Source organism: Glycine soja, chromosome 11 (genome assembly GCF_004193775.1).
Source record: "Glycine soja cultivar W05 chromosome 11, ASM419377v2, whole genome shotgun sequence".
In the NCBI taxonomy this organism is placed as follows: Eukaryota; Viridiplantae; Streptophyta; class Magnoliopsida; order Fabales; family Fabaceae; genus Glycine; species Glycine soja.
Window position 1 is genome coordinate 24,291,672 of NC_041012.1, and position 72,089 is coordinate 24,363,760.

The 72,089-nt window shown below is 33.0% G+C and overlaps 3 protein-coding genes and 1 pseudogene across 8 annotated transcripts; 3 read left to right on the forward strand and 1 right to left on the reverse strand.

Annotated features, from left to right (window-relative positions):
* Window positions 1–7,830: 7,830 nt before the first annotated feature.
* On the forward strand, window positions 7,831–26,053 carry LOC114377170 (annotated as a pseudogene).
* Window positions 26,054–37,064: 11,011 nt separating this feature from the next.
* LOC114375751 (RING-H2 finger protein ATL63-like) lies at window positions 37,065–38,070 on the forward strand. The gene has a single exon (XM_028333598.1). It carries the CDS (start codon window positions 37,162–37,164, stop codon window positions 37,963–37,965), a length of 804 nt encoding a protein of 267 aa, XP_028189399.1. The 5' UTR covers window positions 37,065–37,161; the 3' UTR covers window positions 37,966–38,070.
* A 13,613-nt stretch (window positions 38,071–51,683) lies between these two features.
* On the reverse strand, window positions 51,684–67,825 carry LOC114376269 (gibberellin 2-beta-dioxygenase 8-like). The gene is made up of 3 exons (XM_028334292.1): window positions 67,196–67,825; window positions 57,448–57,772; window positions 51,684–52,135 (listed from the first exon to the last, which is right to left on the reverse strand). The coding sequence occupies exons 1-3, from the start codon at window positions 67,705–67,707 to the stop codon at window positions 51,905–51,907; spliced, it is 1,068 nt and encodes a 355-aa protein (XP_028190093.1). The 5' UTR covers window positions 67,708–67,825; the 3' UTR covers window positions 51,684–51,904.
* On the forward strand, window positions 59,716–62,982 carry LOC114376270 (tRNA ligase 1-like). 6 transcript variants are annotated; one of them, XR_003658933.1, is made up of 5 exons: window positions 59,717–60,279; window positions 60,417–60,711; window positions 61,452–61,502; window positions 61,683–61,758; window positions 62,215–62,982. XR_003658933.1 is itself a non-coding variant. In XM_028334295.1 (3 exons), the coding sequence occupies exons 2-3, from the start codon at window positions 60,462–60,464 to the stop codon at window positions 61,469–61,471; spliced, it is 255 nt and encodes an 84-aa protein (XP_028190096.1). In that variant the 5' UTR covers window positions 59,716–60,279; window positions 60,417–60,461; the 3' UTR covers window positions 61,472–62,982. The 6 variants fall into 6 exon arrangements, 2 of the variants coding, with proteins under 2 accessions (XP_028190096.1, XP_028190095.1); XR_003658932.1 differs by having other exon boundaries at window positions 59,718–60,279; window positions 62,209–62,982; XR_003658934.1 differs by having other exon boundaries at window positions 59,716–60,279; window positions 60,417–60,696; window positions 61,683–62,982.
* Window positions 67,826–72,089: the final 4,264 nt, after the last annotated feature.

A 72,089-nucleotide genomic window follows, 5' to 3' on the forward strand; every position in this document is an offset into this window, starting at 1 on the left:
AATGTTGGCTTCTAACTTTTTGTATTTTCTTTTATTTTTATCATCAGTATATTTATCTGATTTCTTGATTACCCTTTTTAATAAATGTTTTTATTATTAATTTTTATATTATTTTAGACTTTTCAATTACTTTAACAGCTAGTTTTACATAACATTTATAATTTAATTAGTTAGCTTTTCAACTTTCATCTACCAGCTAGCTTTCCAATTAACTTTTTAGCTTTCAACTAATTTTGTTGAACATAGTCTTCAAGTAGCATTTAAAAAAAATGCTAGAAGCTATTAAAAAACTATTAAGTCAAAAGACATTTGTGTCTTAAGATGAATCAAGACTCCTAATTATTTTAATTAGATACAAATGTTAGACCTTGTGGTCTTAATGGATTTGCAAGTGTTTGCCCAAGAGTTCTTGAGAGAGCATTTTACAATGAAGTTCTCTTGGAATATCTTTCATTTTCTTTTGAGAGGATAAGACATTTTAGCCAAGCAAAACTCTCTTAATCTTTTGAGAGGATAAAACTTTTTGGGCAATGAAAACTCTCTCTTAAAATTCGTGCCCAAGTCACCTATTTATAGGCCTTTGATGGCCATTCACAAATCCAATGAAAAGATGTGACTGTTGGCATATTTTCTGAAAACTCTTCACCGGTAATCGATTACAATGTTTGTGTAATCATTACATAGTTATAATTTGAAGGGTCATGACTTTTGAATTTGAATTTCAAGAGTTTCGTTGTTGGTAATCGATTACAGACATATGGTAATTGATTACATGTTGAAAATTCAAATTCAAAACTCTTTTCAACAGCTATTTCTCAACCCTGTCTTTTGGTAATCGATTACACTTCCTGGTAATCGATTACCAGAGCCTTGCATGTCTTGGAAACACTCTGTTTTGAGGCAAGACTTCATCTTAAAGAAATCTTGAAGCAAGGCTTTGTTTGTTGAAGCAATCTTGTATTAATCTTGAAGCAAATGCTTATCCTTTGAAGCAGCCTTGTTTGATTCTTCTTTGGCATCATCAAAATCATGTATACATACATTCACATTCTCCTCCTTTTTTATGATAACAAGCATGTGATTCATGTGATTTCTTCTCGATACCATCAAAGCTTGCATGATTTACATTCTCTCCCTTTCTCAAGCAAATTCTTCTTGGCATCATCAAAATCTTCATGAATTACATTCTTCCCCTTTTTTATGATGACAACCACCTGTAGGTTAGGAGCAACAACAAAGAAAATATCTATTTGCATATAGTTTACTCCCCCTTGATTTTGCAATGTTTTCTTATATGAGACAATTGAAGATTTCATATTTTTCATATATAAAAAGTTGTCTCATAAAGAATAGATAATTTTTCTTATTATTTTATCTTTTATCTTTCTCTTCCCCTTTGTCAACATGAAAAACAAATCATGAATAGAGAGGAGAAAAATGTTACCACTTGTTGCAATGTATGAGAATCAAGTGATACCAAAAGATATTAAAACAATCATTCAATATTAATCAAGCAAAAACAAGTATAGTAACACATCAATCAAAAACACAATCAAACATAATCAATCAAATATACAATCAAAAGCAATCAACAAAACACAATAAAAAATAATTATCAAAGACAATCAAAACTCAATAAAAAAACAATCAACAACCACAATTAATCAATTATAAAATATAATCAATCAATCAAACTAACAAACATTGAATGTCAATCAAGCAAAAACAAACACATCAATCAAAAAACACAATCAATCAATCATCAAAGACAATCTAAACTCAAGTAGAAAATAAGCATCAAAAGTAATCAATAAAAGACAAGTGACCTGTTGGTATCATTCGATATCACTTGTTGGGCTTGTTGATCAAGTGGCCTTTGTTCCTTGTCTCCATAGATCACATATTTACTTTTCTTGAGATTCACTTTTCTTGGGGAGAAATGTGGCATTTGTTTGTTATCTTCATAAATCACATATCCACTTTATCTTGGGGAGAAATATGAATAAACTTTGATGCATGCCATGTGTTTGGAGAAATTGCTACCAATGTATCGACTTTGCTCTTCTCCATTTTCATAGTCTTTCATCATGATGCCCAGACTTATGATTTTCTTCTCTGAACCACTTGAATAGTTTATGACATTATCTTCCCAATGATGTATCCTTTCTTTTCTTTCTTCTATTTGAAATTCATCTTATCGGATTTTTCCATTCTTCTTTTAAACACAGGACAATTGAATCTCATGTGCCCAAGTTGATCGCACTCAGCATTTTAGGGCTAAAGAGGAACCTTCTTCTTTCTTCTTTCATCATCATCTTCTTTCTTCTCTAGTTTTTTTTTATGTAGTTGCATTTCTCTCTACCATTGTAGGAATAAAGGAATCAAATTCCATGGCTTCCCATATCTTTATATCTATGGCTTCTATAAAGATCTGCATTCGGTTTTTCAATAATGATAATCCTCACCATTGAACATAAGAGCCTATTGATATAATTTCTCTCAGGAAATGGAAATTTGGATGAGGCCATATCTATTCTTGAAGTTTTTAAACTTTATACAAGAATCCTGCTCTGATACCACTTGTTAGACCTTGTGGCCTCAATAATCTTAAGAGGGATAGGCTTAGAATGCAGAAGAAGCAGCATCAATCAATTTAATAATGTTCTTTAAACATGCAAGACAAAATTGATTGCAATAATATAAATTAGATAAGGGAAGAGAGAATGCAAACACAGTTTTATACTGGTTCGGCCACTTCCCGTGCCTACGTCCAGCACTCAAGCAACCCACTTGAAATTTCCACTATCTTTGTAAAATCTTTTACAAAGTCTGAACCACACAGGGACAACCCATCCCTTGTGTTCAGATGCTTTACAACAAGAGACTCACAGTCTCTTAGCCAATCTCATTGAATAAGAAGAATGGAAGAAGAATTCTCTCTTCAAGAGAAGAATATTACAATGAAGATTCATCGATGAACTCTTAATGGATTTGCAAGTGTTTGCCCAAGAGTTCTTGAGAGAGCATTTTACAATGAAGTTCTCTTGGAATCTCTCTCATTTTATTTTGAGAGGATAATACATTTTAGCCAAGCAAAACTCTCTCTTAAAATTCGTGCCCAAGTCACCTATTTATAGGCCTTTGATGGCCATTCACAAATCCAATGAAAAGATGTGACTGTTGGCATATTTTCTGAAAACTCTTCACTGGTAATCGATTACAATGTTTGTGTAGTTGATTACATAGTTATAATTTGAAGGGTCATGACTTTTGAATTTGAATTTCAAGAGTTTCGTTGCTGATAATCGATTACAGACATATGGTAATTGATTACATGTTGAAAATTCAAATTCAAAACTCTTTTCAACGGCTATTTCTCAACCCTGTCTTCTGGTAATCGATTACACTTCCTGGTAATCAATTACCAGAGCCTTGCATGTCTTGAAAACACTCTATTTTGAGGCAAGACTTCATCTTAAAGAAATCTTGAAGCAAAACTTTGTTTGTTGAAGCAATCTTGTATTAATCTTGAAGCAAATGCTTATCCTTTGAAGCAGCCTTGTTTGATTCTTCTTTGGCATCATCAAAATCATGTATACATACATTCACAACAAATAAATTCAAAAGTTAAAAGTTGTGTCTTACACAATATGAGACAATGTTACATACATCCTAAGTCTGAAGTATCAAATAGAAACAAAATCAAATCATGATTTGATACATTTAAAGATGATATTTAAGACTTCATTTATTTACGTGTCATGATATTTGTTTTGTAGAGATATTCTCTTAGGATTTGTCGAATCCTATAAGGAAGTTTGAGCTTTGGAAGTGCCAAAAAGCATCAAAATACGCACTTTGTTATAACAAACCTACTCTGACTCAAGGAGAGTGGTTTTTCTACTGAAGTGTTCAACATGAAAGCCAATCAGAGTGATTTTGTTGCAAGAAGAAGGACGTGCATTTAATGCTTCAACAACCACAAACATCAAATACAAGCTTAAGTGAAGAAATCTACTCATCGAGAGACAACAAACACTTGGAGATGAAGACCTATAAATAACAGAAGCTATGAAAGAATGAAACATGAACCTACGTGCTATCATCCAAATTTTTTATGTAAAAAGCTCTTATGTAAATTTTTGTATAGTTTGAAAAAGTTTTCAAAATACTTTGAGCATCATGGGAGAAAAGATTTAGTGCTGAGATTGTATATTCATTTGTAAGATGATTAAGAGTTAGTCATTGTGCAAATAGATATTTGTATAAAGTTAGCATTGAGTTGGTAGAACAAAGAATGAGTTTAACAAGCTTGGAGTAGAGCTTGATTTATTGAGTCAGAAGTGGTCGTGACATAATACTTGTAACTTTGATAAGTTAGTGAAACTTGATAGTGAACTAAGAATTGGACGAGTGTAGTCTAAATGATAGAGACAAATCAATATAATTTTATGTGTCTTATATATGCTTATCTCTCTTTTGTCTTAAACTGACCTAGAGTTTGAATTTGATTTTGTATAAAAAACTCTTTTGTTCTTACAAAGTTTGTTTGCATCGTCTAATCTTTTTCTCGTGATATTTGTCTTTAGAAAAACACTAGAAGTTACTTTTGTTTACCAAACAATCAAGCAAAATTTTCAGCAAGTAAAAAAAGTTAAAAACTAGCATTGCCTCAAAGTACAAAAAGTTTGAAGAGTGTGGCTGACAAGACATTTAAGCTTACTTTTAGCATTTTATATTAGCTGAAAAATTTATTTAACTATTTTGTAAAAAAACTTTTCTTAATAGCTTCTAACATTTTTTAAGACGCTATTTGAAGTACAATTTTTTAAAAGTACCTTCTTGCTTCTTATATTTATTTCCTTCTTGTCTTTGAACATTTATTAAATTTATTTTTTAATATATTCTATTTAGGGTAAAATTTATATTAATTTATGTAATTTTATATTTTTCAATTATTTCTAACAAATAATTTTATCAAACACTTATAATTTAATTACATAACTTTCAACTATCAACTACTTTTTCAATTAATTTTATCCAACAACCTAATTTTTAAAATCTAAACTATTACTAAAATGAACTCCGAACCGAAGCTAGTTAAAAAGGCGAAACCAATCATAAAAATTCTTACTAAAATCATGATTGGCATAAATGATGTAGAATCACAACATATTAGGATATTTCTAATCGATAATTTGAAAAACAAAATGATTAGATGATTGAAAACTTGACTGAAAATAATATAAAACTAGAATCATGCATAACATTATTTTTAATACAGATTCTGTTGAAATTTCTGATATGGTACAGAATATTAAATTCTTTGTTTGGTCTTGGTTACGATCATTGGTACCGGACTATCACGTGCTCGTTTGTGGAGTGGAGTAACAACACACACAAAAACGTTGTCTTAATAGTATATTATATTATTCTCAAGTTAACTTATGAACTGTAATGAGTAGTGTATAAGTTCATTTATCCTCCTTTGTGAATTAATTTGTATGTAATTTTTTTTTAATAGAATCTAAGTAGATTCTATAAATTTGAAGTAAACTTGATAGACTTTTGAGTTTGAGTTTATCATCGAGTCAACGAGTCAGTAAGTTAAAAAATTATACTAAAATGTAAGTCATTTTATGTTATTTTCTATCTGTTTAGTGTTCAGAATACCTTCATGTAATGTGTTCTTTCAGGATAAAAAAAATTCTCACATTTAATAACATTAAATTCTTATTCTCTAATAACATTAGACTTTCTCTCAATGGACAATGATCTATCACTATTATAACATCTACAAGTTATTATTCAGTAGTGATGCATAAAATTTATGATTTACTACTATTTTACTTTATTATATTATTGAAATGTTTAATTAGTATATTATTTATAGATATTTTATTATTTTTAGACTTTTATGCATCTACGAGTTAAATTCACAAGATAAAACTCTCACAAATCTATATAAACTCTCAAATTTCATCATCTTACTCCATAGTGCTTAAACGGAATGTTATGATGCTATTGGATTGGGGGCTATAAAGTTAGAATCAGCAATATTGTGGGGTGATTGACTTACGGTGGGTGAGGCGGTGCCTTAATAATTAGGAGGGGGTGTAAGGCCAGCAGATTTAGCGCTAAAGGAGGGGGGATATAGATTTCTGATATACAATTTAAACTGCTTGTTTTCACATGCCCAGTTTGCTAGCTAGGGTTTAATAAGTATTTTTATGTTAGGTGATATCAATACAGATTAACCTCATTGCTCCAATCTGAATTATCTATCTTTGTACCGTGTTTTGTTATTTGGGTACCACTGTACCATGTTAATGAAATGTGTTTTGATGATTTTAGAAAAAGAAGCATACTGAAAGCCTGCATGACACTCAGTAATACTATTAATATATCCGAAGAATAATATTGATGTATTTTTATTATTAGTATTAGTATATTCTTCAAAAAGTCAATATACTTCTTTTTTTTAAAATCATTTGTAAAGATACTAAAGTAATAATAAATTTTTTTGTGGAAAAAGTAATAGTAATTAAATTGTTTAAATGTTAAACTAAAACACAGAAGCATATTAAAAGTAATTTATTACTTTCTTTACAGTAAAAGTAATTTATTACTATAAGATCCTTCCTTTTCATAATAAATTGTTCTCTTTTTTTTTTTTAACGAATACTCGAAAGAAACATTAATCAAGTAGAAAATATTATATAAGTTAGAGAAAAAAAGTTATACACTTTTATAGTAAAAAGTTTTACTTTATATATGATTTAATTATAATATATTATATATGATAATTTTATTTATTTTTATGATAATTACATTAAAAATTAATATAAAAGTATTTTATACTTTGAGTACAATTAAATTCAAGAAATTATTCTTTATTATAGCAAAAACAATACAGAAATCAATGACCCACAACAAAGCATATTCAACAAGAGAAATAATTTTTAAAAATTAAAAGTCATTAACCTTATCCTCACACATATCTTTGAAACGAGCTAAATATAAATATGAAAAAATTATGCATTTAAATATAATATTGTTTTCATTAAAAAATATAAAATTGTTTTATAACGTGAATCATTTATAAATGACTATATATAATAAATATATTAATTTTAATAATAATTATATTAATAATTATATTAATAATGTTTTATTACTTCATCGGTACTTATAATTATAAAATTCTTTTTAGAAATTTATTTATTTATTCTTATAAGATCTTTTTCTACCTTCTAAATATAATATTTTTTCTACGTACTTTTATTTAATTATTTTTTTTCTAAATATTAATAAAAAGTAATTAAGTGAATAAAAAAAGAATAATTTTAAAATAATAATATAAATAATGGATAGATCTAACGTGATTAACTAAACTAATTATTTTTCTTAAGAAATACATATTAATTAAAAGAAAGTTAGATACGAGAAAGAGATATATGAAAAGATAGAATTATTTTATATTTTTAATCATTAAATTCTATAAATACTTTTTAAGTATTTTTTTTTTCAATCTAAATTGGGAGCCATCTTTTTTCCAAAAATTTCATAAAACAACAACGTATTTCTCTTAATTTTAAATGTTTTTTAAGATACATCGAAGAAAGGTAAGAGAAACAAAAATTGTAATTATATGCTACATACTATGTGTTTTAGATGATCAAATAATCAACCTCATACCTCATACCTCGAATCAGAATCAGTTACTAATTACTTACTAGTTTTAGTTTGATACTATAAAAAAGGAATGATAAACAGAGAACACAATCATGGAACACAAAATATAAAAAGCTTTAGACATAGAGTTATAAAGGGTCCAACAAGACAGCAACATCTTCACTCAACAACCTCACCCTCTTTGTCTCTCGCATTCTCGCTTTCCAATTCCATAAATCCTCTTTTTTGTTTTTTTCTCTATCCACACCAAACACATAAACATAACCATCCCTCTTCTTCCTACCCATTTATGCACCCACATCCACACACTATACATGCACACAACAACAACAACAACAATAACAATTTCCACACACACACACACTTTGCAGAATCATCATCATAGAGAGAGATGGGAACGGGTGCATCGAAGGACGCAGATGAAGGGAGCAAGGAAGAGCGTGAGAGGCTCGACCATGCAGGTGGCCAACTCTACGTGTCTCTCAAGATGGAGAATCACAAGCTCACAGGGGACCTTGTTCCTCACGTTTATGGCTCCGTTCCTCTCGTGGGTTCTTGGGATCCTTCCAAAGCTGTAATTTTGATCCCTACCCTTTTCTTCCTTTGGTTCGTGTGTTACTGGGTGTGTCTTCTTTTTCGTTGTTTCTCATTGCTTTTTTGGGTTTTGGTGTTAGCTTTTCATGGAGCGGGAATCGTGTCAATGTGGGAACTTAGCTTTGTTGTCCCACCTAATCACGGTAATGCCTTTTACTTTTTTGGTTTGTGTTTCCAATTTTTTTTTCCTATTCAAATATTGCAATTTTTAATTAGCTTAATTTCTATGCACGATCGCTAACAAAAAAAGTTTTACACTCGCAACCAATCAGAAAATATGGTAGGAGTGGTGTCGGCTTTAAAGGTAGTTATTGTAAGGTTTTGATTGTTAATCAATCAGAAATCATGATAGGTGTGACAACTTTCAAGACATTTATTGTAAAAATAAACAAATTTACCATACACCTCAATTTCTAATTGAATGACAAAGTAAAGAGTGCATTTTCTCTTTTTTTTTTTTATAATATCTCATTAACTTAACAAAAGTCTACTCAATAAAATAATGGATAATGTCTTAAGCTTATGTGGAAAAAAGGAAGGAAAGTGTGGCTCTTGGAAATGGCTTTGTTGCCTTCACCATGAGGAGGGTGTCTGGTATTGAGGTGTCTTGGCAATTTTGTGAAAGGAATGGAGTTTGGTGATGAAAAGTGTGTTGTGTGTGATTGTTAGCATGGGGAGCTTTCAATTTCAAAAGTATATTTGGAACAAAAGATAGAAAAACTATCCTTATATAAAAGTGCAATTGAAGGGGTGTTTAGCTTTTTGAACTATGGGCGGGCTTCAGAATTTAGCTTTGTTGTTCCACCTAATTGTGGTAATGCTTTTTCCTTCCTTGCTTTGTTTACTTTGACTTTCATTGGAGTTTCAGGATTTTTTTCCTTTGGAAGTTGTATTTTTTAACAATTTGTCTCTTGTTTTTTCCTTATCTCATTGACTTAACAAAAGTATGCTCAATAAACAGTAGATAATGTCTTGAGATTCAGAGGTTATGGGGGAGAAAAAGGAAGGAAAATGTGACTCTTAGCAATGTTTTTGTTGCCTTTAGTGTGAACAGGGAGTCTAGTATTAAGGTGTCTTGGTGCTTTTGTGAAATAAATGGAGTTAGGTTATGGAAATTGTGTTGTGCATGATTGTCTCACTAGTGAAATTGAAGGGATGTTTAGTTTTTTGAATAATGCATGGATTTCAGAAACCTTGGATTTCAAGTTCCTGTTGAAGCCTAAGGACAGCACAGCAATACACCTTGTTTTGTCGAGGAGGGTCCTAGCCGCCTGCTTGTGGGGGGAGCATTGCAAGAGGATGCAAGGCTTGCGTTGTTTAGGCTTGATAGTGGCGAGGTTCTTCAGTATCAAGTGTTTGTTAAAGCAGACAGGGTTTCTCCCTTTGACCTTGCAGCTAGTTGGAGGGCTTATCAGGATAAATTCCGTCCTTCATCTGTGAGATGGATTCCGGATGTGAGCATAAATTCAGCACCTCAGACCGGTGGGGAGGTAAGATCAAAATAAAACCCCTCCTCTTGGCCACCTTCATTTTACTTTGTAATCCTCTGTTTCCTTGTTATCTGTAGAACAGTGTTAATCTGGTTCTAACACTTGAGATAGTATGTACATGCCAGATGTCTTGCACTTAAAACCTCACCTTTTTCTAGACAATATATTTCAACTTGAAGTGCAAAAATATTGGTCAGGTTGATAGTCCTGTTAATTTTATGTTTTGATTGTTCCATATCTAATGTAATGTAATTCTTTAATTCCAACTAATTTAGGCTTACTTTATCTTTTTGGTTCAGAATGGTTGTTCTGTGGGTTTGGAACTTGATCTTGAGCATTATGTTGTCCCAACTCCCGCAACTGCTGCAAATTCAGCTCATGTATATGCCGCTAACATGACAGAGAATCCAAGGTCACTAATTTGTGGGTCTGGCAGCAGTTCATATCCCATCAAGGTTTTACTTTCAAAATCGCATTTTAAAATTATGATTACATTTTTAGTTATTTACAGCTCTTATTGTTGTGAGGATGATTGACTAATTAAAAACTTGAATCAGTCCTAGGATATATTGTAATCCCTTTAATAAATTCTATGTTCTTATTTTCAATCTGTTCATTTTTTTCACCATGTATCTTTACTTTTTTTTTCTTTTTCTAATGAATCTGTAACTGTATGTACATAAGAATTTAATTCGTTCGATTGAACATGCCTTCTATGCTCCTTAGTTTTTATTATCAGATAGATGCTTGATATTATAATGTGCAAATTTGGTGCTCTATCATGAATCTTTATTTTTCTGTATTTGTAATGGATCTATAACTTTATTTACATAAGACTATTTCTTTCAAGATTGACTATGCATTGTCTTCTGTTTGTTGATATCTGTGACTAGCAGGCAGATGCTTGAGTCTACAAAGTATTAATTTGACTCTCTCTCTCTGTGATAAGTTACTATGTCTTTATAAATTTTAAGTAATGAATTAAGAGGAAATACGCAAGGAAGTAGGCTATAGATTCTATTGACTCTTGATCCTGCAATACATAATTCATTACATCTAATAGGTTATGCTGATGTTCCAATCAGGAAATGCAGGTTATTGTGCCTGATCCATCTAAGATGTTTCAAAGTTCTGGAATGGTTGAATCCAAGTCAGTTGGAACATTTTCACCTCTGCAAAAGCAAGAGAGTCAGAGGGGACTTTTTGTTGATAGAGGTGTTGGATCTCCTAGACTTGTAAAATCTTCTAGTTCATATATTTTCTCTACTGATCTCAATTTGGATAACGAAACCAAGGTCTGTATACATGATTTTCATTTCTTGGTTATTGTTCAAATTTATTGTTAGTCAACTAACTTATTGTGTTTTGAGGTTTCCACAAATAATTGTCTGTTCCTTTACCTTTTTATTGATAGAATTCAATGCCAGCTGCTGCTGGAGCTGTCGCTGCTGCAGCTGTTGCTGATCAGATGCTGGGTCCCAAGGAAGATAGACATTTGGCAATTATCCTGGTATTTTTCTGGCATTATGAGTAGTTAGATACTGATGCAAAACTTGATAATTAGTTTCGATTTTGTTATGAGATAATTAGTTTCTATCTTGTTTAGTTTCATATTTCTATCTTGTTTAGTTTCCTTTTCTATGTTATTTTCCCGAGTTTTCTTTTTATTATGAATTCTATTTAGAGCCTTTGGATTTGAAATTATTTAGTTGCAATTTGTAATATGAATGATATTTCTTTGATTTATATCAAAATTCTTCTAGAATTATGTGTTGAATTGTTTCTTACTCCGCTGCACTAGTTACTCATTAATTTTCATAGTTTTAGTAATTCTCTCAGCCTCTCTTTTTTTTATTGCTTCAATGTGGAATTCTAGTCATATATTAGATAAGATTTGGAATTAAGAATATATAATGAAAGCTAGAATTTGGAAATTCCTGGCAAAAATGTCATTTCCATTTGTAGTTCATCAAAGTTAGTAAATTTGTTTTTTTAAAAGTAAATTATTTTTAATTTTTTACTAATTTTTTTATGTAGGTGGGTCTGCCAGCCAGAGGTAAAACTTTCACTGCAGCTAAACTTACAAGATATCTTCATTGGTTAGGTCATAATACCAAACACTTCAATGTTGGGAAGGTTGTTTACATTCTTAACATCATTCATCTGTTTAATCAATATACTTCGACCTAGTGCAAAACTGGAAATATGTCAAGTATGAACTATGAAGATTAACCCACTTATTTTTGGATGTCACAGTATCGTTGCCTTAAGCATGGAGCTAATCAGGTAAAGTTTATTGTACGAATCTGTGAAATAATTTATGCCTTCTCATTCAAAGATTATCTGCATAACTACAGAATATATTTTTTTTTTGGAAAGCAACAAATATATATATTTTATTAATCATAGAAACAGCAGCACCAGAGGTACTGCTGATGATTTATACATAGGTGCAAGGCACCTGATAACATCTACCAGCATAAATAAAATCCAAGCTATGACGCCACCACATATGTAGATCTGAGTAACCCAACTTAACCAAAATAGTCCCCAAGATTTGAAGACCAGTGGTTGAACGAAATACAAAACTTTTTATCTCTGGTCTTTACCCAAGACCATGTTAGGAGTAAAGCGTCTTCCATCACTTTGGCTGGATCAAACCGGTGACCTTGGAATACCAAGAGATTCCTATGCTGCCATATTGAGCTTGATAATGCAATCCACCATCGACACCATCTTTTATGATTCCTCCCACCTCCAAAACCATCACAGAATTGGGCAAAGTGAGCTGCTGGCGTAGCTGCAAGTGGACCAACTATCCTACTCCACCTCATAGATTCCCACCATAATCCGCTGGTCAGTTTACAGTTGAAGAACAAGTGCCACACAGTGAACACACCTGATCCGGAATGACTACATTTCTTCTAAGTAGGTTATATCTAGTGGGTAATCTGTCTTTGATAAGTCTCCAAGAGAACACCACAGCCCTTGGGGGGATGTTCAGATTCCATATTGTCTTGTAGATGTTGGCCTCTGGAATCTGACTGTTAGTAGATAGTAGTAGTTTGTAAGCTGATTTAGTGGAGTATACACCCGAAGAATCAGCTTTCCACAGCATAGTGTCCTGCAGATGTGGCTGAATCTGAATATTATTAATTGTTTCCATGAAATCCACTGCTATATCCTGTTCATGGTCAAATAGATTCCTTCTCCATTTTAGGTCCCAACTCCATTGACCCTGAGAGATTCTTCCCATGCTGGAAATAATATTATTCTGCTGTCCACTGATCAAGAACAGCTGATTAAATTGCTGTTGCAGGTTATATTCAGCCCCCAGCCATTTATCTACCCAGAATTTGACTTTGTCACCACCCCCTACCTTCCAAACCATATGTTGATGGATAGAGCTGAATTGAGGTTGCTGAGATAGTTTTCGAAGGTCCCTCCACCATTGGGAATGCCAAACTTTATCTCTGCCAGTTGTGAGATCTGACCAACCACCATATTTGGAATTTAGAATTCTGACCCATAACTGATTCTGATTAGATGATAATGCCCACACCCATCTTCCCAACAAGGCTGCATTAAATTTGACAATATCCTTGATCTCCAGGCCCCCAACCTCCTTGGGGAGACAGATGTCATCCCACTTCACCCAAGCTATTTTGTTGAGCTCTTGACACCCTCCCCACAGAAAGTTTCTTTGCAAGGATACCAATTTCAGGGCTACTCTTCGTGGGATTTTAAAGAAAGACAGAAGATATATGGGTAATGCTGGTAAAACTGAATTAATCAAGGTAGCCTTCCCTGCCATTGATAGGGTTTTCTGGTTCCATTTAGATAGTTTGGCTTCATATTTTTTTATCAGTGGTTCCCACACCATACAGCTAGATGGTTTAGCCCCAATAGGGATCCCCAAATAGTAGAAGGGTGTCACCATATGCCTGCAATTCAGAAACTGAGCTGCACCATGAACCCAACCGGTATCATCACCAAATATCCCCACATAGCTCTTTGAGAAATTAATCTTCAGTCCAGATGCCATTTCAAAACCCCTAAGCATTGCCTTCAACACAATTATGTTGTCCCATGTAACTTCACCCACAAACACTGTATCGTCTGCGTATTGCAAAATATTTACAGCCTCTTTCTGCTTCCCAACCAAGTAACTTGTGAACAGATTTTTGTTTGTTGCAACCCTCATCATACCAGTCAAGCCTTCTGCTACAATATTGAAAAGCATAGGGGCTAAAGGATCCCCTTGTCTCAATCCTCTAGTGGGGGCAAATTCCTTTGTAGGGCTGCCATTAATTAAGATTGATACAGTGGCTGATTGCAGACAAGCATTGATCCAATTTCTCCATTTAAGGCAAAAACCCATCCTATCCAGCATATAGTCCAGAAATGACCATGAAACCGAGTCATAGGCCTTTTCAAAGTCCACTTTCAAAATCATTGCTGGCTTCTTACACCTTTTAGCTTCCTCTTCTATCTCGTTAAGAATCAAGGCTCCATGAAGGATGTGTCTATCCTTTATGAAAGCCGATTGCCTTTCATCAATAAGGTCAGCCATCACTTTGCTAAGTCTGTTTGCCAATAGTTTGGCTATGACTTTGTACATACAGCCAATGAGGGAAATGGGTCTATAGTCGTTAAACAACTGGGGGTGGTGTGATTTAGGTATTAAGGCCAGAAAGGATGCATTACTGCCCTTAGGGAAGCTTCCATTAACATGAAATTCATCCACGAATCTCCTGAATTCTGGTTTTAAGACCCCCCAAAACTCCTTAATGAAATTAAAGTTGAAACCATCCGGCCCAGGACATTTCTCTCCTCCACAACTCCACACAGCTTCCATAAGTTCATGATCTTTAAAAGGGGCAGTCATCTCCCCCCTTTGCGTGTGAGTAATCCTCTTGAATTGAACCCCATCCAAGGTAGGTATGTTTAAGCTTTCCTCAGTGAATCTACTAGCAAAAAATTTAACAGCTTCTTCCTTAACCACTTTAGGTTGCTGAACCCAAACATCATCAATGAAGATGCCTTGAATCGCATTATAATGTCTTCTGAAGTTTATGGATTTGTGAAAGAATGTTGTGTTACTATCACCTTCTTTAAGCCATTTAATCCTTGATTTCTGCCTCAAGAGTGATTCATATGCAAATGAAGTCTCCCACAACTCCTGCTGAATGGACCTCATGGACTTAACTTCATCCTCCGACAGGGTTCTATCCTGGGCAATTAAATCAACTTCATGCAGCTTCTATTTCAGTTGCAGAATTTTGTTATTATTGACATCCCCATTCTGTATACTCCACTGTTTAATTTTGGATTTCAGGTTCCTCAATTTGTTTTTGAGCACAATACCACCCCAACCAGGTTGCTGGTCTCCACACCACACTTCTTTAACCATATTTTGGTACTGTTTATTATTAAGCCAACAGTCCAGCACCCTAAATGGCTTAGGGCCCCAATCCACCAAATCTGTTTGCAAAATAATTGGACAGTGGTCAGAATAATCTCTGTGGAGAACTTGCTGTGAAGAGTCAGGCCATTTCACTAGCCACTGCTCTGAAACCAAGCATCTATCGAGCCTACTCCTCACAGAACCATTTGGCCTACACCAAGTAAATCTGCTACCAAAGCTTTTAATCTCCTGAATTTCCATGTCTGATATCCAATCATTGAAACCAGAAATGTCAAGTGTGCCCAGACTCCTTTGAGATGAACCTATTCTTTCATCCTGGCTTCTAATGCTATTGAAATCCCCAAGGAAGCACCATAGGCCCTCCGGATTAGATTCCTTTAGCTGCCTCAACTCCTCCCACAGTTCTCTCTTCCCAGCAAGATCACATGGAGCATAAACATTGACAATGAACAGCTTCAAATTATCCTTAATCCATGTCCCTGCAATCATTAGGAAACTCCTGCCTTTAACCCTCCTATCAACCTCGAAATGTGAGTTGTTCCACATGCAGAGTAGGCCTCCAGCTGTGTGGACTGAAGGGACACTTTCCCAGGATATAGTGGAATCACCCCATATGTTTTGACACATGTTCTTAGTGAAATTCCCCTTCTTTGTTTCCTGCAGGCATACCAGATCCACTTTGCACTTTAAATTAAGTTTTCTAATGGCAGCCCATTTCACTCCCCTGCCCAGGCCTCTGCAGTTATATGATAGTATTATCATGGTTAAAAATGTTTTCTCCCATCTCAGTTGCCAGCATATTATCTCTCTTTTCCATGTCTTCCATTAATCCCTTAATCTGCTTGATATCCCCCTGAAGGGTAAGGCCCATTTGGTAAATTAGCTCACATTGCTTGTCAGTACTATCTTCGTTCTCTCTTTGTGGAACAACATTACTTTCATCAGTCGGGCCATCTTGTTGGGCTATTTTCTTTTTACAGCCCCTTCTCCTTGAATACACCTGCAATTCCTGCTGCTGCTCTTTATGCTTATCATATACCTTGACTTGGGCCTCGGGGGTGGTAAGTGGGCAAGGCCCAAGATGCTGCATGGTGTGGGGTTGAGAATAGATATAATGGGGGGTGTGAGGGCCAGTTTGGTCATAGTTGCTGTCCATAATATGACTGACCATAGGGTCAGCCACAGACTCAACAGGGAGGATTGCAGAGGCTTGGATTAAAGGTGTGGTCAGTTGATTACTGGTTTCAGAAACCTTATCACACTTTTCTCCTCTATCTACTGCGTTTTCATCAAAACCGACAGGGTAGGCTGAAATTTGACCTTTGGCAGATTCAAAATCTTTCCTCTTTGGGCTGGTTTTGCTGTTCGAAGAAAAAGTTGAAGCAGGCTCGTTGTCAGTACGGTCATTACCCACTGGGCCATCTAGGTTCGCGTGACCAGTGGGTAATAGAGCTAGGGGGGTATCGTGGCAGTCGGCGACATGTTCTCCTTCAACAGCAGGAGCGCCGGCGCCGGGCATCGGAAGCGCAACGTTCGACCACGACTGGAAGGTTGCCGTGTCAGCTTCATCAGAAAGAATCTCATCAGAGGATCCCCAATCGCTCCTCACGTACCGGTCTCCAATTGATTCCGCACCACCGTTTTCTTCAACCATGAATACGCGATGGTTCTCGCCTTCAATATGGACAGCAACTTCATGTTGTATTAATGGTGGCCAAGGTGTCCTGATAAGGATCCTAGCCCTATCAAGTCTCTGCATGTGCTCGATGTCGTCGTCAACGTCGACAAGATCCCCCACCGGCGCCACTAGCTTGCGAAAGTTCTCCATCTTCCACGCGACTATCGGAATACCCCAGCACCGAAGCCATACCAGCCTGTTATCGGTCCGTAACTGAGGATTCCATTTCACCATGGAATAAAACAAGGATGATCCTTGTTCTGTCTCATCTCGTATAATCGCTGCCGCTCTCGTGTCAGAGAGTCCGAGAAGAAGGGTCATATCGTCTCCCAAGTACTTGGCCGAGACACCTGGGCCTAGGTGCCATGCCATTTCCTCTTCTAGTCTTTCAAAAATCTCCAACTTCTTCAATCTACCCACCCATACATTTTCGTAACGCAACTTGTCATCATCGGAAATGTCCAAAGTAAGCGAAGAACATGATCTCCGATTGCTAGGACAGTGATTGGCTGCCCTGTTCGAGTGATTTCCCCTGTTTATCGGCGAGGACAACACCTCTGCATAGGTCCTGTGAGTTGGCTTGTTCCCTGCTGCTCTGCGAGACGCTTCTTCCATACGAATATTGTCAGCCATGGCCACCTCCTTGTGCACGCGCTTGATAATGGTTGGTTCCTTCGCTGTCTTTCCCCGCCCATATTTGGGGATGTTGACATGTAGTTTGAGTCCCCTTATGAAGCTGTTGTCCAAATCCCTTTCAACTCTTCTTTTATCTTCAACACCTTTGAGGCGAACGAAGCCGTAACGCCTTCCTTCCTTGTTTCTCCGTTTGGGGAGGAAAATTTCTTTTACCTCCCCCCACTGTCGGAAATGGTTCCATAGCTCCGCCTGAGTTACCTCCTCCGGGAACCTGGTGAAATAAAACGAGGTAATATCCAAGGCATCCCTCCAGTTCCTTCGGTGGTACTTGTTCTCCGGTAAACGCCCTTCCACGTCCTGTGATTGTGTGCGCAGGTGCCGCCTCTTCCTGTACCTCACCGTCGTCCACTCGTACTCGCCATCTTTCGGTTGTGCTTCCTTGGAGAATCGATCACTGTCAGTGTGTATCGCTCTATCATTGGCTCTCTCTCACTATGTCGTTGATTCTCTCTCTCGCACTGTCATTGACTCTCTCTCTCGCTCTGTCGTTGACTCTCTCTCTCGCGCTCACTCTCGCACACTCTCTCACTCTCACCATCTCTCTCACTACAGTATATATTTAAGTGCACAAGTTCTCATGATTGATGAAATTTTTTGTCTCTCTTATATATTTAGTGCTTTATTTTTGCTTTTATTTACATCCCTCATTGCATGTAGTACTATATTTTGATGTATGATACTGATTGTCATGAGAATAAATGTGGTTCATGATAGTGCGAAAGTTACGGCAGGTGAAAATAATGCCAAGGCAATGTTTATCTAACGTTTTGATAAGAACCTTGGGATAACTGCACTACAAAAGTTAGCCATTGTAGTTGGAGAGCTCATGACCCTATAAACTTCACACTAGAATCCCCTACTTCCAATGTAGGGACTCAAGTCCCATACATTACAATTGGATTCTAACGTCTATGCACTAATCCTAGGTGAACACTACAATGCTGGCAGTTCCAATGTGAGACTCAGGTCACATTCCTTGCAATTGGATCCTAACACATTTTACTCAACTATTTACTTTTCTAAATTCTAAAGTTCAAATGAGTAACATATAGGAATGAACTCATCGGAATATGACACAATAGACTTGGAGTTTAGAAACTGAAAAGAAGGTAGTAAGTAGATAATTTGCTAAAAGTTTGATGGCCAGTGATTGTGTCTTTTTAACAAATGTAAGGCCTCATACACATACACACCCATTCTCAATTGTTAGATAACCGTGCACAGGGCTTTGCTTTGACACACCCCCTACTTCTATATTTATTATCGCTTTAATTGCTGCTTCTCTGGTAGATATTGATGGTATTTGTGAGCCTGAGATCTAGGCAGAATTGCTACATATGAAAATGAGCACAATTTGTAAAGAAATACCCCACCTGTTTCTATAGAAGAAATGGGAAATGTGCTCAATATCATTCAATTGAATAGTTGACCCAGCCCCACCACCAAAGGAATATTGTGTAGGACTGTGACATTTTGTCCCTAAATGGGTGTGTTTGCAGCATTACTCTTTTAACAAAGTTGGTCTGAAAGGAATATTAGTTTGAAATTCTAAGAGATTCATATTGTAGAGAAGGCCCACAGTTGTTGATGCTCTGTGGGCTTCATACTGATTTTAGATGGGGTACTTGTTTTGTGGTTTTTCATACCCCAGGGAAATGGTTGAAAGTATGATCACGATGCCAAAGACTTGTGATTATTTGACTTGTAGACAGAACAAAATTGAAGTGACGATCTGTTCTTAAGTTCTCCTCAGTTGTGTCCCTTTTAATGGAACCAAAATGTAGCACGTTTTAACCCCCTTCCATGTTCTATTATTTTAAATTCACAAAACAGAGAATAAAATCCATGTGTTATGTCCCACCTCATCTAACACGTTTGTCAAACACTAGCTTAGTTTCTGACTTTCTGGTCAGGTGTAATGTGTTCACTTTTTTTTCCAATCTGATTTTTTTTTAAAATGACTGATTAACTTTTCATTGGTAGAAAATAGGCATTGGCACAAAATAGCAAGTAAGCAGGTATTCACAAGGACTTACTTCTCACCTAGTCTGAGTCACTTGACCTGAAAGCTTAGTTATTAAGCTACGAGAGACAAACAACAGTTTTTATAACTCCAACACACCCCTTCAAATGAAACCCCAGTGGGCTTGAAATGTGGACCTAGTATAGTATTACAGTGTTACAGGTTCCTTGTGCTGAACTTAAATATTTACATAATGAAATTTATGATGGAAGGTGAAAAGTATTGAACTCTAAAGTCTAACCAGTTAAAGAAGCTGTGATATTTGGGCCAAACCCTTAGAAGGAATTTTATAACTATCAATATCAATGATCAAATATAATCTCTTGTCAGTAAGGGTCGTAAAGTTTCAATATTGCAACATCATGAGGCGGTGACAGCTGATTCCCTTTCTAACTGTTTTATTCTTGAAATAAAGATGTTGCACTAGCCTGTCATGTTTCCTTGGGTAATCTTAATCACGTAATATTCTTCTTTGCAGTCTGCTGACTTCTTTCGAGCTGACAATCCTGAAGGCGTGGAGGCACGCAATGAGGTAATTTTGATCCTTTTTCTTAATTATTTAATTTGAACAGTTTAATTGTGAGTCTGTGACAATTGACCGAGTAAAATCTATAGCTTGCACGCTAGGCCATAAGGTTTTTATTACTACATGAATTAATATGAAGTAACACCACCCAGCTAATCTAGACTAAATGAAACAAAAGAAAAATTCATATTGGCAGGCATCAACATGTTTAGACTGTGTTAGACTTTAATGTAATGCTACTTCTAATATTTGATTTATAATAGATGGTTCTCATAAAGTTGACACCACATTGACCCTTTCTCTGTGTACGTAGTTTTAATGTATCACGTGCCATTAGGTAGCAGCACTGGCATTTGAAGATATGATCTCTTGGATGCAAGAAGGTGGCCAGGTAAGATCATTCTTGTTGGATATTTTTGTTACTTTGATGTGTTCTTTCATGTTATTTTGCATGTTTTAATTTCTATTTAGGTTGGGATATTTGATGCCACAAACAGTAGCAAAGAACGAAGAAACATGCTGATGAAATTGGCTGAAGGAAGATGCAAGGTAGTCAAAGATGGCACTGAAATAAGTATATGATATGAGAATGATAAATTTAGTTTTGAACTCTTCTGATCCATCTTTTTGTGTTTATGTTGTAGATAATCTTCCTGGAAACAATATGCAATGATAGAAATATAATTGAAAGGAATATTCGCCTTAAAATTCAGCAAAGTCCTGATTATGCAGAAGAGTAATGTTTCATTAAAAACCTATGCTATCTTGTTGGCCATGTGGATACATATGCAATTAACTTTCTTTTGCAGGCCAGATTTTGAGACTGGATTGCAAGACTTTAAAAATCGTCTAGAAAATTATGAGAAGGCAAGTCTACAACGTGTACTTTTTATGATTTTTCAAGCTGAGCTTTTTCCTTAAATAATGTTGATTCCATGCACCAGGTTTATGAGACAGTTAATGAAGGATCTTACATAAAAATGATTGATATGGTCAGTGGGCATGGTGGACAAATACAAGTAAGCTCAATGTTTTATTTCATTGAACATAATTATTTCGGATAGTTCATTATCTAGTTGACTAGTGTAAGAGATTACATTTGATAGTTTATTGTCTATATACTAGCTGTAATTTGATAGTTGAAAGGTGATGGAATGAAGTAATATCAAACAAGAAATCTTTGATGAGATTAGCATAAGATGTGTTGGACATAATTGGTTCGGGAACCAGCTCTGTTAAGTTAGTGACTTAGGTCAGGTTAGTAATTTTTACCAGACTCTAATAGAAACTAGATGTAAATTGTAGTTGCAGCAACGACTTAATGATGGTATCTTGGAATTGAAATGGTTTAGTTTCGCGAACATTGCTTTCCCTTTATCTTGCTTTCCCTTTGTCTTATTTATTCCATGGTTGACTGAAAGCACAAAATTCAAGATGTGTTTGTGCTGAGAAGAAATAGTATTGGAAAGGAACATTGCTATCATATGAAAGTGTTATGGTGTACAGCAGCATCAGAACTAGCACAGTGGAGACAGACAAGCTAGGAAGAGTCATAGTCAGTGTTATAAACTTATGATCATTGACGGAGTGGTTAAGCATTGACTTCAGAACTTTTTTCTTGCCTTAGAATTCATTGGCTCTTCTTATTTTTGTGAACACTAGCCGTGATTGAATGTAGAGTACCTGTGTGTGTGTCCTTGAATTTTGCTCTACCCATTTAGTTTCAAGTGACTTTGATTGCTAACTGTTAATAGCTTCTGTCTTTTGGTCTAGGTGAACAATATCAGTGGCTACCTTCCTGGACGAATTGTCTTTTTCTTGGTAAGTATTTTTGAAGGATGTAGTTAAATACCAAAATTACAGTCGAAGATTGACACATGCGCACACGCACACAGCACAAACAAACAAACAAAATAATTAAGATTAGTATACTATCTGACCCAATATTGAGAAAATTAATGTAAATGACCCATCACTCTGAACTTTTATCCTGTGAAGGTACAAAGTTCCTTACAACTAACTCACATATTACATAATACACATAATTGGGTTGGTGTTACGTGATGAAATGCATAATTGAGCTTTTGTAATTGGCCTTGTGGAAAGCCACTTAGCCTAGAACTTTAAGGAAGCAGCAAATTTTACAAATCTTATTGCCCAGGGTTTGACTTCATAGTTTATAGGACAGATGAAGGAACAGACTTAATCTTCTAAACATGAAGAAAACATTTTTATGATACTTACCCTTATAAGTTATAACCCCTCAATGGAAAGTTCTATTATCTGAACTCAAATCCTGATATACTTTTCTAGTCTATCTGAAAGAACAAAGTGGCTCTTGTAGACTGTGGGCTAGACAGCTATTAATTATAAAGGGATCATGTTTCTTAAGTTCGTGTTTTAGGAATAATGGTGATGTCATGGTGCAGGATAGTGAAATATTTATATTTAATAGGGTGGGGTTTGAGGGCGAGCCCTGGTGCAGCGGTAAAATTGTGCCTTGGTGACTTGTTGGTCATGGGTTCGAATCCGGAAACAGCCTCTTTGCATATGCAAGGGTAAGGCTGCGTACAACATCCCTCCCCCATACCTTCGCATAGCGAAGAGCCTCTGGGCAATGGGGTACGAAGTTTTTTTTTTTAATAGGGTGGGGTTAGGATTTCTTGACCAGATTAAGGTTAAAATATTACTGAGCTGAACCATAGTATTGTATGTTCATGTTAGGGAGATTTAAAAGAATTAATAGGTAGCTAATTCTGTTTCTGCTAGTGTCCAAGTCATCTTATGTTAAGGCTAATTCTGTGGAACAGGAAATACACAAAACCCATGGATGCTGGAACTAAGCTAATTAACTAGTTTTTTTATATTCACTCATAAATTCATATGACTATAATAGAGTGAATAGGGAAAATAGTTTGTTATGCAATATTAGTTTGTTATGCTGTTATGCAATAGTTTGTTGCTGCTCTATATAAGAGCATTGTATTCATTATTTCAGTAGTGATCAATACATGAGAAATAGACTTTACTCTCTCTCTTTCTCTTTTATGATATTCTATCAGACTACATCCCTGGAAAATGTTACTAGGGACATTGCACTGCTCAGTCTAAATTTGATTTGAATAGACTTGCTTTTCTTGGAGTGAGTCATGGTTATAAAAGGAAAATGTTTTTTTAATTAATGGTAGTTGAAATTATTATGTAGTGTATAAAACTAATATCTACAAAGTTATGCATAGGCTTCGTATCACTTGTAACTTATGAATAAACAGAAACTTTATTCTATTTCGTTTTCATACATTTCTATGAACCTAAATTTATGTGATGCAGGTAAATACACATCTTACACCACGCCCAATTTTACTTACCCGACATGGGGAAAGTCAGGATAATGTTAGAGGCAGAAGAATTGGAGGGGATACTGCAATAAGGTCAGATAACAAATGAACAATCTGCTCAATATTTTGATTTATTAACAAATAATTACTCAGGAAAGTGGGGTTTTATTGTTGGAACCTTCAAGCTTCCCTGTCTTCTTTTTCTTCAATCTACCCCTCCCCCTTTCAATTGTAGAAATAAGTCTTGTTGTCTTCTATTTATAGTATTATGGCACAATTGGTTTCTGAGGGAAGACAAAGGTAGTTAGATAATAAATTCAAGGACTTTGTTGCAAGGTTGAAATGGTGTAATAGTTCTAACTCCTCTATCCTTGAATTGTTGCTTCATTACTCTCTTTTCTAATGTGATATCTGGCATTAAAATCATTTTCAATATTTGGCTGAATACCTTGAACACTATGCAATTTGTTATAACAGTGAGGCTGGAGAACTTTATTCAAAGAAGCTTGCCAAGTTTGTTGGAAAGCGTATCAAATCAGAACGGGCTGCTTCTGTAAGCATTATCTATTGTATAGATTCAAACTCTACCTTTTCCATTGAAATTCAATGCTCAAACAAAGTTGACGCTTGAAAACTATTATCCTTTTACACTTATGGCTTAGGCATTGTCTGCTAAATCTGCATATAACATTTATGTTGAACTGTGATCCAGTGTCAATGATTATATATCATTTATAGTGAATCTGCTAAACAGCATGTATAAGCAAGTATTAAAGGGAATGATGATTTGTGATATTTGTAACTTCTTGTCTAGATATGGACTAGTACACTGCAACGAACAATTCTGACAGCCACTCCAATTGTTGGATTTCCCAAGGTTAGTGTCATACTTAAGTTTATGGTTGTGTACAGTCATGCTATTTATTTCACGAGAAATAGGTTGACAAATGTACACATTTTGACTTACTATCTATAAGTTAGATACAATGGCGTGCACTTGATGAGATAAACGCAGGGGTGTGTGATGGTATGACATAACGCAGAAATCAAGAAAAACATGCCAGAGGAGTATGAGTATGTTTGCAGACTTGTAATTTCTCTCTTATTTGCAAGTTGAATGCAACTAATATGGCAGATAAAAAGAAGCACAATGTGAAACTTCTTTTGGTTTTGGGGTTAGAAGATGCTGTTTAAACTCAGTAGTTATTATTTCCCTCCCCTCTTGTCTTATTGCAGATCGCGCAAGAAGGACAAGCTTAGGTATCGTTATCCTCGTGGTGAGTCATACTTGGATGTCATTCAAAGGTATATTTTATCTTATAAATATTATTTAGTTCCTTGCTTCAACTTGCTTGATATAAATAACTCAAGTTTTAGTAATAATACAGATTAGAACCTGTAATTATAGAGCTTAAGCGCCAACGAGCACCTGTTGTTGTGATATCTCACCAGGTTGTATGCAAGTCATTAAGCTACATTCATGCTTGTAAAGACTTTATATGGTTGACTGTTCTAATCCGTGAGGTTTTTCCATACGTTTCACATTGCAGGCAGTTTTGAGGGCACTATATGCTTATTTTGCTGACAGACCTTTGAACGAAATTCCGCATATAGCGGTAATTTGTGAATTATTTAGCTGAACTTCTTGTTCTTACTAGATGGGTGCATATTAAACATGGAGTTGATGCTTTGTGCTTATTGACTTGGTTGCAAATATTTAAACAATGAGTAAAGCCTAACTTCATTCCTGATAGGAAAATGATGCATGGACACTTGTGTGCTACTACATGCCTAGAGAGAGTTAGAGACAGAAGAAAGAAGAGTGAAGATATGATAGTTGTTATGATGTGACAAGAAGAGAGAAAAATAGAGTGCATCAGTTAGGTGTATACATTGTGTAAGTGTTTATGTATTATTACTCTTCGTGATATTGTATGGGTCGGTCATTTTTGGAAGAGGGGCAACGTAAATAATATTTTCCTATTAGGAATTAAATCAAAGTTTTAGTAAAGTTGAGGTCAGGGACTAAAATGACAAGTGCATACAATTTCAAAGACAAAATTGAGGATTTACTGAAGCACAAACTACAGTTGTTTCTAGTTACATTACATTAATTAAGGGAATGGAGATTGCCTTTCTTTGCCTACTTATATTGTTTTGTTAACAAATTTTTGTGGGGTTCACATTGTCAGTTGGAGAAATCTTCACTTTTGGTGAATGATGATGAATATGTTGAAGATATCTAACGTGAGATTTGTGATTTCCAGGTTCCTCTTCATACGATTATTGAGATACAGATGGGAGTCACGGGTGTCCAAGAGAAAAGATATAAACTAATGGACTGAAATGAATTGAAGAAAAGTTTCTCTTTCTAATACCATACTATGGCCTACAAACCAATTATCCATTCTTCTGATTTTAATTTATTGGCAAAAATGTAATATTCCCGTAAATGGACTACATTGTTTAAAATTACCATAATAAAAGGAAGCTATGCTCTTCAAATTCAATATTATTTCATTTCAAGTGTAAATGACGTATCTTACATAAATATCATATTTCCATCAATAGCTAATACTCATTCTTTAATATTATTATAAGTTTAAGCTCTTGATTTTGAAGATGTGACATTCTTTAGTTTAATTCTTTGTTCTCTCTAGATATAAGTGGTAGTAAGTGCCGTTAATATGTAAGATTTTGTTAGTGGCTAGACTGGAAGTACAATAATTAGATTGTGGAGATATAAGAGAAAGTGAGAAAGGTTGCATATTCCATCTCTTTTACTAATAAAAATTAACAATCTAATAGAATTGAAAAAGAATGCTGAACATTACGAATATATGGAAGTGATATGTAATCTTTTTGAAAATTGCTGGTAGGTTTATGGAATACCAGGAAGATGGTAGAGCAAACTATTATTCTACAGAAAATAACTAGAGAAAATATAAATAAATGCTTTCTTGCCTTATTTCATTATTGTGGTGTATTTATAATGATCATATAGGGATAGGATTTTGGCACTCATGACCCATAACAGAAATACAAAATAATAGAGTAGTGGAATCATGCTAGTTTTTTATAACTGTGGTAGTGCTTGTCGGCAAGGTGACATCTTAGGTGAGTGGAATCAAGCATAATTGTGGAGATATGTTGGTGTTTTATGCACCCTCTTGGGCCTGCTCCTTCCTGGGTTGGGTTGCAGAACAACCTTGTCCCCAAGTTTGTAAGAGGTGTGAAGAGTATTCCATTCCTCCCAAGAGGTATCTTTTGGTGCTAGGTCGGCCCACTGAACCAAGACTTTTTGAACTGGTGGAGTGTTGTCATTGTCCCATTTCCAGTCCAAGATCGACAATGGTTCGACCACATGATGGTTCTCTGAATGTAGTGGTGGTAGAGGATGCAGTTCAGGGGGGTTGGTCCCATGTTTGGCTTTAAAAGAGATACATGAAACATAGGATGAAATTTAGAGGATGTTGGCAATTGAAGGCGATAAGCCACTGGGCCGATATGCTCCTGGATGCGAAAAGGACCGTAGAAACGCTTAGAGAATTTCGTGTAAGATGGTCTGAGAGAAATTTGATGATATGGGCGAAGGCACATGAAAACCAGTCACCAACATTGTAAACAACATCATGACGATGTGAATCGGCGATCCATTTCATGGCAACCTGGGCCTTAGAGAGATGATACAGAAGGTCAGAATGAAGTTGGGCTCTTGTCGTCATTAATTCGTCCATGACCTCAACCTGGGAAGAACACTCCAAATACTGAGGTATGGAAGTAGGGGCCTTGCCATAGGTGGCTTGAAATGATGACGCACCGGTGGTGATGTGGACAACAATGTTGTAGGACCATTCCGTGAAGGAAAGAAAGGAGCACTACTTGATTGCTTATTGTGAATGAATGCTCAGAGATATTGTTCGAGGATTTTGTTGAGTACCTCGGTCTGGCCGTCGGTTTTTGGGTGTACAAGGTACTCATCCTCAACTTGGTCCCACATATGCGAAATAGTTCTCGCCAAAAGCTGCTAATGAATATCAGGTTGCAGTTAGAGACTAGGCTTATTGGGAACCCATAGAGCTTGGAAACGATGTCCATGAAGAGCAAAGCTACCTTGTGAGTTGTATATGTTGACGATAGAGCACCGAAATGAGAGCCTATAGTGAAGTAGTCAACCACCACGAGATTGGCGAAGCCTTATGACGAGGGCAATCCGATAATGAAATCCAGGGAAAGATCTTCCCAAATTGCGACAAGAATAGGAAGGGGCTAGAGAAGCCTGTTGGCTTGTTGGTCTCATATTTGGTTTGTTGGTATATGAGACATTGGGGGATGAACTTGCGAACATCTTACTTCATGGTGGTCCAAAAAAAGTTGTCATGTAGACTGCAAAGAGTTTTGGTCGTGCCTAGGTGGTTGCCCAATGGTGTGGAGTGAAATTCTTCGAGTAGAAGGGAAATGAAGTTGTGATTGTGGGGAAGCCAAATCTTCTGCTTGTGGAAAATGAGACCACGTCAAACTCCGAAATCAGGGTGGCTTGCCGGAGTATCTTGGGTTTGTCGTGAGAAAACGCTGAACTCCTAGTTATCATGAAGGGACTGACAGAGTTGTTCTACAAATTCAAAGTTAGGCATAGAAAGAGAATAATAGTGACCGGTATTGACATTGATATGCGATAAGGCGTCTGCTACAACATTGTCTAATCCTAGCCTGTATTGAATTGAATAGTCATAGCCCAGAAGCTTAGCAAGGTAGTGTTGTTGTTCCGATGTTTGGCTGACCTAAGACATGAGGTCTTTAAGGATCTTGTGATTAGTAATGATTATAAAGGGTTGGTAAAGGAGATAATGTCTCCATTTTTGCACTACTAAAGTAATAGCAAGTAATTTTGTGATGTATGTCGATACACTCTTCAATCGGGGGCAAAACACTTTGCTAAAGAAGGCTATGGGGTGCGACTGTTGTTGGATAACAACTCCCATGGCAGTGCCTGACATGTCAATCTCCAAGGTGAATGGAAGTGCAAAATTGGGAGAAACCAAGATGGGGGCTTCCGTCATAGCCTCTTTGAGATGAAGGAAGGCTAGTTGGGCGTCCATGGACCAGTTGAATTGGTCCTTACGCAAAAGACTAGTCAAAGGGCTAGCGATGGCAGCATAGTTATAGATGAAGCGCCGGTAGAAACTGGTGAGGCCCAAGAAACCCCGTAATTCGGTGGTGGACGTAGGGGGAGGTTAGTCAAGCATGGCACTAATCTTAGTGGGATCGAGGACGATGCCGGTGGCAGAGATCACATGTCCCAAGTACTAGAGTTTGTTTTTTGCAAATAGACACTTAAAAATGGAACTTGCTCTAAGCTAATAGCTTGAAGATCTCTTCCAAGTGAATGAGACGCAAATCAAGTGAGGGACTATATATAAGGATGTCATCGAAGAAGACCGCCACGAATCTATAAAGGTACGGCTTAAAAAATTTGTTCATTGTGGCTTGGAAGGTGGACGGAGTGTTACAAAGTCCAAAAGACATCACCTTATACTCATAATTCCCTAGTGGGTTTTGAAAGTAGTTTTGGGTACATCCTCGACTGCCATGTGAATTTGATGGAACCCTTGTCGATGGTCTAGTTTCGAGAAGCAAGTAGCAATACCTAATTCGCCCAACAGTTCATTGATGGTAGGCATGAGGATGCGATCCTTGATGGTGATTACATTCAACGCGTGATAGTCTACGCAGCATCTCCAGCTTCCATCTTTCTTCTTCACCAAAAGGACAGGTGAAGAGAACAGACTCTGGCTCAACTGAATCAATCCCGTCTGCAACATGTTAGCCATATGTCTTTCTAACTCTGCTTTCTGACTGTGGGGGTAACGATATGGGCGAATATTAACGGGGTTGGAATTGGGTTGGAGGTGGATGTGGTGGGAGATGAGGTGTGGGGGAGGGAGCTCGGCTGGTTCCTGGAATAGTTGGTCATAACAGGATAGAAGGTAGGTGAGAGGGAGAAGACGAAGGTGGGTTGGTTTGGGATGGGTCGGGTGTCTAGGTGAGTTGGAACAGAGTCGAAACTCCTTAGGTTTGCACCAGACAACGCACTTGGTGGGTTGAGGATGAAACGGGCTGGAGTGGTACATCAGTGCGCAAGTTAACCTAGCGGCCCAAAAGGGTGAATCACATTGTAAGGGTGGTGTAGTCAGTAAGTGTGGGGCCCAAGTCTTGGAGCCATTAGACGCCCAGGATGATGTCTGCTCCACTGAGGCCCAATATAAACAGGTATGGCATAAATAGGTAGTCCTGGATAGTGAGTGAAGTATGGGGGCAAACACGATGGTAGAGAAGAGTGTCATCGTCGCCAACCATGACCTGAAAGGGCTTAATGGCTGTGGTGGGAAAAGTGGGAAATGCGTAACCCAAGCCTGTATGAAATTGTGGGTACTCCCACCATCCACCAGTATTGTAGCTTGGTGATGACTTAGAATCCCATAAATGCAAAAAGTAGTTGGGGAGGCATGCCCGACATTACGTTGAGGCTCGGGTGAGGGGAGTCAACGACCAAAGGTTCCGGCAAGTTGATCGAGGAGTCTGTTGCTGAGGGAGACAATGATAGCTCTGACTTGTCATATGCGATAAACAAGTGTAATCGGGGCTTACATTGGTGGCCAGTGACCCATTTCTCGTTGCAGTGGTAACACATGCCTCTGTCCCTACGGTTTGTCAATTCTTCAACAGCTAGGCATTTGACCGAAAACTTGGGAAATGCTGGTAATGGTGGGGAACTCGTTGTAGTTAACAACGCCAGGGGAGCAGATGGTGAAGGAATCGAAAACCGATTGGTCGTGAAGCTTGTCTTCCTGTAACTTGGCGAGGGCGATGGCTTGTAGCAATGACAACGATTGCAATGCCTGAACTTTGCGATGGAGTTCGAGAATGAGTTCTTATATGAAGCAACTCAGGACAAAAGGTTGAGCGAGGCCCACAGGCCGATTAGATAGATGCTCAAACTCTGATAGGTAATCATTCACAATTCCCTTTTGTCGGAGCTTGAACAAAGCACTGTGAGCTTGAACTTCGATAGGTAATCATTGTAAAAGCAAGGCACAAATCAAGACTCAAGGGCCTGTAACATGGTTGGCCATGAGGTTAAGAGCCCGTTTCGTGACATCCACTAGTACTAGTAGAGGGCTAGGCCTTCCATGTAAAGCGATGTCACTATCAAGCGTTCTTTGTCTAGCACACCTTGGGAGTCAAAGAATTGCGTAATTTTAAAAATCCACCCTAGTGGATCCTTACCATCAAATCGCGGAACGCCCAATTTCATAAGTGGACGAGGGGGTAGAGAAAGGGTTAGTAATGGTGGTGAGGAACATTTAAGGGTAGGTGGAGTAATGGTAAGGGTAGCAAGTCATACCAGGATAGAGTCAATCTTGCTATCCATGGTCGACTGGGCTTGGGCTAAGGACGTGTGGTTTTGTGCGAGGGAGTGTTGTCCCTGGGTAAGTCAAAGGATAACTTCCTCAAGGTGTTTTGTGGATGCTTGCCGGGTGTTGTGCTTAGGCATACCGACAACGTTGAGGGTAGGTCAGACCAATTTGGTAAAGCAAGCTACTATTCTACAAAAAAATAACTAGAGAAAATATAGGTAAATGCTTCATTGCCTTATTTCATTATTGTGGTGCACTTATAATGATCATACAGTGATAGGATTTTGGCACTCATGGCCCATAACAGAAAAGTATAATAGAAATGCAAAAATAACATAGTAGTGGAATTGTGCTAGTTTGTTATAATCATGGTAGTGCTTGTCGGCAAGGTGAAATCCTAGGTGAGTGGAATCAAGCATAATCGTGGAGATATGTTGGCGTTTTGTGCACCCTCTTAGGCCTACTCCTTCCTGGGTTGAGATTGCTATCAGAAGATGCAACCTCTTTCCCGCGATAAGAACTTATATTCTATTTTTAATATTTTACTCCTTTGATAAAGTAATTCATAATATCTCAGCATTCACTCCTTATTTGATATGAATTTGTCTCCTCTAAACTAAGTAAATATGCAAAAGTGAAAAAGTAAGGTGATTTTATTGTTAATCACAAGTACTTCAAAATACTTTGTAATCTTTCAATAATTTAAATCAGTGGTGAATAAATCTTTTACAAATTTAGTCGCTTTACAGGGATTAAATATAATATGGATTACTTTATTTTTTCATAAACGATCAAATCATATTTTTCATTATATTTTTAAGAGATTGGCATATGTTGTATTTTTGTTTATATTAATATAAAATTTGTATGGACAACTTTTTTTTCTTTTTGTTTAGCACTATCAAGTGCCCGGTTTAAATCTTTATTATAAAGACGTGATATTTGTTTTCAAATTTTTGCTAGAATTTAATATTTTAGTTTTTATTGAGATTAAATCTTTTTGACACTTATTTATTTTTGCATTCAAAGTATTAATTAATTAAATTGTTTCAAACTCTCTTTCACTTAAACATGTATCACTAAAAATTAAAATCGCATTTTTTTCATTTGAAAATATAACCTCATTTTCTACAATTTTTTTAATATCATGTATTGGAGAATGTTTTCACATCTTGGGTCACACATAGTTGGCACTCACCAACACATAGACATAGACTCAGGACCGTGGAAACCATAAGGCCAATGAGACTTTTGCCTTAGGCCCCCAAGAGTTTCATTTTATTTTTTTTACATTTTTAATATTTTTTTGTCAATTTAAATTATTTAGTGGTAAATTTTGTTAAGATATGATTTATTATTTGTAATCATTTTTTCATTAATAAGACTACATAATCTTAAGTTATGAATATAATGGTCATCGTAAATCATTTATCTAAAATTTTAATTTTATTTCAAAATGTTAAAGAAAAATATTTTGATGAAAAATATTGATTATAAGATCACACATTTAGTTAAAATTTTATTTCATGTTGATATTTTGTATACATAAATTAATTTAAATCTTTAATTGAGTCAATTTGAAATTTGAATAATATTTAAAATACCAACTCACAATTTTTTTTTAAAAATTAACAAAGTGTATTAAATTAAAATTTGAAGTAAATTTTATTTTAGGTCTTATAATCTCTATATATGACTCTCACCAGAACATATATAGGCTAATGACCCTTCTGAACTATTTTGAGAAAATATTGTTTTTTATTTCATATTTTTACTAATATTTGTAAAGAATAATGAGAATTCCTTGATTACAACCTCCAATCAAACAAAATCAACCAAGCCATTAGAGGACATAAAGAAAAGGGGCGGAGGTTATTTTCTAAAAGTGATTTTATTTTCACACCTCTAAAATAAAGGAATTTATTAATTTATTACCAAAAATAAGTTAACAAGTTATAACTATAAATTTTCTTTATTAATTCTAAAAGACAATTCAAGTGTAAGTTAACAAACTTCAAAACAAAAGAGGTATTGAATGTATATATCTCTCTATATATATATATTTAAGAATAACGGTCATAATACATATATGGAAACAACATTAACATAATTTATGATAATTAGTTTGATTCCATAGAATTAAGGCAATGCATTCATTGGATGCCGTAATTAAAGGATTCTCATTATTCTTTATAATAATAATTTGAGTTTAATTTTTGTGTATTATTGTTGTACAAATATTTACATCATCAATTAATTAAAAAGCATGACTTATGTAATATTTAAGATAATTATTATATAATATATTAAGTCTCTTTAAAATTCTTGTAAAAAAAATCACTTTAATATTTTTACCTTAAGTCTCAAAATGTCTATACACAACCCTGCATAAACTCCGTAGGAGAATATCCTCCACCACTCATGGTATACACATTACATACCTACTGTCTGTTACGGTCAATATTATTAAAAGTTAAATTTTAAGTCTATGAATATTTTTTTATAGTTTTTTAAAAATAAAAAAGATCACACATGTTACTAAAAAACTTTACATATATTTCTTTTTTTTAAGTATAAAAGTTTCTCTTGATTTTCACTTTAGGTCTCACATCCTGTTGGTCAACCCTCTCCATGCATGTCTGTAAAAGACTCCACTGGACAGAGACATCATTGCAAGGGTAGAGTCTACAGCCACCTACATCTTGACTTGTTTGAAGGAAACAATGAATTGTTAAACTCATTCTCATTCCCATTCCCACCATTAGAAGACAACCTCAATCCCAACCCACCCTTGTGACCCACATAGAAGAACTCCTACCTTACCATTCCCATGGTTATGTTTTTAACTACATAAACCTTAACCTCTCAAAATATTTGTTTTTGCATTAAACGGACAATCTAATCATAAGTCATTGTATATGTCATCAATGTGTCATTATTCTGTGAGGAAATGAATTCAAATCCTTTAAGCAATGTATTTGAGTAAAAAAAATATAATTAAGAGAAAATTTATAAAAATAAATATTTTTTTAATAGAGATTAATCATGATAGGTAAAATTAGTGAATAATTCTCACTTATAATATAGTGACAAAAAATTATGTTAAATTTATTAATTTTTATAATAATTATTTTAAAAATTATAAGATTTTAAAATATGATTTACTGTTATAATTTTGATCACAACATCGAGGTTTTAGGTGTCCTTGACCACAATGCAAACACAGTTATGATCACATAATTATTCGCAATATTCTACAATACTAAAGAATGTCACGAAATTGTAACTCTAAGTAGAATTTAAAACTTGTATACTAAAAATGATTTTTGATTGATTAATATGTAAAACTTTCATATTAAATGTATATCTCTATTAAACTCTTAAAATATCATAAAAAAATTCTTTAAAAATTAATCACTCTAATTTAAAATTGCAACCCATGCTGTTCATTTATAATTGTGGGGGATAATTAACGGTTCATATTCTAATGATTTGATATGTTTGTGCACATTTAATCCTTAATTTTATTTTTGTAAAAAAAATCCGAAAAGACCAAAATTATTTCCTTTACCATTTAAATTGAAATGATCATTTTAGTGGAGGAGTCATGCATGCCACAGTCCACAGAACCACCATCTACAGCCTTATAATGTGGATATATGCAGCAGCTCAGATATGCCGTGAGAGCTAATCGCACTTTTTGCCGGGCTTATTTAACGACAAAAATCACAACGAATACCATCAACACTTCAATGTAAATTCCCCATTACTCACCCCAACATATATATACAACTCATTTAAATTAGAGAAAAAATTATATATTATAGTGTAAAAAAATTTATATTATCATTCAATCATAATATATTATTATATTATGAATAAAAATTATAATTATTTAAAAAAATTTATTAATAATAAATTACAATTGAAATAGTCTACGACGATTAAACTTTTTAAATTAACACTTGTTATATTTTTCATAAAATTTTAAGTTGTTAATTTTTTGTTCTTTAATTAAGTAATCAAATCATATCTAGAGTGATCAAAATCAATAACTAAAAAAAAAACAAGTTAACTAAAAAGAAAAAGATGCAATAATTTTCAACTGCATAGGTTCCCTTTTGAGATGATACAATTATTACATGGTGGCAGTTTGGGGTACGTCAGAGAGTTCACGAGCCTATATATACCAATACCATACACACACCCTGATCGCTGGAAGCATGCAGCAAAAAATGGTGGAATCTATGCAAAGAGTTATCTATTACTGTTGCTATTGGCATTTAGCTTTGGTTGTAGGGTGGTCAAGGTATGCCAAAATAAAGTGATAAGAAAAAAAGCTCTGATCCTGTCTGGTTCCATTCGCATGGGGACCCCATCCCCAATCCTACTTCTACCCCCAAACAAAATATCCTCCCTATGTTGACAAAGTTTAACTAAATAATAATCAAGTTTATTTTTTTATACATTATTGGGTATATTACAAGTGTTTTAGAATTTAATGACTATACAATATTTTTTTTATTGATCATGATCATTGTTAGTTGTTAATTGATTAGTAAGACAAATTTAAATCCATAATCTCTTATTTTCCTTTAAATCATCTATCATCAAACTAATATTATAACTCCATCACTAAAATGGCATTTGATATGAAGTATGACCGTTAATAAATATAAAACTGATTCATATAATCAATACAAGCATTTTTCCAAAATTTTATACTATTAATCGATTAAAAATTATTATAAAAATAAATAAATTTATCATTATTACACTCTCATTACATATACTATTTATTTATAATAATAACCAAGCAAAAAATGGTTCAAGCAAGCTTCTCTTTCTTTGCTTACTTTGGCTTTGGTGCAATTTTTTGCGACAAAATCTCAAGAATCTTGACTCGGAATGATAGGCCATGCCTAGGGATCCCCTAAATTCACCACATTAGAGAAAGTTATTGAGGACTTACTTGTGTGCGGTCCATTGTTTTACGCCACCTCTTAATTATTATTTAATAAATGCAAAAATTCATTAAACACAGACAATTTTTTATCATGACTCGATAACATTTTATAAGGATAATTAATAATTGAGGGACTATAATAATGATACATTAAAAATTACTCCACCGAAACCATAGTCTACAAAATTCTAATAATCTATATATAATAATATAAAATAAAAAGACTACACTGCTCCACATGAATATAATAAAACTCAACTACCCTATTTCTGCTGCCGTCGCCTTCACGAGTCCTTCATTTCTGCACCTTTTTTTCTCATAACATCACTTTTCCCATGCATAAGTCCCCATTTGCCTCCTTGGATACAGGGATTCTCCTTTGACTTCAACCACACCGTTTCACTCACTCCCCCTTGGCCTTGAACTAATAGAATACAAAATAATAATGCATTAGAAACACAAATTTGTTGCTAACCACCACACGCAAATGTATCATATGCATGAGGCAACACCCCCCTAAATTGTTTTTTCCCTCATATAAAACTAACTTCACTCTCACGTAATCCCTTTCACATAACACAAAAAGAGCAACCACACACCAACGGTCCATTCTAGTCCCTTCATCAAATAAATTTTTTTGTTAAAAAAAATATGGAAAAAAGTTATGTTATTAATCCTTATGTTTTCAGTCAAATGTAATCAACATCCTTAATTTTTTTAACAGGTAATCAAGATCCTTAATTATACTTTCATATCCCTCAATTTGGTGCTCAAAAACTTTTAAAATAGCATGTAAATTATGTCTACATTCTTTAATAATTCTTCAAGTTCTCTAAAATTAGAAGAAATTAAATTAAATTATTTTAAAATTTGAAGTTCAAATTCATCAATATAGAAATATAAGAACTTTGATCACATTGATAAAAAATAAAAAAAGACTAAAAACACCTTTTTACAAAAAGTATTTATATTTAAAACTGATAGTGTTGTAAATATAATTATCTTCAAAATCTTTAGTATTTAAAAAATGTCTCAAATAGAATTGTTTCCAAAATATATAGCTAGTATCTGATTGTTTTTTAAACAAAATTGTTTTCAAACTATTTAGCAGTCGAGAGAGTGTTTCAAATAAGTTTTTCCACGAGTTTCTCAAACAAGCTTATTAATAAATAAATAAAAAGAGATATCTTCTGAAAAAAAACACTCCACCAAGATTGTAAACCACCACCCTCCTAATAAAACCCATCAAGTCCAAACCTTTGAGCCAAAACCAAAACATCCATTTGACCACACTCTCCACAACACAATTATGCCAACCCAACCAGACTCACCACCCAACAACAACACGTTGACCCAAATGTTTCAGAACATCTTCTCAGACAACAGTAACATCATGCTTGCAGCCATCATTTCCCTCCTCTTAGTAATCCTCTTTGTCCTTCTTCTCCACCTCTACGCCAAGTGGTTCCTCGCTCAAGCACAGGCTCAGGCAAACGCCCGCCGCCGGAGGCGGCGCCGTCGCACGATGGTGACCGTCTCCGACGTCCTAGGCCCGGCAAGGTTCCACCACTTCCACAGCTTCACCATAGAAGACAGTTCACCCCTCTCAACAAAAGGGTTAGATTCTTCAACCATTAGAACAATTCCACTGTTCATCTATGAACACAACAACAACAACAACAACAAAAAGGTCCAGGAAGAAGAAGAAGAAGAAGAAGAACTTGAATGTGTGATTTGTTTGAGTGCATTTAAGAATGGTGAAGTGGGAAGGTGTTTACCAAAGTGTGGCCATGGCTTCCATGTGGAGTGCATTGACATGTGGTTGAGTTCACACTCCAATTGTCCTATTTGTAGAACCTCAATTGTAGCAAGTATTGTGGAAAATAATTCTAGTGATGATCATCATGGTGGAGATCATCATGATTTGGTTGAGATTGTGACTGAAGGTGGTTCTGCTGCTCCAAGTTCTGAGACTAGAGAGGGTGAACATGGGAATAGAGGAGCAAGAACAACTGTTTCTGTTATGTCAGTAAATTCTTCTTCTGAGTTCTTTGGATGCTCTTTGGAGAGAATGCTTGGCAAGGTTTTCCCAATATCAAGTAATGTAAATTAATTAATGAAATCACATGCTTGAGAGATGTATATGATCATCGAAGTATCTATTTTCTCTATACAATTATAACCATGAAATGTGCAACATCAACTATAGTTCTGTGTACAGGTTTTCTCTGTTTGATCCTTCCCTCAAATTATTCTTGGCCTTTGAACTGTTATAAGCTTCCTTTTCATTTTGTTGTCTTGGAATCTTTTAGATAATACATCTCCTTTACTTTATACACATTCACTCCACTTTACACTTTTTTATTTGGGTTACTGCTTATTTCAACAGTTTTTCAGTAATGAGCAATTTTTTACTATTAAAGACTTTGAAAGTCGTTGAAACAATTTATTTATAGTTTATTTATATTTATTTTATAATATATATATATAGTTTATTTCAATAAAATTTTCATAATTTATGTAAAAATAAGAGGACGAGCCCTGGTGCAGCCGTAAAGTTGTGCCTTGGTGACTTGTTGGTTATATAATGTACACTTATTTCATTATTTGATATAGTTAGTTTGGTTGATTATTAAGTTGTTTAGAGTTCTTCTACTTTTATTTTTGATGGAATTAGTTGAGTGTGCTCGTGAAATTTTTACACAAACATACAACAAATATATAATATACACATAAACATATATGTGCATTTATTATTAATAAAAATATACATATTTACTATTCATAATGTATATTTAGGATTTTTCAAAAAAAAATTTCAAAATCAAGAATTCGGGTCTTTTAACCTGGGTTTAAATCTTTCAACCTGAATTCATACTGTAAATAATATATATATATTAATAATAAATACGTATGTATGGTTATGTATATATTATATATTTGTAGTATGTGTGTGTGAAAATTTCGTGGGCCGGTGGCTGGTGCTAACTGCTTACATCATACGTCAGTTGATTTTCACTGTTTAAGAAATCTTTTGGCTTAGACCAAATCTGTGACAAATTTATGAGCATCACTTTATGTTCGATTGTATTTAAGAGCAATGCAGCTAGGAAGAGAAGCAACCACACTCTATTGCTTCTTTTGACATAGTAGAGTAGGAAAGTAACTAGTGTTAACATAGGGGTAGCTGCTAAAACCAAAGAAAAAAAGACAAAAGACAGCACTTATTAATTAAGGACTTAACTTAGCATTGCTGAATTGGTCAGTCATACTTCATGATGTATATACCTTTTAACAGCAATTGATTGTCCTTAAGACAATAGATGTGTTGTTTTCTGTCATGATCAAATAGTCCAAAAAAAGTATGGCTCGGTTGCAGGAAACAAGTAGAGTGGGTCCGTTCAGTCCTATAATTATATTCTACAATTTAAACCAAATTAGTTCCGATAATTATTTTAATTTGAGTTTAATTTTCTCTAAGTTATTGATAGATTCTGCAAATATTATTCGTTACTATTCCTAAAAATCCAAAACTGATCTTGTCCGACCCAAATTGAAAATCTGTTATGCAAGAAGAATATGATATTCTTATTAAAAATAAGATGTGAGATTTAGTACCACGAACTTCTAATGTTAATATTATTTATTTTATGTGAATTTTTTGGCATAAAAATAAATTTAATGTTTCTTTTGAGCAGCATAAGACCCGTCTTGTTGGTGATGGCAAGTCTCAAAAGGCTGAAGTAGACTATGATAAAACTTTTAGTCATGTGATGAAACCAACAACAATCTAGTCTATTCTTAGCATTACCGTATCTAAATCATGGTCCATTTATTAGTTGAATGTCAAAAATGCATTTCTGCATGGTCAACTATATGAGATTGTTTATATGCATTAGCCTATGGGATTCATGGATTCAGTTCATCCAAATTATGTATGTCTCTTAAAAAAAATCTCTTTATGGTCTGAAATAGGCTCTTCGTGCCTGATATCTCAACGGTTTGTTGATTTTATATCCACCATTGGTTTCTATCATAACAAACCTGATCATTCATTATTTATCTATTGCAAGGGTAATGACATGGCATACATTTTCTTATATATTGATGATATCATCCTTACTGCTTCTTCTTATGATCTTCGTAAATCTATTATGTCACTTCTTGCTTCAAAATTTGCTATGAAAGATTTGGACCCTTTCAGCTATTTTTTGGGCATTTTAGTAACTAGACATATAGGTGGTTTATTTCTTTTCCAACGAAAATATGCTGAGGAGATCACAGATAGAGTTGGCATGACCTTTTGTAAACCTGCTCCAACACCAACGGACACCAAAGTCAAGCTTAGTGTCTCCTCGGGTTCTCCATATGAGGATCCAACTCATTATCGCAGTTTAGCAGGAGCATTGTAGTACCTTATTTTTATGAGACCGGATATATCATATGTTGTACAATAGGTATGTTTACACATGCATGATCTAAAGACTGAACATATGAATGCCTTTAAACAAATTCTGTTATGTACAAGGCACCCTAGACTTTGGCTTACATTTGTACAAATCATCAATTTACGGTCTCATTTAATACACCGATGTTGATTAGGGTGGATGTCCTGACACTTGACTGTCCACTTCTGGTTATTGCATATTTTTGGAGATAATTTGATCTCTTGGTCCTCTAAACGACAACCTACTTTGTCTCGGTCAAGTGCCGAAGCCGAGTATAGAGGTAGCAAATGTTATTTTTGAGTCTTGTTGGATTCGTAATCTGCTTCTGGAACATCATTGTCTGATCCACAAGGCTACATTGGTATACTGTGACAATGTGAGCGCGATATATCTCTTCGGTAACCTCGTTCAACATCAGTGCACTAAACACATCGAGATGGATATATATTTTGTACGTGACAAAGTTGCTTGTGGACAAGTTCGTGTCCTTCATGTTCCCTCTCGGCTATCAAATTGCTGACATTTTCACTAAAGGGCTTCCGCGCATACTTTTTGATGATTTTCGAGTCAGTGTCAACGTATCAGAACCTCTCACTTCGACTGCGAGGGTGTGATAGAATCTGTAAATATTCTTGTAAACATTTTCAATATCTTTGTATATCTTAGGAAATTAGCCTATTTGCAACCTTGAATTAAGCAAGCACTCTTGTATATTATTCCCGATTTGAATGGAATACATCACAAAACAAATTCCTTCAATCATGTACTATGACTTCATGGATTTAGTTGTTGATTTGAATCTCTTTTCTAATGTTTTAATAAAAATTAACATTGACTGATACAAAAATGTACCATGAATACTTGGATCGTTTATATTTTTGACATATTTATTCTTTATGATGCTCTTAGTCATAGTGTTTCTAAACATTATCAAGTGTTTTTGATTTTTTTAATCATATAACCTTATCATTATGTTTTAAGCAAAGAGATTGATGGATGACAAATATGAATGAAATGTCAAAATATGTTTTTCATCCTTATAAATATCCAAAAGTTTAGAATTTGTTCCTACAAAATTTTTGGTATGTTTTTCGTTATTGCAAAATTTAAATGTTATTTTTTGGTCCGGAGTCAGGCTTGGATGAATCCGAGCCTAAGTGACATTTTTTAAAACTTAAATTATAGGCTAAAATATATTTTTCGTCCCTGTAAATATCAAAATGTTCGGAATCCGTCCTTATAAAATTTTGAGTCTTTTTTCGTTCTCAAAAAATTGAAATTTGTTATTTTTTGGCCCAAACATATGTTCGAATATCGAACCTACGTGTTACTCTTTCATTGGTTCCATTGATAGTTATGAGAGTGGATAATTTTTGTGGGTTAAAAATCACCACAAAATGTAGAAAAAAAACTCCACATATTTGTAAATTCCTCTTTCCTAACCTCCTTCTTTCCTAACTTTCTTCATCTTCTTCGAATTTATATAAAAATATTTTCCTTTTTGTTTTTAAATGTTTTGTTCAACTCCAATGGTCACCTTATTTAACCTTCCATCTTCTTCTTCTTCTTCTTCTTCTTTGAATTGCCCTTCCTTTCGAAAACCTAACACTTTCACTCTCAAACTCAACGTTACAAATACTAATTCCAATCTTTTATCGGAATCAAACTCAACAATATGGCTTTCGGATTCACCTCTCTCTCGGATTAGCCTGGTGGACGAGAAAGATGAAGTAAGTTAGGAAAGAGGAATTTACAAATTTGTGGGTTTTTTTTGTATTTTGTGGTGATTTTTAACCTTCATAAATCACCTACTCTCATAACCATCAATGAAACTAATGAAAGAATAACACGTAGGTTCAAATACCCGAATCTACGTTCGGGCTAAAAAGTAACAGATTTGAATTTTTCGAGGACGAAAAAAAAACTCAATTTTGTAGATATGGATTTTGAACATTTTGATATTTAAAAGGATATAAAACATACTTTAGCTTATAATTAAGTTTTAAAAAATGTCATGTAAGTTTGGATTCGTCCAAGCTTGACTCCGAGGAAAAAAACAACATGTTTCAATTTTATGAGAACCAAAAAATTCCAAAAATTTTGTAATGACGAATTTCAAACTTTTCAATTTTATGAGAAAAAGAACATATTTCAGCCATTAATAAAATGTAATACAAACGTTGAAAGTGATTTAATTAACATTTAATTGAATCATGGAATAATAAAAGCAATATGCTTTGTCTTGTAAAAATAAAATCTTAAATAAAAACGAGTAAGAATGAAAATTTAATTAATTAAAATTTCTTCATGAAGGTCAAGTGGGTCAAACAACCTGTGCAAGTGAGCCCATAAAAAATGATGTTTGCTTCGCAGTAATTAATGCACACCTTGGCCTGACCCAGAGAAACTCGTTTAGTCAAAACTGCACACAGAATTCAGAACATGGCTATTTGGTAGGGGATAGATATATTGAAATTTGGCTTGTTATGCGCATACTTCTCCATTTGATAGCAACACGTTTTTCATATTTTTAATATAGATTTACATATTGTTTTATAAGAGCGAGTTTTGATTTTAGTCCTAATTTTTTTTTCTAAAATTTGAATTCACTGTTTTTTCTTTGTAAAGTAAGTGAATTTTCGTTTTAGAATTTTTATCTCTCCAAAATCTGAAATCACTATTTATTATAATCTCCCCAAGATTCATTTTAAAGTAGATAAATAATCATTTTGACCCATGAAAGTATATGACGTTCATAAATTCGTCCTTGAAAGATTAAAAAATAAAATTTAATCTCCAAAATTATAAAAAGTGAGACAAATTCATCCTATCGTTAAATTTTGTCTCTTAACATTAGAGAACTTGCTTATGTGACACGCAAAGACAAAAATGTCATAAAATGATATTCACATGGATATAGAAACTAAAGTTATTAACAAATATGTCCCTAAATTTAATAACTTATTGGCATTTTCATCTTTAAGAAAAATATAACTTACTAACATTGGTAACAAGATCCATGCACTAACAACACATTAAACTTGGAACTTTTTTATTTTATTTTTATAAATATTTATTATAATGTATTATAATTGTAATTATATTTATAATGTCAATTTATTACCGTAGAATCAAAGCTTAAGAGGAGATAATGCATGAGTAGGTTCTCAAATAAAAAATTAACTTGTCAAATCTTAAATGGATCATCCACAAGTAGAAGAAAGTAATTGTAGTTGTAGTTATTAGAACTTTCATGTTTGTTTTCTTTTACTTGTAAATGTTCCATTTAAGATTTGACAAATTGATTTTTTATTCAAGAATCTAACCTTTGTCTTATCAACTCTTGAGTCTTGATTCCTATATGATAAGTTGATATTATAAATATAATTATAATACATGATAATTAGGGTCTTTGACTGATGGGACCCAAGATATCTGCACAAACTTCAATTCTTAGGATTGACTACGAGATTAACTTTTTATCTGAAATTTAGTAACACTTAAAATTTATCATCCCTCCTAAAAATATATTGTGTGGGAATATAGTGTGTGGGAATGGAACTCATATTCACCCCCCACAAACCCAACCCATGTATTACCAACTGACCTACACATTAAATAAACAGGTTTTTTATTTGACTAAGAACCATATATCCTATATTCTGAAATGTCCTCTTTCCCATTGCTAATCCGATCTGCCACTGATTTGCAATTTGTCTCACTGATTACCGAAACTCAAATTGTTTTGAGTGAGCCATAATAAAGCATTAAGAATGGCACGAGCCGCTTCTTCCTCCAACACAGACATGGATGCTGTAATAAAATTACCAGTTGCTGCAACTATAAAATGACCCGTGCTATCTCTAATACAAGCTCCATACCGCATTATTAGATCCTTAAAAATGTCAACATCCTGCAATATGTCTCAATATTACTCCACAAACCACATTGCCTCTATATATTAAGACTCATAGGACAGTACGTTAGAAAAACGTGCCAACTATTGTCAAGAGCATCAGTACAAAAAACACCATTTGTTGGACATGAAATACCCTTAGCCTGCAGTCTGATACAAGTTTTGGAAGACAGTCCCGACATGCTTTCCAAATAATCAAAACTTGATACAAAACTTTAAATGATACAACATTTTAGATAAGATAAAAAATATATATAGGATTTTTTTTGTATGACTCTGGTGAACCCAAATTAGTGGTATTTGGCCAATAATATTAATGAAACATTATTAGTTAACTATTTTAGTTACCATTAACTAATGATAAACTATGAATTGATTATTCTCATGATGCAATGGCTACCTACACATCCTTATTGCAAATCTTGTCTTAATTTTACTAACTTCACTCTTTTTTTTCTTTTTGTTATAATCATGAGTTTTTTTTTAATTTTTTTTATTAATTTCCCTCTCATCATATCCATTTATTTGGGGTAACATGGTACATCTAATAATACTCATTCAACTTGATTGAGTTACACCACTTATATATATCTTATCATGTAGTTGATTTTATTTACATTATGACCGCACATTACCGTTTTCTTTTGTTTAGTATTAATTTGTAAAATATACAAATAACTTAATTTAAAATTATAATAAAATCCCCTTTAGTAAAAAATATAATAAAATAAATAAAAATATTAATACATCATTTATTTTCCTTCATTAAATGATTTTATAATTGATGGACTATTTATAGTAGAGTTTTTTTCAATCACTTATTTTTATCTAAAAACTTAAAATCGAGACTTTATATAATGAATTTAAGCATGATTCCATCCAAACCAACATGATATTTGGATTCATAATTTAGAATATTTCTTACATTAATAAATGTTACTAGTTTTGTAAAAGATAAAAAGGAATATTCCATAGTAACATTTATTACAACCTTATTTAAGCCTTTATGAAAACTCTTAAAACAGTGTCATTTGGATTCTTTTAATTTGTCAAAAAGAACCTTTTTTTTTTAATTCAGACATTCTTAAATCAAGAGTCAAGAATAAATATTGCAGATATTAAAATTTATTTTAGAAAAGTAGATTTTTCTAAATAAATAATTTTCCATACTTGGTAACATAATATAATATAGTTGGTAATTTTATGTATATATTATGATATATATAATATTATAACTGCAATATAATAATAATATACAAATAGATAAATATAAAAAAAACAGTAGAAAAAGAGGAGTGATGGATCCACAAACCTTATAAAGAGGTTATTTTTTTATAATTTTTTAAATGTCTAATTTTTAATAAATAATAATTTTAAAAAATATTATTTTTACACATAAAATTAAAACTAATTTTTATATTAAATGATGATAAGCTTAATTAATATCATAATAACAACAACCACACAATTAGTTTTACACAATTTTACATTAATTACCACTTTAATCATTACAATAACAACATACAAAATTAATTATATATATACAAAGATAGATAAAAAGTTCCAAGAGGGGGACTCGAGATCGTGCTCACCCCTCTCTAGATCTGTCCGTAAAAAAAAAAAGTGAAAGAGACAATTAGCATATGCGGTTGGATTTCTTTTTGTCCGTAAAAATAAAGATAAAATTTTAGAAAATTTATGATAATTCACATATCTTATTTAATTAAAAGAGTCTATACATACTAATATATGAGACCTTTTTGTTTTATAAAAATAAAAAAAAATATTTCTTTATTAGTAGGTCTAAAATTTGAGCTTTTATTGCTTTACTCTTGGATTAATCTCTATTTAACGGAATAGCTTAAACTCCTTACTACGATAGTCAAGCTCACTTGTGAAGCCTCACTCTCAATACATTAACCAATTAAAGGAAATTATTTGAAGAAATAATAAATATATTTTTAAAATAGTAAAATTAATAAAATTATTATATATATTAATTATTAATTAGATGACAATATAAAATTAGATTTATAATGTAAATGTATAACCTATTTTCTCATTTATATGTACATATATATTAAAGTACATGTTTGATTTTTTACATAATTACTTGTTACTCTCTTTCTCTTTTCATTTGTTGAACTAAAATTATTTCCTCCAATTTTATTCATGCTTGAGAAATGTACTCATTGAGGAGTTTTGAAGCCAGAAAAGGACTAATTAAAGAAATTTTAACAAGATGCATATACCTTGGTGTCATAAAGGGGTTTGATACCTATTTATACTGCGGTTCTCTTCTAACAACTTTTTAATATGGTAAAGGTTATCATTTTGAAGTGTTCGAAGGTTTGCCGTTGGGCATGTTTATGGTGGTGTTTACATCTTTGACGTGTTAGGGGTAGTTCTCGCATCTTTGAGCCTCAAGGGTGTAAACAATTGTTGTGATTCAAGTGTTGAGCCCTAAGGGCATGCATGTTTGCTATAGGCGAACTTAATTTGGCTGGCCCACCGAAAATGTGAGCACTTGGCTTGTTATTATTGACCTTCTTGAATTGTTCTATAGCCCCCGAAGTGCAGAACCTTGAAGGCGTGAACACTTGTTATGTCAATCTTCTCAAACGATTCAAATCTCACATTAAATTATTTCTTTCATTTGAATTTAAAATTAGTTTCTCTATGATTTTTATGAAGTCCTTTCTATTGTCTTTTTGTTTTACCCTTTGCTATTCATTTTGATTATTTTCAATGCAACTATATAACATATTAGGCATATATAGCTCCGGATGAGTAGCTCTTGAATCAATAAATATTAATACAGTTTACCACTTTCTATTCATAGTTGTACATGTGTACTTTTAAAATAATATCATGTAGTTTAAAATCATGATAATTTGGTTTCATGAATTCAGTTATATTGCTTAAGGACTACGAGTATTTTTTAGAGCCATCAAAATGGATCAAAACATGTGTTGTGAATTCTGAGAGAGAAGAATATGAAGATTAGAGCAATGATGGCTAACACACGATCTAGTTACGAACCAACACTATTTCTTTATTGATGAATATAAAATCCACATTACAATATGCTTTAATGTGTACAAAATAAAGTCTATTTATAGATAACTAGACTTAACTAACATTTCCAAGAATTAGCAAATAGTTAGTTAGTTAGTAACAAAATGAATAAAATTGCACAAAATTGAACAAAATTGCACATAATTGAACATGTCAGCATAGCTGACTGGACCAAACCTACAACATGTTATTGAACCCGACCACCATGGTTTGGGATCCGAGGGGATTGAAAAAAATAACATTTTTTTATAGAAATCACAAGAAAATTGACTCTGATCACCTATGATTTGGTCCACTGAGTTGAACCCATAGTGATCTAGATTGACATGCAAGTTTGCCTAAATACTAGAATACTTCTTTTAGCTCCTTTTTTCATACACAATAATGGTTATAATAAAAAAAATATGTGAAATTATGAGATGATGAAATATTAAAGCCTATTTGATTCACTTTCCGGTGTTTTAAAGACTGCTTTATAAAACAATTTTATGCTACTGATCACAAGTGATTTCTCACCCAATATCTATAATTGTAAAAAAAAATTATTTTTAAAATCCTGTCAAAAAATTATAAAAGAATTATTTGCTAAATAAATCAACCATGTAACATGACTCATGTATGGGCCTTGGGTGAAACAGCAAATGTAGCATGGGACGTACTTAAAATCATCTACGATGGTAAAATTTGGTACGATGGTAAAATTTGGTACATTGCTGCTATTGTTTCCTAACTTTCTATTGCGTTATGAAAAATTCATTTCAAAATGTAATTTGTATTTTGGAATGAACTTTTCATAATATAATATAAGATTACTTTTATTTTTTTTATACTTTGATCTTTATATTGTTTTTGTTTTATTTAGATTATTGTTTATATTAAGTGATTATGCGTCTAATAAAGATTGATAAATATATTTATTGTTTTCTATAAAGTAATAATTAAAATGAAAATCTTTTAACACAAAAGAAATCTATACCATAAAGTTTACAATTTTAGAAAGATTGAAATGATGATATCATACATTAAAATGAAAGAATTTATTTTATAAGAATAAAAAATACTAAAATAAAAAAATCTTTATATTATTAAAAAACAAAATTCTATGCATGAACCATTTCATGAAGTGTGTGTCCAGATAATCCAAAGTCTCGATAATTAACTCGTGGTCTTCGTGTATCATTATCGTTATTATTCAAATTTCTATGTACATGAATATTTTTGACAATATTGAATATGCGTGAAGCAGAAAATATAAATAGTAGTGTCTGTATTTCATTTTTTTCCTTGTGGTCTATGAAAACACCACCAAAGTCATACGAGCAAACAAACACATGCTAAGTGATCGGGAATCTGGAAATATTCGATATAAATTTTTGGTTGGCATAAATACCAATGAAATTGTGAAACGTAATTAACATAAGTGATTAAAGTTCAAAATAAATTTTTTATAAATACTAATTATTGTTCTAAGGATACTAGTTAGAAAAATTAAAGTAAAAATATTTTTATTTAGAGATAGAACATTATTGATGATCTTTTTTGTACTTTTTATGATTTTCACACTACATATTTTTTTTAATTTCTTAATCAACATCCGTAGACTACCCCTTATCAAGATCCTAAATTTTATCCCTTATTAAGATCCTAAACTTTTACTTTCTTTGTAGGGTAGGTTCAAATTTTCTTAACACAACTTTCCTCCACATCTAGCATGTCATTAGCGTCCCATAATATTGTTAGTGTCTATCTTTGTTTTATTGTTTTTTATTATTACATAAAAAAAGAAAAAAAAATGCAAAAGAGAAAAGAGATAGACAAGCATTGAATGAAGATTGGGACTCCACTACGACATGGCATTTATATCTTCTATTTTAAATGAGCAGGACTTTGTTAACAACATTTTTTATAATTTCCTTCCATGTCCTGTTGTATTAACACACAACAATAAATCATTCAAGACGTCGGCGAAGAGAACTAATCCACTAGAATTGCCTATGAATTAGAATAATTACATGAAATGTTAAGTTTGATCTTCATTTTCAAGTTTGATCCTGAACCGTGCAAGATATGGATAAGATGAAGATACATACATATTGTATGATTTCAATATGGACAAGATGCAGAGTAAATAGCAATACTCATGTGTTGGCCCTATAGAATTATTATGTACGATCATTAGAACACTAGATGCTAACTGAACCTGCTTCAATCAACTATCACTCCTACTCATGATGTAATTATGTATCAGAACGGAAAGTGAAACATACCACGTCAAGGTGGATTTTTAGGTTACTCCTTTACGGGAACTGATCCAATAAGATTTGGCATTCCTTCGAGATGTAGCATGGACAAACTCAATGATTTAATCAAGCAACTTGCACTTATAATAGGGGTTTCCCTAATGGAATTCACGAATCACAATTGGTTAGACGATTGTTCTTTCGACAACCACGTCATGCTAACTATTCAGAAAAATTAATTGAATATGAAATAACTGAATTGAAGAATGACGAAGACGTGTTAGCACAATCCAATTGTTGGAAACGATTCTGTACAATAGAAATTTTAGCTATTTTTAGCAAACCAGTAATCCAAATAAAAGAAGACATGTATCATGTACAACATATTTCACATCATCATTAGTTTTGTTATATTTGCGTTGTAATTGTAATTTTTAATATGTTTTATTATTGTCGACTATCATCTCAATTAGTACAATTTGAAATTTTGTCTACTTTATAAGACAAATGTATCAATTATTTTTTCATGATATTTTTTTTAATTTATTTTAATACTACTAATTAATTTTATTATTTTTTTAATTATAAGAACATAACAAAAAAATCAACCAAAACATAAATTTAACTACAAGATTACGTATAATGTAAATAAAAAATTATACTATAATTTTATCCAATTTTTATATTTTTCTTTATTTGTATATTTCTCTTTAAAAAAATTATAAACAATCCTTCAAAAATTAATTTAATAAATAAGTAATTTTAAAATTAATTAAAAATAATTTTATATAATATAATATTTGATTTTAATAATATTCTAATTTATAAAAGAAAAAAGATCAACAAGAAAAATCGAAATAACAAAACTCAACTTCTCGAAAGCATCCTAAAAGTGTAGTTTAGGAATAAAATCTGAAAGAGGTGTATTTTGAGCATTTGGAGGAGAGAGAGCGTGAACAAAAGCTACAGAATAAGTTGGCATAACATCAATCTGGGTGCAATTAACCATAGTCACAAGGGATAATGTCATCAAGCAGTATCAAGGGGTTCTTTGTCTCATCTGCCATGGTGGACACCATGTGGAAACCGGAGTAGGACCAATACAGTATTGCGGCAAAGTTGAAAACATCGTAGATGCCATAAGGGATAAACAACGTCAAGTTGGAGGCTTTTCCATGGACGAAGCTGATGACGAAAGTGAGTCAGATTAAGAGGCAGGTTTTGCGGATGCCGCTGACGGCAATGCCGTTGGCGATGAGGAGAACGGCAACGACGAAAGGATCAAGCATGTCAAAGCTAAATTTGATGGAGGGGACATGGATCCTAAAGAATTCGGAATCGAATTTGACCAGGAGCGGCCGAGGCCGGTGGCGACGAAGGCAAGGAAGTGGGTAAGGAGGTCCACGGCGGCGCATGATCCTTCACCAGAGGAGAGAGAGAGGATTGTGCCACCGCCATCACCAGGAACCGAGGTGGTGGGTTTTCATTTCGTAATTTCATGTCTAAGTCCACACTAATAACAACAATAAAAAAATTAAATTAAATTAGCTATAGTTTCACTATTCCTATCTTATGGAATGAAATTGGTTTTTTTAGTCTTATCATTTATATTTTATTCTTTTAGTTCTTATAGTTTAATTATTATCTTTATAGTTTTTATTTTAATTTCTATAATTTAAAAATAATTTTTTTAATCCATTTTAGTCCTTACTTATATATATATATATATATATATATATATAATTATAAATTATTTTTTATTATAAATTATCTTAAAATAAATTAGTTACGAATTACTTATTAATATTTTCATAATTAATTGTAATTGATAATATTACACATATTTTGATGGTAAGAATTAAAAAAAAAATTAAAATATAAAGTATAAGGACTAAAAAAAATTATAGGGACTAAAAAAAATTAAAATACAAATTATAAGGACTAACAAATTATATCATAGGCACTAAAAAATCACTTTAAAACTATCAGAACTAAAAGATACAAATGATATAATTATAGATATCAAATGAGTAATTAAACCAAAAAATAAATTACCAAAGTCAAAAAATTGAAAAAACCATATAATAAAAAAATATTAAATAAATAAAAATCAGGAAAAAATAGATATATTTCAGATAGAAAAAACATATTTTAGTTTTTTAAAAATTATTTAGCGGCATGAGACCCTTTTAATTTTGTTACACTAATCAGGAATCGCTAACCACATGGTGATCGAAGTTCCACTTTCACTTGTCTTGATTTTCTACAAATTATCTAAGCAATTATCCATTTCTAAAATTGCTGAAGAATGAAGATAATTAATATGACAAACAAACGTGAACACAAATTTATGAGTCAAACCAATAAAGCTTAGCACTCCTCGTGGTGCTGAAATCTTGAAAGCCCAACTTTATAGCCTAGGGCCTTGATATCTTGTTGCACTTGTGCTCTGAACTCATTGTAAGTAAAGGGCTTGTACTTGTAGCTCTCAATTGCAACGTCTTCACCCGGGAAAACAAAGTAGCATATTGAAATCCTCTCTTTGTGTTTGTTTATACTCACTCTGTGTGTCACACTCTTGTATCTGTCGTCGCTAATTGCCTAAACCAAACCAAAACAGCCATTATGAAGAGTCACTTCAAAATATAATTTCACTAAATATTAAATATATTTTCAATTTCTATTTATATATTTTTTTAAATTATTTGTTTCTATTAAAATTAATTTATTTTTATTCTTTAAAAAGTATATATTTTTCATTCCTAGCAAATGATTAAAAATCAATTATTTTTAATAGAAATAGGAATTAAAAGTAAATAAAATTTAAATAGGAAGCAAAATATAAATAATTTTAGGGATAAACAATTATATAATTTTTTTAGGGAAACAAATATATAATTATAACGCATTTGATAGCGTAAAGTTTTATATATATATATATATATATATTTATATATTCAGTCAATCATAAATTATATTACTTAATTTTTTTTATCATACACAATAAAATTAATGATGAAAAAATAAATAAAAAGATTATTGAGTTTGTAATAATTATTCGAATTAATTACATTTTAATCCCTTTACTCTTGTTAAAGATTTTGGTCCCTTTTTTTCCACAAATTTAGTTCTCTTATTTTAATTGTATACTTTTTGTTTATCTATTAACTTGATGTTTATTATTTAACAAAAATATCAACATAGAGAGTCACGATAGTATGAATGTAATAACGTGACAACATGCAAAACAAGAATTTTTGTTATTATAATGGACTAAATATAGGAGAGTGTAACATTAACATTTTCGTTAAATATTAAATATAAGGTTAATAGATAAGTCCAAATTATACTTTAAATAGTAAGAGGATCAAATCCGTGTCAAAAAAAAAATTAGGAAACCAAAATTGAATTTAATTTCATGATATTAGAAAAATAAAAAATGCAATCTTAATAAATCTTAAAAGTTATATTTATAATGATTTGTAATCTTATTAGATCTTTATACCTATAGCACATAAAAGTTAAACTAAATTAAAAATAAAAAGTATATTTATAATGGATAAACCACAACAAAAATTTAATGTATTTAAAGTGTTTGTTTCAACATTCAAATGTATTTAAATTGTTATTTATTTATTTGTAAAAGTTGTTATTTGACTTATCTATAAAACTTCTTATTCATTTATCTCTAAAAGCTATTATGCTTATCTACAAGTGATCAATGGTAACAACCTCACTATCAGCAGCTCTATATATAGAGCAAATGTATCACACTTTAGAATCGATAAAAACCTAGTTCATCAATACTCTTATATGCTAACAATAGCTTTTCCTTAACAGTAGATGATCCTTGACTGCCACCATGACTTCGTCCCTCACTAATGGCGTAAAAATCATTCCAGCCACTGACGCATAGTCAGTCATGGCCCTAAACACTCATGCCTCCATCAAACATACCTACGCAAATTTTCTAGCATGGAGAGTTTAGTTCAATACTCTCCTTGTGGGGTATGATCTAATAAGTTTTGATGGCACAATCAAGTGCCCTGCCCCATCTCGCGGGGACTTTCATTATTGGAAATGATAGGATCAATTGATCCTTCATGCCATTATCTCCTCGGTTGACTACATTGTTATCATCATGCTGGGAAACGTCAAAACCTCGAAGGAAGCCTGGGACATCCTCCACAAGATGTTCTCCGACAAGAAAAGAGCTCAAATCATGCATCTATCTTGCTTCATAAAGGGCTCCAAACCCATTTATGAATACCTTAATGGTATTAAGTCAATATCGGATGAACTTGTTGTCATTAGTTCTCCGTTGAAAGATGTTGATCTTGTCATTCACACCTTGAATGGCCTTGATGCTGAGTATAGAGAGGTAACTGCAACACTACGCACTCAGGAAAATCCAATTAGCTTTGATGAACTCCATGATCTCCTTGCTGACTTCGAGAATTACTTAAAGAGGGATGAGCCATAGCCAGATTCCATAGCCACTGCTCATGCAACAGAAAAGGTAAAGCATAACTATTATAAAAAGAGCACTCAGTCTAGGTACAACCCAAACTATTCATCTTCCACTGGTAGATCCACATCTCCAAATTCAAAAAAGGTGATATGCCAGTACTGTGAGAAAATTGGGCACACTACCAAGGTATGCTATAAGATCCATGGCTATCCATACCCACCAAAACACAACAATGCTCTAGCAGCACATCATGCTAGAGTGCTACTCCCGAGTGTGACTAATTGGATCATGGACTTTGGGGCCATACATCACATCACTTGTGATCTTGATTAACTACATCTCACACAACCATACCAAGGACAAGATCAAATAATTGTAGGTGATGGCTCAGGTCTTCCTATTGTTCACAAAAGTACTGCATGTTCCAAATATATCTCAAAATCTTTTATACTCTTCACCTTCCAAAAGCACTGCATGTTCCAAATATATCTCAAAATCTTTTATTGGTTTCTTCCCTATGCCAAACTAACCCAATCTCGATTGAATTTTTTCTGACCATTTCTTGGTGAAGGATCTGAAGACAAGGGTTCCGCTTCTAATATGACAACTTAACAATGGCTTGTACCACATGCCCCACCCATCATCTAAACCCAAAGCACTTATCACAACCAACCACCTTCCATGGCATCATATTCTGGGGCGTCCATTTGATTGTATCATAAGTCATCTCCTTTCCCTTCATGAAATAAAGAGCAATTCTTCACCTTGCATTTCGTGTGGTAGTGTCAAGAGTCACAAGCTACCTTTTTCTACATCCACTATCAAAAGCAAGCAACCTCTTGAGCTTATCTACACCGACGTTTGGGGTCTTACTCCCACTAGGTCTTTTGATGGCTTTTCTTATTATTTAATTTTTGTTGATCATTATACAAAGTATACTTGGTTATACATGTTGAACAATAAATCAAACGTCTTAATTTTATTTCCAAAATTCAAAAGTTGTTGTCGAGAATTTTTTTAATTTGCAAATTATTTCCCTTTATTATGATAATGGGGTGAGTTCATCAAATTAAAAACATTTCTTAATACACACAGAATATCACACTTCACCACCCCTCCACACACACCATAACTAAATGTCAGCACAGAAAGACTACACTAACATATAATTGAAATAGGAAAAGCCTATCTTCACACATCAAACCTACCTCCCCAATTCTAGACTTTTGCCTTCTGCACTACCACTTACCTCATCAATAGACTCTCAACCCCAATACTAAACACGCAGTCACCTTTCCAAGCTCTACATCACACTGAACCAAATCCTACTCACCTTCATTCCTTTGGTTTCCTATGTTTCCCATGGTTGTGCCCCTACGCATCCAACAAACTCCAACCAAAATCTCAGACATGCATATTTGTAGGATATGCAACATTCCAATATGGCTACCTATGCCTTGAACCTGGAACACAAAAAATATATACATCCAAACATATGAAATTCTATGATCACATATTTACCTACTATACCCTAACACAAAAGCCACCAACCCAAACCCTAACCACAATCACAAACCAACCTTTACATATTACTATCCCTCTCAACCCACCCCATGACTCACCCCATCCTCAACCAATTGTATGTCCTCTTCAACTTCAAGAGGTCCCTTTGTGTTCGGATTTCTCATCAAGTAATTCTTCAAAATCACTCTGCTTCAATTCTAGATACAATTGTTACGGTTAACCCTCCCAGAGATAATACACCATCATCAACCAGTAGCCACCCTATGGTTACCAAATCCAAGAACAACATCTTCAAACCCAAACTCATGCTCATAACATCAAAGCACCCATTACTTCAAAATCGAGCCATCCAATCTATGTGAGGCCATGAAACATACTCATTGGCAAAAAAGCCCTAGAGGGTGAATTTGATGCACTTATAAGGAATGGTCCGTGGTCCTTAGCCCCCCCCCCCCCCCCCCCCCCGCGCCAAACAAACAAAAAAAAAAAGATCATAACATAGTGGGATGTAAGTAGTTGTTTTGGATCAAACACAATGTTGATGGATCTGTCTCAAGCTACAAAGCTTGACTTGTAGCACGTGAGCCTGGCATGACGCTCTAAAGGAATTAATCACCTCATATGTATTTTGGACCAATAAAATCAATCCTTCACTGTTTATATATGCTTTGGGTGGCATCACAACGTACTTCTTAGTGTATGTTGATGACTTACTACTCACAGGTAATAACACTAGGTTCTTGTGTGATTTTATTGAAGCTATTTCATAGGTGTTTTCACTCAAAAACATGGTAACTCCATATTATTTTTTGGGCATCGAACTCATCCCTAAGCCATTTGGTCTTCTACTCTCACAACATAAACACATTAGAGATATACTTGAGAGGTTTGACATGGGGCAGAACCTTCCCCCACACCCTTATCACCATCGTCCAAACTTCACCTTCTTGATGGTACAACCTTTGTAGATGCAACTAAATATCGCAAAATAATTGGGAACCTTCAATATGTGAGCCTCACAAGGCCTAACATTTCCTTCTCCATAAATAAACTCTCCCAGTTCATGCATAAACCAACTACACTTCACTTCCAGTATCTAAAGTCCATCATCAACCATGAACTCATGCTACTAAAACCAACTTCCGAGCAATGGCTAGCATACACTGATGCAAACTAGGGCGAAAATTTTGATGATAGGACCTCAGCTTCTACCTTTCTCATTTTCTTTGGAGGAAGTCAAATTTCTTGGATGTCTAAAGAACAATGCACAATAGCAAGGTCGTCAACTGAAGCTAAATAGCGTGTTGTTGCCACAACCACAACTGTAATTATGTGGCTAAAGAACCTCCTAACTGAGTTGCAGGTTCCTATGCATGAACCACCACAACTATTGTGTGATAATTTAGGAGCAACGTATCTTTGCTCTAATATGATTCTGCACTCATGCATGAAACATATCTCCCTTGATTATCACTTTGTGAGGGAATAGGTTCAGGCCAAGTAATTACTAGTATCTCATGTCTCCACCAAAGATTAGCTCGCATACATCTTCACTAAGCCATTGGGCGCAACACGCTTTCAAGATAAAGGTTACAGATGACACCTTCATCATGAGGGGGCGTAATGGATAAACCACAAGAATAGAAATTCAAATGTATTTAAATTGTTATTCATTTATCTGTAAAAAAATTTACTTATCTGTAAAAGATGTTATTCATTTATTTGTAAAAGCTGTTATGCTTATCTGTAAGCTGTCAATTGTAACAGCCTCACTATCAGCAACTCTATATATAGAGCATATGCATCACACTTTTGAATCAATAAAAACCTAGTTCATCAATAATCTTATAATTTAAGCATGCAATTTATCATTGTTGATATTAAAGTATATAAGCATAGGAATGAATAAAATTTGGACCTGCATCATGTCTCCAAGGTTGACAATCAGTGTGTTGGGAATGGGTTTTACTGTTAGCCATTGATCATCTTTGAGCACCTGAAGTCCACTGACTTCATCATCTTGGTTCAATATGGACAACACTGAACTATCAGTATGAGCCTCCATGCCCCAACCAACATTTGCATCAGAGCAATTTGGGTAGCGATAGACACGCACCATTCCAGTGTTTTCTGCCAGGTACGGCTCTGAGGGTTTTAGACTCAGGTCAAGGTTCTTCGCCATAGCTTCAAATAAAGTTGTGGCAATTCTTGACAGATGAGTTTTGTAGTCCTTTATCGGAAGTCTTACAACATGGAAACATACATGCATTTGGTTAATTAATTAATTAACTTTGATGAGCACAACTTAATAGATTGGCTTCAAATAGAAAATGATAGAAATAGTTCACTTTAATTCCATGATTTCAAGACCATTAGCTTTTTGTATGGCTTTATTTTTCATTTCGAGTAAAACAAAACTTACTCCATAAATTCTTGTCATTAAGCTTTCTAATCAAATAATAATATTTTGTAAGAAACATTAGATTTAGGGATATTCATAAGTTTATGTATTTGTGAACCGATTTTCTTTTTTTAAAAAGGTATTTGTGAACCAGAACAGATCGAACATTGATCTAAACATAAAGGTTTGGGTTTTTATGCTGTTTGGGTCGAACCCAACATAACCCATTCAAACCCAATTGCTTTGAGTTTGGGTAATAGATTTTATTTTGAAATCTTGCGAATCTGATGATGCAATTAATTAATGTGATATTTTCTTTTCTAATTATTATTTATATATATATTTTCATTCATTTATTATTTACAATATTTTTTTAAAATGTAAATTTCCAGTTCAGATTCTTTTGAACTCGATTGATCCGAAATTCATTTGGCAGAGTTGATTCTAATCAAATTTGACAAAAAAAAAAAAAAATACACAAATTCATCCCAACTTAAATTGGAGTATATATTTTGTTCGTGTTAAGTATATATTGAATTTTACCAAACACAATTTGTGTACACCCTAATTAGATTCATTCATCTTTTACTATATAGATAGTGGCAGATCTAAGATCTCAGGTAAGTGGGAACAAACTATTTAAAAAAAAATGTAACATATTAAAATGAGGAAGTGGTTCAAATACATAAAATAAGGTGTAAAATATAAAAGTTTAGGGATGCAAAATATAAAATGTTAAGAAAAAACATGTGAATTTATTAAAATGATTGTCCTCCCTTAAACAATCTAGGTGCTCTACTATATATAGGAAGATATAAGGTTGCCCTGGATGATTGGAAAACTAGAAGTTAAGGGTGAAAGGAAGAAGAAATAATGGGTTCAAATCTTTTTTACAAATGATAATATTAATAGCCTCTTTTCCATCTTAACAAAACTAAAAACTAGCATTTATCTATAAAAAAAAAAAAACTATGTGAAGGATTTGGAGATATTCTATGACAGTGTAAATGGTCTCTTTTCTATAAAATCAACCCTACATGTTCTTGTTACAATATCAGTCAGATGTTGATCTTCCCATTACACTGGATGAATCCTCTATTCAAGAAGATATTCATCGACCCACCTAACTTTCAGATTTTTCACTTGGTTAATGTTCCTGACAGAATACCCACTAGAAGAACATTAGTTTTGAACCTCATATTTCTCTCTGCCCAATATATATATATATATATATATATATATATATATATGATGTCCACGAGGAATCCATCAATCACCTTTTTTTTCTTCACTTGCACACTCTTTGGTCTCTCTGCACATGAATATGCACGTCTCATATACACTCTTAGCTGGAATTTAATGCCTCGTCCTCGTATTGATTACAGTTAAAAAGGTAATGATTATAACTTATTTACTACAATTTTTTTATTAACCACAACCTGATCCATTTATATGAGTTCATATATAGAAATGAAACCATTTTTAATGACTATTGGTTCCAAAACCTAGATCTTGAGCTAGGATTTCAGCAAAGCAAGGAAATTTAGTTCTATTTTGTTTTTTCAATTACACATTACTAGAAAAAATATCTTTATGAGGTTGGTTTTACAACAGTTGTACAAAAACTAATGTCATAAATAAAACAATAACATTTTTATTAATAATTGTAATTTTTTAAAGATGATTTTTAAAACCGTTTTAAAAATATTTTACGAAATCAATTCTTAAACAAAAGATGTTAAATATAAGATTTTAAAGATGGTTTTAAAAGACTGTCTTCTAAAAAAATGTGTTTTCCCAACCCGCAACATTTTAATTGGATCATTTTGTCTCATTGAAATTTGCACCAACACACCAATAAACAATACTCCTGTTCTTTCTACCCTATCTCCTCCACCTGCTCCTTAAACGTTTGAACTCCCACGACTCGTCGAGGCTCGATGACACAACCGAGACAGGCACGACCTGGTCCACGTAGAAGTGGAGGCTGTCACGGGGAGCCTCGCGGCCGTCGCCGCCCGCCCAAGACCAATCCCCTGTCGTTGTCTCCTTCAGCATATGACCCCCCACTCAGCGCACGCGCGACATCGTCATCACTCACCTCACCAAAACCCTATCCTCTCGCTCCGTCTTCTCCAAGTGCTACGGCACAATGTCCCCTGACGAGGCCTTCTTCGTCGCCGCCAGCTTCGCCGCCTCTGACAATGACGGAATCATGATTGTGCTCGCGTGTGTAATTGTCCTCACTTCAATGTCGGCACCGCAGAGATTTCTCTACACTGTCTCCCTTTGCTCACTCTTATCGCACCCTAACTCCCTCGCTCTCTCTCGCCAATTCGTCACAATCAGGTGTTTTATTCCTCTTCCGATTTTCGAAATCGTCGCTTTTCTTTCTCTAATTCGTAGCTCGAAACTAAAATTCGATGATCTTATGCTTTTCCGATCGAACGAGCTAAATTTTTAATCAACGATTGGTTGTTTTGCAGCGAAGTGGCGCGCATGTCGAGCGGAAATGGAAAGAAAAAGCGAAAATGAAGGGGCAATTATCTGTTACGGTAGACGCAGCTGTGGAAACTGTTAGTAACAAGCTCGGTGGATTGAGTATTGGCGAAAACAGTGGGAAAACTGCGGCGCAAGGTTCGACTGTGATTTGGAAACGTAAATCTTATGGAACTGCGAGTGGAGGCAATGTTACTGAAGTTGAAAATGGAGCTGGAGTTGATGCAGGTGTGGCTTCAACGCAAAAGAGCAGTGGCAGTGGTTTGAGTAAGATATTTTGCGGTAATTTCCTGAAGAATTTCACCTACTCACGTGCACAAGTTAGAGCGACTTTCTATCCTAAATTTGAAAATGAGAAGGCAGATCAAGAGGCATATTCTTTCTGTCACAAATTTTCCCTGTTTCGAAATGTATCATGTGATTTCTGCGATTTGTGTTTGAACTTTGAAGTATGTGTTTAATCTTAGCCTTCTAGAATAGTTCAAGACAAAATGAAGAAGTTTTTTATGGAAGTTATGGGGAGAGTAGGATTTTAGGATTCAGAGAGAGGATGAAATAAAGTAATAAACAGTTCTAGAGAGGAACTTTTGTCTCGTTGAAGGATTTATGTTTGCTATGGGAAGATGTGTTTATTTCTCTCGTGCCAAATACTTTGCTCTATCGTAGCTGAAATAGCCCTGCAAGCAATCCTGGCACATTTCCTAGCACCACAAGTTCTTTCACAAATGAAGGAATCACAAGATTTTTAAATATTGATTCTAAGAGAATAATAATCCAGAGTTCCCAACATCCATATGATGTGTTGTTATGCTTGGTTCTAACTTCTTGGAAACAATATTAAAGGCAAATTTTACTTGCCTGTATCACACTCAGGCTCTTGCATTTTTTTTAGGAATTTTTTTATAAGTGACAATTATTTTCTTCGGGATAATGAGCTCTTGTTCTCCTTCCTTTAATTACCTTTGTATATTATATAGTTTTAAAACTGTTACATGGATTGTGTATATTCTGTTTTGCTGTAGGTTCGGACCAGGATGATTGAGTTGGTGGCAAAAGGTTTGGCTACGATAAAGGTATGTTGATTGTACTTCATGTTACATTTTTTTTATAATTTTTTTTGGGGTTGATAACTACTAGTTGGATGAACTTTATTTGATTGATTTTCAGTGGGGGATTTAGTTTTATTGGCTATACTATTTTATATGTAACTACTTTTTGTTATTTATTGGCTATACTATTTTATTTTTGAACAGTTATACTGCTGTTAGTGTATTTGTTCTTGGACGGATGTTTCGTGAGGCTTGGGGAACTGAAGCTTCAAAAAAGCAGGTTGAATTTAATAATTTTCTTGAGGGAAAATTATAAATTATAGATAAAGAACAAAGAGGATTGAATTTAATAGCATCTCTAGGATTCTGTGGTAGTGTCAGAAAAAGCATCTCCAAGGATGGAACAATTTTTCCTACAAACTTTTCAGGCAATTGCAACTATATAAAACTAGAAAAGAATGTACAAGAATTTTTTCAGTTTCTTAAATTTTGCTTTACAATGTTCTAATAAATTTAGTTAAAGATTGAAATATTTTTATCACAAACATTTGGTCACATTGTGCACATTCAGACCTTCTATTTTTTCTGCAAAATTCAGGGTGTCCTTGTTAAATTTTTGGTTGTGTGAGGAGAATTATTAAAGATATCTTAACTGGAATATCTTTATTAATTTCCAATCTTGATCTGTTCAAAATTTGCCCAGTCTCTGAATTTTTCTTTTCTTTTTTAGGTTCAGCTTTCTCATTTGCAGGATTGATGTTAAAAATGTATGAATAATGATCAGCTTGTGACTAATGTGACACTCTTTCAACATGCGGTTTATGATCATTTGCTTTTCTATTTCTTGATTATGGAACTAGGCATACTTACATTTTGTGTATAATTTTGACTAATGTCTTTCACCCCCTTCCGACATGCACTTTTCAGTACATGTGGCTGTTAATGGTATTCACTTTGTAACTATAAGTTTATACTCTTGTAGGATTTTTTTAATGCATTTTTTAATTCCAATTAACCTTTAGTTTTAATTCGTGCTCAAACCAATGAAATGGACATTATTATTACCTTATCTTTCAAAGAAACCATATGTGCATATAAATGAAACTAGTAACTGTTTTTCTTGGAGACCGTGGACAGCGTCCCCGAGAAGATTATGGTAAGATTATTTTACTTGATTAATTCAAGAAAATTCTTGGTATTTTGAACAATATAGTCAGATATTGAATTGTAAGGATATCATAAAGTATGCATCTATATGGTTATAGGCTATAGCTACTATGATTACAGATTTTTGATATGTAGTAAGGATATTATAGAGTGTGTATGGAGAATAATGATCCTGAGTTCCCCAATAGCCATATGATGTGTTGTTATGGTTGGTTCTAACTTCTTAGAAACAATATTAAATCTCTGCGGTGCAGAGAAAAATTGTAACCTTTCTGTTGGTCCAATATACCTTAACCTCCTCAGAAAATGAATTTCCTCCAATGGATCATGATTTCAATATGACTTGGGATATTTTCTGCTAATTAATTAATTTCAGTCCTTATAATTATTCAACATTATATCCTACTAGCTAGTAGGATATAATGATATGATCTATGTTCTGTACTGAGCTTTGCCCACTTTGTGTCGTAAATTTACTTTCTTTTAAGTTTTTTTGTTTTCAACTTCAAATTTTTCAGCTTAATTACCATTATATGTATTGTCTTCCTATTCTGTATTTGGAGGTTGGAATGTGATAAAACATATCCTTGCATGTGTTTAGTTCAAGAAAATTTGTGGGTCCTCAGCTTAATTCCTTTTTTTTTATTGTTTTGTGTCTTTTGATTCTTTTACTATTATTTTTAAAGCATAAGGAATAAATATTATTTTATTTTTTAAAAAAAAATTTTAGAAAAAATATTCTAGGATTATTTTTTAGAAAATTATCTTAGAATGTATTTTTTAAAATATTTGTTTTTTTTAAAAAAAGATATTCTAAGATGATTTTTTCAAAAATTATCTTAGAATATAGATTTTTTAAAATAATTTTTCAAAAAATAATCTTAGAATTTTTAATTTTTATATATTTTTTTAAAATATTCTAAGAAGATTTCAGAATTAAATTATCTTAAAAATTATACCATTTTAAAACGATTTAAAAACGATTATAAAAAATCTTAACTTTCCACCATAACAACTTCAATAACGATTAAAAGTCGTTGTAAAAAATCCTTCAAAAATTGTAAAAAACACTTTTTTTTATTAATGATAGTACCAACTTTGTGTATTTTTTTTAAAAGATTTTTGTAAGTATATATGGATCTTGTAATTGGTTACAGGACTGCATGTACTCTCATGCATATAGTCTCTCATTTAATTATTATATATTTATATATCATTTTACGAAACAAAATTAAATAGTCAACCATCCAAATCTCAACAACTAACCCAGGCTTCCATCATTTATGGATATTCAATCACATTTTAAATTGTTCAGCCATAAGCCCATAACACGCAAGGAATTTATATGAGGACCCTTCAGCCTAGATGTGATGACCTTTTATGTGAGAGGTTTTACTGATATTCCATTTTTTTTTTTTTTGGAGTGTGTGTGTGGTTATCATGAAGGACATATGCAATGATCATGCCCTTATCGTCAAAGCACTTTTTCTTAAAGATGTTATCTTATTAGGCGTTTTCATTAAACTATATGTGAGTCCGGGTAGTTTTATGTTTTGATCCAATCTTGAGCAGTAAACATAATCCTTTTAAAGGTTGATAAATAGAGAGATAATTACTAAACTTTGCATAGATTTATTTTGTATTCTAATTAATATATATATATATATATATATATATATATATATATATATATATATGATCTTAATTTATCATGTATAATTTTTTTTCTTATTTATAACTTTAAAAAATACAATTATTTCATTTGACGTATATATTTCTTTTTCTTAAATTATCTTTTAATACATATAATTATTTTTTATTTTCTTCATAAATCTTTAAGATGTAACTTTTGTTACTTCTTTTAAAAAAACTACTATCACTACTTTTTTTTAACTGATTTTTCTTCTTATTTTTAAAAATAAAGATAGAGACAGGGAAGTTTTTCTTTTTAACTAGTGTAATTATAAAGAAAACACTCACAATGAATGACAAAAACCAAAATAAAAAGTTGTCGGGAAATAAGTCAAAGATATATGCATATTACACACATAAACGAGAAATGATAAGTTTATACTAATGTAAGTCAAAATAATTTTGTATCGTTTAATATATATTAATTCTAGAAATCTATAAAAAATTACTAAATGATATAAAAATATTATAAATTTTAAAGCATATTATAACAACACCTCCCGAGATTTCATGTAATTATACATGTATTATCTATTTTTTTAGCCATTATATTTATCTCTTTTGTAGGGGTATTATTGTAAAATTTCAGGAAGTGTCTAGGGAGTGCCAATGTAATGTTTCTAAACATATATAAAAGGATGTTAGTGTAATGTTTTCAAATTTAAAAGGAATTAGTATAGGAAAATAAAAAAAAAGTGAAATTATGTGTTATTTGATAATAGTTCAGGAGTGTTGTTGTAATATGCTTTTAAATCTTACATGGTACATATAAATTTATCTCATGTATCTATATGTTTGTAACATAATATAAATAGTTTTTTTTTTCTTCTTAAAAAAAGATACTTATGTACTCTCCGTGAATTTTCGAAAATATTCACAAATATGGTGTCATATACAACAGCTCTTAATTATATATAATTTTTTGAAAAACAAATGTGGAGGACCGGGTCCGGGTCCTCAATGGCTCATTGCTTAAATCTGTCCCTAATTATATATTTAGTTTAAAACAATTTTAGGGCGTTTCAATATTCAAATAATTTTTTAATATATAAGTTGAGTCACTAGAATTTACAATTTGATTTCACCCCTTAAATATATGACTTTGTACCCTATGCTTGTTGGTCCTTAAGTAATTAATTTATATGGATTATGAGAAGAAACATATAATAAGATTCAACCTTATCCTATCAATTTTTATATACTAATAAGAACCGTAAAGCACCCAATGGATAGGTCTCTCTCTCCTCTAATTGTTTCCTTTCCCTCTCATGATTTAATAGGTTTGGGACCAATTTGATTAGATAATCACTTCTAGATAATTCTAAAAAGTTTTTCAATCACATACTTTTCTCTTTCGCATGCGGTAGCTTATATTTGTGCTTAAGTGCGTAAGAATTTAAGTGATGAGATCAATAATTATTTAAGGACAAAATTTAGATGCAAAATTATTAATTATTCTGTGTCATTTTTAATTAAAATTAAAAATTTACTTGGGTAGCTTATGTTTATTTTCAATGTAAATGTAAATTTTATTATATAAATTACTGAATAAAAGCTTCAGTTAAATTATAAAAGCTTCAGTTAAATTGTAGCAGTGAACAGATGTGATTGCTAGTAGTATAAGTGTTCGATCATTTTGTTCTTTTTTTTTTTTTTTCTAGTTTTGTTGGTCTTTCATATCTAATTAAGGAAATTATACGTTAAACGCGGCTATCAAATCTGATAATCTTTCTCCATATATGCAATAACACAATTCAATTGGTCGAAACACCCCGTTCATGCAGTGCCATCAATGTCATAATCTCAAAAAGGTGACGGGTACGGGGTACCCCACAACCAAAACCATGAGGCAATGGCCAAGATCCATCGATCCCTATTTTCAACACTGGGTTATATTTTAATAATATTTCCCTATTATTTTATATAAAAAAAAATTATTTAGTAATATTTAATTTTATACGATACATCAATTCAACATCTCGAAAACATCCAAACCAACAACAAATCTCTAAAACATAAAAATATTTACTCTATCACCCAATCTCCAAATAATATATAAATTACCATACATTGTCAGTACTTTTTTGTATTTAATGACTTGCATTTTTGAAAAAAAAAGGGTTAATATTAAACCAATTAGAAATTGTTAACCACATAATTTTGATATGTGATATAGATATAATAATTTGTAAAAATATTTTATTTATTTATCTCTTTCAAGTCATAATGAAAAAAGATAAACACAAAAAATAAAATTATAAATTTTTTTATTTAAATTGTTTTACTTGTAATTTTTTATAATTTTTTAAAAAATTATTATGAAAATCAATGAACTATATATTATGTTTGTAATCCAATGACTTATACATACTTCTCCTGTCTTTATTATTTCTAAGACATTATAGTTTTAGAAAATAAAATACCATTTTATAATATTTCATTAATTATTTTTTATCAAAATATCATAAATTATCTCTTTTTTTCTCCTATACAAAAATAAATAGATTCCGGTAAGGTTAAAGATAAATTTTAAAAAATATTGTAATCATAAATAAATTTAATATTGATAACTAAGTTAACAAATATTTACAATAAATATAAATTAATCAATTATTTCTTATAATTAAGGAGTAATAATATATATTATTATAAAAAGATTTAAAAACATTATAATTTTCCAACACAAATACATGCACACACAATCCAAAAAGATAGACCCGATGGCCTGTACACATGAAAGAAACAAAAAAATAAAACGCAATAAACCAAAAGGAAACAAAATGCATAGAAAAATGTGGAAGAAGACAAATCAATAATAATGCAAGAGTTTATATTGGTTGGAAAACTTTGTGTCTTACCTGATGGACTCGAGCGTGGGAAGCTGATGAGGGTTGAAGTGTGGGAGTTGACTCAACGGCACATCAAAGCCTTCAACCCAATTCATGTTTTGGGGGCCTCTCGTTGTTGCCCCAGATGGCGTTAGGGCAGGGGTGCCCCAAAAGTAGGACACTGGGCTGCCACTGCATGCACCTTCTTTTGCTTCAAAGGACAAAGAGAAGAGTTCCTTGGCCACCTCTTGAAGCTTCTTCAAAAGGGTCATGGGAATCCCATGGTTTACCAAACGAAAAAAACCCCAATCCTTGCAAGCTTCGTCCAGCTTGCTCTTGTCATGGTTTAAGCATGAAAAATCTATGATGGGTATTGGATCCGAGTCTTGTTGGGTCGGGTCTTTATCAGGGTCAGGGTTTGGTGGTGGTGGTAGTTGGTGGTGGTCTAGGTGGCGGAGAACCGGAGGGTAGGACTCTATGTTGTTCATGTTATTGTTGTTGTTGTTGTTGGTGGGAAGGTTGAATATATATAAATCTATCATGTGTGTGTTTGTGAGTGTGTTGTTCTTTAATAAGGTTGAGGAAATGAAAATAGTTTGTGATGAATGCACTTTGGATGAGATTGGTGGCTAATTGGCCATGCCCTCAAACCATATAATAATATAATAAAAAGCTAGCTAGCCAAGATAGAGAAATATATGATAGAGTATCGAAAAACAAAAAATGATAGTGCCTCATTGTTTTAACTTTTAACTAACCTACACTTTATTTCTTTTTATTATATATGATTTTTTTTTTAAAAATGGGCAGACACGCTTACTAGTTACTACTACTGGATGGGTGTCATGTTGCATGGATGTTGTCAACAAAATGATTTTTTTTCTTTTATTAGTAAGAATAAAAACAAAAATTTATAACATTCACATGATCAATAGACTGAATTAAATTTATTTGACTGACAAAAAGATTACTTGTCATTAGCTAGTACTATGCAGCACAAGAATAAAAGCACAAATAATTTTTCTCAGTCATAACTATTTAATATTATCTCCTAAATATTAGGAAATCTTCTTTAAAAAAATTGTTGAAAACAGAATCACCATAACTTTACAAAAATAAAAAAGAAAAAAAAGAACAAAATTAGGAAGTTAATTAATTTTCATATACTTTCAACATAAAAAAATTTACACTATAATTTTTAGATATAATTTTAAAATAATTATTATAAAAACAAATAATATATTTTTACATGATTAAATAAATATAATATATAATATATTCACATCGTCCATTTTTTAATAAATGTTTATTATACTTTAACCTATCAATCAAATCAGTCTAATGTTTTTTTATAAATAAAAAAAATAAGTGAATTGAATCCAAAAATTTAATAATTAAGATTATAAAAGTCTCAAACAAAACTTTTAAAATATACATATCAGATACATTCTTTTCAATATATTTTTTCAATAAAAAAACCATAAAAATTTATGAATTTCATATTTTATCAAATTATTTTTTCTTATAATTTTATAGTTTCTAATATATTTTAACAAATATTAAAATATGTGTTAAAAAATATGTAACTAGCATTCGTAACAAAATATACTTACAAATGTATATATTCACATATCATTCATCAACCAAATTTCTACACAGTGGTATTCTATCAAATTAGTCTAGTCTTTAAATAGTCAAAAAGCTATCTACTACAAAGATAATTGAATTAATAAATTAGAAATTATGAAGAGGTGTTTTGTTTTGAGTAGAAAATATAATGTGATTCTACACGATTCTGCAAGGGTTGGTTGGGGGACCAAAACTACATGCAACTCGACAAGTGTCCATGCGACCCCTCTGTGCAAATTAAAGGTCAAAATAAGGAGGGAGTTGTCCAGTGTGGGTCGTGGGGCCCACACTGTATGCAGTTTGGATTGGTCCTCCCTGCCCTCTTCCGTATTCCAAAGGGATGGTAAACAAATGAGCAAATCAGATGCTATCATGTATGTATCAGCACCGACCCATGTGTTTGGATACCAGTCCAACGTCAACAATTCAACATGCACCTTCTTAGATAAGATGCATGGATGTATCAAAATAAATTTCACTAAATACTTGGTTGCTACTGTAATTCTTTTAATATATTATCATCTAAAATTTTAGTATATAGGTATTTTTTTAGTATTTTTTAATTTTAATTTTAAATTTTTTATTATCATGAAATTAGTATAAAATATTTCTAAAAGATCTAATCAAATACTTCTAGTGAGGTTTGTCCAGATAAGTCCTAATTATGTTTTTTATTTAAGATTTAAATTCAAGATATTATTTAATTAAGAGTTTAGTTTTATTTTGTTCAAGAACTTGTTGGTTCCCTTTATTTATTTGTTTGTTTGTGTGATATCATATATGCACTCCCAGATCAAACTCATGATTAGATGCTTAAAAATATCTTTAATATATATGCTTTGAGTTACCTAAAATTAAACAATATCACTTAACAAGTTTTTACTATTGGAGTAGATGTTTTTACAATGCATCGCTCAAGTGAGTTGCTTATATAAGCAATCACTGTTTAACTTATTCTTACTAATTAAAGAATCACTTTTAATTAAAAAAAATTAATATAACTCAAATTAAATACTCACTCTAACAACTTGAGTATTGAAGTAAATTTTTATTTAAAATATTTAAACTTATGTGATATTCTAGGGTTCATAAATTTAAAATTAATAACTCTTTTAACTAATCATATATTGTAAATATTCTAAAGGATAAAGTTATTTACCAGTTACCATTGATTTCCTTTAGTTATTCATGCATGTTTGTATTTAATGAAAAAATTCATTATATTAATTAGCGTTATAAAACTATTCTATTCAAAGAGCAACACTAAAATACCAATAAAAATGAATCTAAATTTTGTCTATTTTTCTTACTTTTACAGTCATGTTTATAATCAGTTAGCGGTTGATAATACATAAAAGTTAAACTATATAAACTTCCAAACAAAAGTTGTAACAAATCTAGTTGGTAGTGGGAGCCATTGTATGTACTATGGATTGGTCTCCAAACCTTTCTCTTCCAAGGTGTTCAAAGAAATCAAAAGGGATGGTGAAGAAATGAACAAATCATATGCTACATTTCATATCAACGGCGCCCCATGTCATGTCTTTGGATATGCATGCGCCTTCTTAGTTAAGGCATATGGCGTATATATATGGATGTGAAAAAAAAGTTACTCCCAAAAAATGACCTTGTTGTGGTCTTCTATCAGTTCCACTTCTCTTAGAACCTGCACAAGATCAAAAACTAGAAAATAGAAAATAAACACAGCAAAGTAAGAATTCAAAGAATTACACCAGATTTAACGTGGTTCGGCAATGTGCCTACATCCACAGAAAATGGACAAGTTCAATACAAGCAGCAACTAGCTTTGATCTCTCTTGATTTCTTTCTTTCAAAACCTCTCTTAATCACCTACCTCACTATCTCCTTTATGAACTCTCTGAATTTTCTGCTACTACTCTATTTTTCAGCCTTTTTTCAATGAATAACATGATCAAACATATATACACTCTAGATGCTAGTCCTAGGAACAAAGACTATACTTTGGTGTCAAAACCAATTCAGTTATGATACCTGAATTCAATTATGACAGCACCAATTGAAACCTTCCCACTTGTGCCTATAGTGATTTTGAGTCACACACCACAAATCTCCACCTTGACACCAAATTAGCGAGTGTCTATCTTGTGATTCAGGGCTGCACTTCTTCTGAACTTCCTTCGGCATCTTCAAAATTGATCAAGTCCAGGCAGTACTTGAACTTGATACTAGAAAGGGACTTTGTGAACATATCAGCCGGGTTTTCTTCTATTGAAACCTTCTCCACCTTCACCTTCTTAGATTCAATCACATCTCTGATGAAGTGTAGTTTCACATCTATGTGTTTTGTCCTCTCATGATACATTTGGTGATTTTCTAAGTGAATGACACTTTGACTGCCACAGTGAATTGTGACACAAGCTTGTCCTATTCTAAGTTCATTTACCATACCTTTAAGCCAGATTGCTTCATTCACTCCTTCAGCTAGGGCCATGTATTTTGCTTTAGTTGTTGAAAGAGCAAGAACTGATTGTTGATTTGCTTTCCGACTGATTGTAGTTCCAAACAAAGTAAACACATATCTTGTTAAGGATTTCCTTGTGTCTACATTTCCTACAAAATCTGCATCTACATAGCTTGTGATTGCTGCCTCGTGTGTTGTCTTCTTGTACCTTAATCCAGCTTCCAAAGATCCATTTAGATACCTTAGTGTCCACTTCACAGCTTCCCAGTGAGCACTGCCAGGATCTCCCATGAACCTTCTTATTATGCTAACTGCATGAGCCAAGTCAGGTCTGCTGCAAACCATTCCATACATTATGCTTTCAACACCACTGGCATAGGGTGTTTGATTCATTTTAGACCTTTCTTCAGTTGTTTTTGGTGTTTGACTAATAGATAGCTTTGTATGATGGCCAAGTGGTGTGCTAACAGGTTTGCTTTGATGCATCCTAAACCTTTCCACCACTTTCTTGAGGTAATTTGATGTGATCCTGACTAGGAGCGGATCGCTTGATACAGGCTACGGAGATTTGGATGACGCCACTTCCAGTGAAGAAAGATAAGTCAGGATAGACGCCACAAGGATTACCTTGATAAGTCTGAGATTGGTTCAACAAGGAACCCAGAGAGAAGCTCTCACCAAATTTTATGAAAATACCAAAAGTTTTTTTTATTGAAAACAAAAACCAATACTTATAGTGTATCTGAACAAAAAGATAAAAATAGACATGGGTCTTCAAAACAGTTTAGGCCAAAAAAATTATAAATAAATAAATAAAACATATTTATTATGGGCCTTCAAATTAATCTAGGC

Excerpts from the sequence above, each read along its gene's own strand:
- LOC114376270 (XM_028334294.1), top strand. The coding sequence starts at position 60,462 with ATGAAGGGGCAATTATCTGTTACGGTAGACGCAGCTGTGGAAACTGTT. Across the intron at positions 60,712-61,451 it reads TTTGAGTAAGATATTTTGCG|GTTCGGACCAGGATGATTGA; the intron begins GTAATTTCCTGA and ends GTTTTGCTGTAG.
- LOC114376269 (XM_028334292.1), bottom strand. The coding sequence starts at position 67,707 with ATGATAGATTTATATATATTCAACCTTCCCACCAACAACAACAACAAC. Across the intron at positions 57,773-67,195 it reads CCCACGCTCGAGTCCATCAG|ACTTCCGATAAAGGACTACA; the intron begins GTAAGACACAAA and ends CCATGTTGTAAG. Across the intron at positions 52,136-57,447 it reads ACCTTGGAGACATGATGCAG|GCAATTAGCGACGACAGATA; the intron begins GTCCAAATTTTA and ends GGTTTGGTTTAG.
- LOC114375751 (XM_028333598.1), top strand. The coding sequence starts at position 37,162 with ATGCCAACCCAACCAGACTCACCACCCAACAACAACACGTTGACCCAA.